At 39.5% G+C, this 72,089-nt stretch overlaps 2 protein-coding genes across 2 annotated transcripts; one reads left to right on the forward strand and one right to left on the reverse strand.

Moving 5' to 3' along the window:
* Nucleotides 1-1,697: 1,697 nt before the first annotated feature.
* SLC2A8 (solute carrier family 2 member 8) lies at nt 1,698-10,194 on the forward strand (the record flags this gene model as incomplete). Its single annotated transcript, XM_082009090.1, has 10 exons — nt 1,698-1,756; nt 1,980-2,139; nt 2,883-3,089; nt 5,111-5,210; nt 6,494-6,705; nt 7,409-7,552; nt 8,105-8,213; nt 8,998-9,171; nt 9,736-9,881; nt 10,057-10,194. The coding sequence occupies 10 exons, from the start codon at nt 1,698-1,700 to the stop codon at nt 10,192-10,194; spliced, it is 1,449 nt and encodes a 482-aa protein (XP_081865216.1).
* A 7,149-nt stretch (nt 10,195-17,343) lies between these two features.
* Nucleotides 17,344-56,124, reverse strand: GARNL3 (GTPase activating Rap/RanGAP domain like 3; the record flags this gene model as incomplete). The annotated part of the gene is made up of 28 exons (XM_082008882.1): nt 56,038-56,124; nt 53,957-54,031; nt 52,454-52,553; nt 51,866-51,984; nt 51,009-51,073; nt 48,454-48,517; nt 48,164-48,190; nt 47,669-47,744; nt 46,955-47,053; nt 46,289-46,392; nt 44,906-45,014; nt 42,284-42,329; nt 38,945-39,051; nt 37,991-38,106; nt 37,085-37,189; nt 35,212-35,286; nt 34,032-34,143; nt 33,209-33,307; nt 27,112-27,228; nt 26,252-26,424; nt 25,825-25,983; nt 23,721-23,787; nt 21,647-21,754; nt 21,092-21,210; nt 20,520-20,655; nt 18,667-18,876; nt 18,243-18,354; nt 17,344-17,500 (listed from the first exon to the last, which is right to left on the reverse strand). The coding sequence occupies exons 6-28, from the start codon at nt 48,511-48,513 to the stop codon at nt 17,344-17,346; spliced, it is 2,493 nt and encodes an 830-aa protein (XP_081865008.1). The 5' UTR covers nt 48,514-48,517; nt 51,009-51,073; nt 51,866-51,984; nt 52,454-52,553; nt 53,957-54,031; nt 56,038-56,124.
* Nucleotides 56,125-72,089: the final 15,965 nt, after the last annotated feature.

The following is a 72,089-nucleotide window of genomic DNA, read 5'->3' on the forward strand; positions in this document are numbered from 1 at the left end:
GATAAGCTAGTTACTGACAGAACTTATTCATACCTTTGCCCTGAACTATTTTAAACACAAAGCAGGTAACTGTTTTTTAAAGAAGACACAGAAAAATGTCTAAAAAACTGTTTTGAAGGATATGTACCCATCTTTCTATTTTGCTTGTGTAAAGACTGTAGATGGTACTGGTTTAGTATCAGTTTTGACATGTTTGCACTGTGTTGACTTGAACACTTTTTGGTTTTTTATAATTCCTGGGGTGTTTTTTTTTTCTATTTTCTCAGTTTATTTCCAATGAAAAGAATTAACTGTGGAGTTAAACGTTTGAAATACTGCCTCCTGAACTACGTGATCTGTATCCATTTATGCTGTCCTGTGGCATCTCAATTTTCTACAATAAGCTTTGACAAATGATAAACAAGATAATCATTGGGCAAACAGTTAAAGAGCCATAATTCATTAGACAACTGGCTGAATTTAATTCATAAAAGCTCCCAAACCCAAAGAATTGAGGAATCTGAGTGGGAGTCAATAACATGTTTATTCCTATACAGACATTTTACCTTCATAGAAAAAAATCTCACACACCTCTTAACATCGCATAGTAGTACAGAAAAGTACAGTCTTCACTACAAAAGGCTGCACATGGCATGCAATTGTTGATAAAAACCACAACAAAGTACTGGGTGTCAAATGCACAGAAACGGCTGCTGCTATCAAGTCACAAATCTATACATTAACTTTTACAGCTGACAGCACTTACCAGCTTTCCTCAGCACATATGGCAGAGAATATATTTGCCGTTCTAACAAGCATGTGTTCTCTTTGAAACAAACAAAAATTTCTAACAGGCTCCCTATGAATAAAAAATAGGTGAGCTCTAAGGCGTTTGCTGTATTCAATGTATGACACTAATACTGAAATCAAGGGCTGCTCTGAGGCCCCGAAACCGGTACTGTAAGCTACATGCACGACGCTCTTTTCTAGGTGTTATCCAGCAAGCCCAATCCGCTCCCCCCGCCCACTCCCATATACCTCCGCACGCAAAAGGCACGGCGGGGAATGGAGACTTTCAAGCGACGCTGCTGCCGACAGCTGCCGGCGCCGCTCGCCCGAGTCCCGTGGGCCGCGGCGCTCACCTCAGGTAGCGGCCAGGCGCGGAGCGTCCTTCGGGAAGCAGACGCCACGGCTCGCGCGGCCCCCGAGAGCCCGGCGTGGGCTGGGGCTTCCCTGCGGCCATCGCTCCCACAGCAGGACAGGCTGCCAGCACTTCCGCGGCCCGCACCACAACCTGCGGGCACCCGCGACAGACGGTCACCCTCGGATGGGACAGGGCGCCTTAGCCACACCCGGCGCGGGAAGGGAGGGGCTGGGTGAGCCCCGCACCGCAACCCCTGCGCCGGGCGAACCGGCCGGTACCTGGAGCAAAGGCGCTCCCTAGAACCCCCTTGCTCTCCGTAGTGAGGCAGCTTCCGGCGCACCCGCTAGACGTCATCATTCCCCGCTGCCACACTCTACCGTTTCCGTCTGGGCGGAGTCTTCGAGCGCCGCCACGGGCACCGTCGTCGAGGCGTCTTCGCTGCCCTGCTCTGCCGTCTGCTACCGCTGCCCGCACGATCTGGACGGAGACCGCGGCCGGGCGCGCGGCTTGTAGCGGCTGCCCGTGGAGAAGTGTCTGGGGCTGGCCGTGCTGAGGCGCTTCCCGCAGGCAGGGCATGGCTGCAGAGGAGTCTCGCTGCCTGCTGAGTTACCCCGTTTCGGACTCTTACTCTAGGTGAGCGCGGGCGCCGCGACCCGCCGCTCTGGCGGGCTTGGGGACAGTGCTGACCTCCTTGGAGCTCAGCCGCAGCCGACAGTGGGGGGCGGCCGAGGCGAGTTCTGGGTCGAGCCCTCTGCCAGGCCTGCCTGAGCGTTACCGGCCCTACTAAAGGGCCGGAGCTGGGGCGGGAAGCGGGAGGTGGGGGCAGCGTGATCCTTGTCGGCCTCTTCTGCCTCAGAGTGCAGAACAAGAAGCTGTACCTCGCCACGTTCGCCGCTGTCCTGGGACCACTTAGCTTTGGCTTCGTGCTAGGCTATAGCTCACCTGTTATTCCAGAGTTGACGAAAATCAACGATCCTAAATTAAGATTGGACAGCAATCAAGCCTCGTGGTTTGCGGTAGGTCTCTGTATGATGCATTACCATTACATGATCTCACTTGAAAGCATAGGTCAATAAGATGCTGCTTATGTGATGGGGTCTTACCCCTTTTAATGAGGGTAAATGCAGTTCTTAATAATGGAATCCATTTTTTTCCTAAACTCAGTGATTGATTCAAATTTTTCCTAAGTAACAGTGCTGTTATGCTCTGATACCTCTCAGTTAGCATATATTAATAAATGCCCCTAATATTTGAACCAATTTCTAGTGCTAAAATGTCTTCCAACCATTCTCATGTTTCTCAGCTGAACCTGTTAAGGGACCACAGAAAATAAACTTTTTAATAAATTAGTCCAATCCATCAACGTGGGTAATATTTGCTTTTTGGATACAGGCTGGACTTCAGGTTAGTGAAGATAACAAATTCTTCAGGGCTTTAAAACAGTTTGAAAGGCCAGTTTGTGAATGGACAGCTTTGTAGACAGATTAGGAAAGTTACTGCTGCTTTTTTTTTTCTTCTTCATTGAAAGTGTTTTGCATGTAATATGAAAATGACTTGCTGTTCAGTTGTGGTGAGTAGTGCTTCTTGACTATGTTTTGATTAAGAAGTTAATGTTTATTTTGATTTTCAAAACACCTGTATACTCTTGCATTTTTTTTTTTGAAGCTGCTATTCACTTTTCAAGATTTTAAAAGAAATTTCTGTCTCATTTATTTTTATATGTGTATAATAATGGGGTTTTTTTACTTGTTTTTTGAAGTCAGTAGTAACATTAGGAGCTGCTGCTGGAGGAATACTAGGAGGCTATCTTGTGGATAAAGTTGGGAGAAAGCTGAGTCTAATGATATGCTCAATACCATATGTTTTTGGATATATAGTCATCATATCTGCTCAGAATGTTTGGATGCTTTATTTTGGACGAATGCTGACAGGCGTAGCCAGTGGAATTACTTCACTTGTTGTTCCGGTAAGCAAGATGTTTTTCTGTGTGTGTGTGCGTTTGTGGGCTTTTTTGTTTCTTTTTCCATAGAAGTATTATAGGTGACTTGGGTGAAGTAACTGTAGCCAAGGCAGTTTGTGGATTTAGAAAAAAATTATTTTTATAGGATCATATTTCACTTCGTTTTAATAATGAAGGAAATATAAATTTTGTTTCTTTTAGTGGCACTTCTGTGCTATGCATTCCTGATACAGTAATGTGATCTTTCATATTATTAGTCTTTTAATTTCATAGAATAGATTGGGTTGGAAGGGACCTTTTACGGTCATCTAGTCCAACCCCCCTGCAATGAGCAGGGACATCTTCAACTAGATCAGGTTGCACAGAGCCTCATCCAACCTGACCTTGAATGTTTCCAGGGACGGGGCATCGACCACCTCTCCAGGCACCCTGTTCCAGTGTTTCACCACTCTCATCATAAAAAGATTCTTCCTTGTATCTAGCCTGAATCTACCACCTTCTTTTAGTTGAAAATCATTACCCCTTGTCCAGTCACTACAGGCCCTGCTAAAATGTCTGTCCGCTTCTTTCCTATAGGCTCTATTTAAGCCCTGGAAGGCTGCAATAACGTCTCCCCGGAGCCTTCTCTTCTCCAGGCTGAACAACCCCAACTCTCGCAACCTGTCCTCATAGGAGGGGTGTTCTATCCCTCTGATCGTTTTTGTGGCCCTCCTCTGGACCTGCTCCAACAGGTGGTGAGGGCTCCAGAGCTGGATGCAGTGTGCCAGGTGGGGTCTCACCAGAAAGGAGTAGAGGGGCAGAATCCCCTCCCTTGACCTGCTGGCCACACTACTTTTGATGCAGCCCAGGACATGGTTGGCCTTCTGGGCTGCGAGCGCATATTGCTGGCTCTTGTCCAGCTTTTCATCCACCAGTACCCCCAAATCCTTCTCGGCAGGGCTGCACTCAATCCCTTCATCCCCCAGCCTGTACTGATACCAAGGGTTGCTCGACCCAGGTGCAGGACTTCTGTACTTGGCCTTGTTCAATGTCATGAGGTTCACATGGGCCCATTCCTTGAGCTTGTCCAGGTCCCTCTGGATGGCATCCCATCCCTCAGGCGTGTCAACCGCACCACTCAGCTTGGTGAAATCTTCAAACTTGCTGAGGGTGCCCTTGATCACACTGCCTGTGTCATTAATGAAGATATTACAGAGTACAGGACCCAGTACAGACCCCTGAGGGACACCACTCGTCACCAATCTCTATCTGGACATTGAGCTGTTGCCCACTACCCTCGGGGTGCAACCATCCAATGTAAGTCCTCATCCACCGAAGTCTCCACCTGTCAAATCCATCTCTCCAATTTAGAGAGAAGGATGTTGTGGGGGTTCCTGTCAAAGGCCTTACAGAAGTCCAGATGGATGACATCGGTAGCTTTTCCCTTGTCCACTGATGTGGTCACTCCATCCTAGAAGGCCACTAGGTTGGTCAGGCAGGACTTGCCCTTGGTGAAGCTATGCTGACTGTCTCGAATCACCTCCGTGTCCTCCCTGTGCCTTAGCACTGCTTCCAGGAGGAGGTGTTTCATGATTGTCCCAGGTAGAGAGGTGAGGCTGACAGGTCGGTAGTTCCCAGGGTCCTCCTTGCTACCCTTTTTAAAAAATGGGTGCAGTGTTTCCCTTTTTCCAGTTGCTGGGGACTTCACCTGACTCCCATGTTTTTTCAAATATCACGGAGATTAGCTTGGTAACTACATCTGCCAATTACCTCAGGACTCTGGGATGCATCTCATCAGGTCCCATAGACTTGCGCATGTTCAGCTTCCTCAGATGGTCATGAACATGTTCTTCTTTTACAGTGGGAGCCAATATACATTGCTAAGATGATACTTCTTTTACTCAATCCATTTTATTGAGGCTTTTTTTTTTTTAAGGAAGGAAGTTACTAGGAAATACATCTGTGTTTTTTCAGAAATGGATTACTGATCAAGCCCTTGATCCAAAATTGGATACAAGTAATTATTCGTTTTTCTCGCTGTGTTTTAGGTGTATATATCTGAAGTATCTCATTCTAAAGTCCGTGGTATGCTTGGCTCTTGTGTTCAGTTGATGGTGGTGACTGGCATACTGGGAGCCTACATTGCAGGTATTGGGGTTAGGGCTCTAGGTTACAAAAAAGAATTAGTACATTGTGGTGGGTTGACCCTGGCTGGATGCCAGGTGCCCACCGATGCTGCTCTATCACTCCCTTCCTCAGCTGGACAGAGAAGAGAAGATATAATGAAAGGCTTGTGGGTTGAGATAAGGACAGGGAGAGATCATTCACTAATTACTGTCATGGGCAAGACAGACTTGACTTGGGGAAATTAGTTTAGTTTATTACCAATCAAATCAGAGTCCGATAATGAGAAATAAAGCCAAATCTTAAAACATCTTCCCCGCATCCCTTTCTTCTTCCTGGGCTCAACTTTACTCCTGAATGCTCTCCTTTCTTCCACCCAGTGGCGCAGGGGGACAGGGAATGGGGGTTGTGGTCAGTTCGTCACATGTTGTCTCTGCCGCTCCTCCCTCCTCAGGGGGAGGACTCCTCACACTCTTGCCCTGCTCCAGCATGGAGTCCCTCCTATGGGGGAGACAGTTCTCCGTGAACTTCAACATGAGTCCTTCCCACGGGCTGCAATTCTTCACAAACTGCTCCATTGTGGGTCACTTCCACGGGGTGCTGTCCTTCAGGAACAGACTGCTCCAGTGTGGGTCCCCCACGGGTCCCAAGTCCTGCCAGCAAACCTGCTCCAACATGGGCTCCTCTCTCCACGGGGCCACAGGTCCTGCCGGGAGCCTGCTGTGGCATGGGCCTCCCATGGGGTCACAGTCTCCTTCAGGCATCCACCTGCTCTGGCAGGGGGTCCTCCCCGGGCTGCAGGTGGAGATCTGCTCCAGCATGGGGCTCCATGGGCTGCAGGGGGACAGCCTGCCTCACCATGGTGTTCGCTGTGGCCTGCAGGGGAATCTCTGCTCTGCTGCCTGCAGCACCTCCCCGCCTTCCTTCTTCACTGACCTTGGTGTCTTCAGAGTTCTCTCACATATTCTCACTCCTCTCTCCAGCTGCAATTGCACAGTTCCTCCCCTCGCCCCCCCTTCTTATATACGTTATTACTGAGGCACTACCACCGTTGCTGATGGACTCAGCCTTGGCCAGTGGTGGGGCCATCTTGGAGCCAGCTGGCACTGGCTCAGAGATAGAGGAAGCTTCATAAAAGCCACCCCTGTAGTCCTCTCCCCCTGCTACCAAAACCTTGCCACGCAAACCCAATACATACATGTAATGAAAGAACTACACTGAAGAACTGAAAGTAAATGTTAATTTGTTTGTGCAACTAATAGTTGTACAATTATTTGTTCATAGTCCTCTTTCTTTCCGTTACCCAGGAATAACACTGAAATGGCGTTGGCTGGCAGTGTTGTGTTCTTTTCCATCCTGCGTAATGCTGTTGTTCATGTCCTTCATGCCTGAAACACCGAGATTTCTGCTGAATCGGAACAAACGCTCAGAAGCCATAGCTTCTTTGCACTTTCTGCGGGGACCACATGCGGACCATGAATGGGAATGTGGGCAGATTGAAGCCAGTGTTCAGGAGGAGGTGATGAGAATCTGGTTGCTGTTAAAAAGCTTTTTGTATGGAGATAACATCTGAAAGCATATAACGTAATTAAAAGGGTTTTACCAAAGCTTGTTTAATAGCCTTTTCTACAAACAGTGTTCCAAATGATACTCAAGAAGCAAGTGAGATTCTTTGAATCTTTTTCCTCTACCTTTCAGCTGCATCTGCTATCCACTGTCGGCCTGCCATCAGTGTACATGAGTAGCAGTGGGGCTTGTGATCTTGTTAGTTGTATGACAGCTATCTAGTTTTTTGCTTTATTTAGCAATTTTGTAGGATTGTTCAACACCTCTAACACTAATTTCCTATTGCTTGTGTTGTATGAATGCATTTTTTCTTGCATCTCTAAAAGCATCATTTAGCCTCTTGTGACATGTGTGCTTAAATAGGCAGGTCTAATCATTGAAATTCGGTTTCTGCAAAGCATAGATTCATTCATGTTAACTCTCTCTACTGTCAATTTCTGTCTCTAGAACCTGAGAAAAGGGGAAAAATGCTTTTCTGGAATTCTTTAATACTTCAAATCTCAACATTTTTACTGCTAAGGTGCTTAGTTTTGCTAAAGGGGGATTGGGAAACTGAATTTGAACGGATTGAAATGTTCTGAGGAGGTTTGTTAGTTTTGTTCTTCGATTTAAAAAGTGAAAATTTTCACTAAATCATTGCTTCATCTTTTTAACAGGGACTGAATATCTCTGAGTTTAAGAATCCCTCAATCTACAAACCACTTCTTATTGGTGTGGCTCTAATGTTCTTCCAGCAAGTAACAGGCATTAATGCAGTTATGTTTTATGCAGAAACTATCTTTGAAGATGCAAACTTCAAGGTAATCAGGGTGTGTTTCCAAACTGACAAATGTCTGTCAGTTTAGTCAGTGCTATAGTAAGTCTAAAACACATAAAAAACTGACTTGATAATGATCCTGCCTGTGTCATAAATAACAGGGTTTGGGTTTTAGTGGGCTTTTTTGGTTTGTATTCTGGATACTTTCGTGATTGTGTTACTCTGGTGTACCTGAATGTTCTGGGTTTTTTCTGGGGGGGAAGTATGGTTTACTGGTCTGAAACATTTGATACTGATAGAAATTCCTCTTACAGTCATCTTCCCATATAATTTTTTTAATTAGAGTTGCAAATGCAGTGTTTCAGAGAAGGTGAAACTCTAGGAGTTGTGGCTTATTTTAGTTTATTAAGAGGCCAGTATGTTGTGTTAGTTGGTGATGTCTTCTCCCACCTTGTTATCTTCCCCCACCATTAACGTCTGTGGCATAGTTTGTTGTCTTTCAGATTCAAGAAACAAATGCATTTGTAATGCTTGATAAATGATCCTCTTACCAGCCTGAAAGAGCAAATTCTTGCTACCTCTTACTTTATTTCAGGACAGCAGAATGGCTTCTGTTGTTGTGGGTTCCATACAAGTATGTTTCACTGCTGTGGCTGCACTTATCGTAGATAAAACTGGACGAAAAGTGCTGCTTTACGTATCTGGTAAAACATGTTACTGAATTTTTTCAATAAGACGACACTGTTTGATATCACATACAGTAATTTTTAACTGTTAAGTTAAAAATTAAGTTGGTATTAAGTATTGCAATTTATGCATTTTTAAGTAGTTTGGTTATATAAATATATATTTATATGAGTATTTCTAATTTGATATAACTATAGACTTAAAATTATAAGAGGAAACTATCATGTTATATGTACATTGTAGATGGAACCCCTTGAAACTACATATGGCTATCTTTTTGTCTTCTTACCAGGCCAGTTTTTATTTTGATATAGCTATGTCACCAAGACAATTCTTACTATCGTGATAATTTTTCTGCTTAGTAAGATTCAATGTCATGATACATTCCCATACCCAAGTTGTCAACAAACAGCTCCTTCAAAGTAATCTCTGTGGCTGCTGCTACTTTCATGGTACATTGTGGTGTTCAGTTATACTGAACTATGTATTTTAACTATAGTTAAAAATTTTAACTTTACAAGTAAATGAGCTAAAGAAAACTTATTCTGTTTGATATAGTTGTTGTCTTGCACACTCAATAGTAATGACTGCTGTCAAGACTGTATTGTTTGGTTACTGTTTAGAATGCTTGTGTAGCGTCTTCCACTCCTGTCAAGGCCAGTGTTTATTTCCAAGAACAGTATCTTTTAAGAAACACCTCTGTGAGGGCCAGCATATCTTATCTTCGGCTGACCAACTGTGTCTCTCAGAAGAATACCCAAGTGGCAACCAGTGACAACTTGGTTATTGTCTACTTTTCAGGGATAATCATGGCTGTCAGTACTGCATTGTTCGGGCTTTACTTTAAAATGGTCCTTCCAAGTGAAAACAACTCATCAAATCCTGATGTATGGTCCACTCTAAACTCAGCCTCCTCAGGAGCAGAAAGCAGCATATCCTGGCTTGCAGTAGTGAGCCTAGGGCTCTTTGTTGCTGGTAAGTGGAACAGGCCTCTAAGCAGCCATTACACAAAACTCAAACTGTCTGATGAATGTGACATTTTTGTTCCATTTTTTCACATTATTGATGAATGGAAATGAGTTATGACTTTGAGAGACCTTTTCACGGTATAATGCAAAGCTGGGCTGAGTGTTCACAACCCTGGTGATAGAGCTAGCAGCTTAGTTAAGCCAATTCCCTGGAAAATGACTTTATACCTTCTTGTGCTAATAGTAATTTCTCAGGTTAAACTGCTTTACAGCAGCAGTTAGAAACAAAGTCATTTTTTAAGCGTACCACTTCAGAGACCTGATGGTAAGAAGTTCTGCTCATTAAGAATATTCTTGTAATGAATTTGATGTAAAATGCACTAATGTTTACCATGCTGCCTGAAAGTAACTTATGCTTTTTCCTTCTGGTAGCAGTACTGTTTTACTGGAATCATCCAAGAACCTAGAGTGAAAACTGCATCCCCCTTACTTAACTAACTTGAGCATCATTCAGTCTTCCGTTTTAATACATACTTAACTTGTATTTCTTCTCTTCTGTTTGTAATTGCAGGTTTTGCCGTTGGCTGGGGTCCGGTTCCATGGCTGGTGATATCTGAAATCTTCCCACTTAAAGCTAGAGGCATATCAAGTGGTGCTTGTGTGTTAACAAACTGGGTTATGGCCTTCTTGGTAACCAAAGAATTTAATGATTTTATAGTAAGCATCATAAATTATAATCCAAAGTTTCTTTTCCTAGGGAAATTTATCAAAGATGCTCCTGAGAGAGCCTTGAGCCGTAGTCTTCTCTGGCAATACAGAACTGTAGTTGTACAATAATGAACTGTAATAATGTGGTGTAATAATGTGTTTTTTGCTGTTTCCCTTCCCTCAGGGTTTCTTAACATCCTATGGCACGTTCTGGCTCTTCTCTGCCTTCTGCTGCCTCAATGTAACTTTTACAGCCTTTCATGTTCCTGAAACAAAAGGACAGACCCTGGAACAAATTGAGGCCTACTTCAGAAGATCTTAAGGCTTTTTATATTGATATGAAACCTGCACACCATGAGTTATGGTGCTATGGTTAAGACTAACTGCACGATGTGGCAGACATCTAAGTTACTAAACTTGGTATCAAATAGTTTTAATGAATTTTGTAAAAGTTGAATTCTGTTTTTAAAAAAAATCTGTGGGGATCTGCATACTCCCTGTAGTAAATCTCCCTTGTGCGGGTCTTGGACATATTCTTTTTCTTTGATTCCTGTGTTCTTTTCACCTGGTGCAGACTGACTATAATGGCCAAATAAGAATGTTAAATGTATTGGCCAGTATTTTTTTTCCAAGATGTAAATTAAGATATAATTTTGTAAATAAATAAGTTAAATCTCCTTGCTCCACTTTACCTTTCCCTTGATGGCACATGTTACAGTAAAGCAATGAATGAGATAGCCTGCCTAATGTTAATTTCAGACTGCAGTACTTTTAACTTGTGTTGCTGCTACTATTTCTGGGATGCCTGACCACGGAGTAAGTCTTCTGAATGCTTGCCTTTCCTGGGTGTTAGTGTTAAGTTAGCATTATTTTTCCTTTTGCTGTGTGGGCTAGGAACGCATTTAAATCACAAGAAGGATTGTAGCTCTTAGGAGAATGTACTTCAGAATTCAGGAAAGAGCATTGCTTTTTCAAAAGGAATTACAAGGTCTTGTAGACAGCAAGAATATGCTCTTAGCCAGAAAAGGAGAAAAACTCTGTTTTATAGTGTTAATTTAAGAGGTAAAGATCTCTAACTGGACCAGGTCTCTGAAAGTCTAAAAGATGCCTGGAAACACAAACCAATGCTGGATTATAGTTCTTGTCAAAGATGGGGTCATGCTTGAGACAAACACCATTCTCACAGGCATGATATAGCACTTAAATGAATGACATCTCTGAAACAAAATTTCTAGAGAACTCAAATGGAAACAGTAATCCAGAGCTGTCAGCAATAGTGTACTACCTCCTGTCTTTTTAATGTCTTGTCTCATGAACCAAATTTGGAAAAACCATTAGTTCTGCATGTGTGAAAGAAGTGAGGTCAAATTCATGGTTTATTACATATGAAGGAATAAATAATCTGTTACTCCTTCACAATGGTGATAAATGGCACTTAAAACAGTTCCAGCTGTGATAGGACTGTTTCTATTTGGATGTCACATCTAAAACACAAACCATACACACTGTCACATTAAAAACAATGGTAATTAATACATTGGCATTTAGGAGCAGTGGTAGATAAAGAGTTGTTGATCACAAATGTAGCAACAGTCTTAACAATATGCAATTACTGAATTACAAAGCTAACATTCAAAGACTTAGTTAAAACTGACATTCCAGGTTGATAACACTTTTTGCATAAACCTTTAGAGACACAACATTTTCCATTCAGCCAGAGAAATACCTAATAGACCTATAAATAAATATGCAGAAAATAATATCTTAAATTTTCTCTTCCAATTAATTTCCAATAGCAAACAGGAGTCGGTCACTTGAAGGTCAGCAACAAAGTGAAGCTGCTAGGCCGTATACAGGCTGGTGAAGTTGCTGTGCTCAACTAATGAGTAAAAATACTTTCTAACCTGCATGCAAGTACAGATGTTTGCTGCATACTGTCATATGAACTTTCCCGTATTGTTAATATCAGGTTCTCAGGCTTAGCCTATCTGAGAAAATACTGTTTTAACAGAATTAGCAAGCACTGTGCATATGAACCATGACATCAAATTGTTAATAAGGACAATAGTATGGTACTCATTTTGATACACAGAAGGCAACAAAAATGATTCTGAAATACCTTATCACTTGTAAATGGGATTTCGCCCCCCGCCTTGTAAGATTGCAATACTTTAGATTCCTATGTATGCTTAGGACTTTTAATCCCTTAAAACGTGTGGTAGAAATTACAAATATATACACATACATTTGTGTGTATATATTAAAAACCACATCCAAACCCAAAGGATTATATACCTCAAATGCAGACTAAGCCAAAAGCTCTGGGAAAGGTGCTTGCATCTGTTAAGCATAAGTTATAGATGCACACCTTTAAGAAAACATGCATGAACACAAATCCATGGCTTGGTATATAGAATGGCAGGAAGGAAATGTCTGGAGCAGCAATCTTGACTATATGTAACTGGCTATGTAATAGTGTTACACTTCACACAGGTGGTGCCTGTTCCCTGCCCTATTAAGAATTGCTTAAATATAGCTGACTGGTCTAGTACTACAAAAAAAATTAAAATATGTATTTTAATTTGAATCTACCACTCAATTACAAATGCTTGCACATGTATAGAAATAGTCACATGAAGGCAAACAGCAAACCTGCTATTCATTCTGGGTGCCACTTGCCTCCTGTATGTTATGCATTGCAAAAAACTGAAAACAACTAACCAACCAAAAAACCACACAACACCTCCCCATGCCCCAAGAAACCAAACCAAACAAACAAAACAAAAAATGCACCCCAGCACCAAACCAGGAAGGGACACTAATCACAACAGGTCCTACTTGTTTCTTACAAACCAGGAAACTAAAGGTATCCATACATCCATTCACCCTAGAGCCCTGATCTCTCGCTACCATAAATAGCACTTAGCCCTTTCAAGTTGCATGTGGGTGTTTAGCTCTCCTTACAAGGAAGTGTTTTGTTACTTTCAAACATTTATAAAATTTATGTGTACTGCATGGCCTCTAGAGGAAAGAGCTGGACAAAAATGATTGTGAGTCTGCAACAGCTCCTAAAGCCCAAGCCACATAGACCTTGGGAAGGGCTGCATATTATGTGTGTGTGAAAGAATTAACTTAGCTCGTGTGTCTCAGGGGTCTTGAGTCCTAGTCACACTTCAAAGCTGTAGTGGGGGTTTATATCCATGCTGTAATGCAAACGCAGCACAAAGATGAGGAGTAGCTCAAAATGTTGCATTTTGAGTCTGTCTGAACAGACTCAACATGCAACAACATGGCACTGAACAACCTGACAGTGATGCTCTTTTGAACAGAGGTGTGTGGGTGTTGGTACTGGACTAGATGATCTGCAGTGGTACCTTCCACCCTCAACTATTCTGTCATTCCATGTGTCATTACCCATGCTAGTGAGGAGGCACGAGTACATTCTAAATTAACTGCCTGTACAGTCTAATGCTTGCACCAAAGTAAATGACATTCCTATAATTTCGTCAAACTAAGGCACAGTGCTGAAGTGGTGACAATACCATTAGCCAGGAGGGGGTAAGAGCCCCGTCTCCTCCGAAAAAATCCATCATGTTGGGATAAAATCTTTCTTGCAGAAACTTATCTGTTGTAAAAGTCCAGAACAGGCCTTCAGTTGAGCTTAGCTTGATAGCAAGTGTTCAACTTGGTAACAATTCTTCCTTCATGGAAATAATTTCTGCCATCCATCTGTAGCAAGATTTTTCAGTATTCCTCTCTATTAGAACAACACCCATCTCACACAGCTGTAGATTCAAAGATTACCTTTTTTCTCATCCCTGCAATGGTCGGCCAACACCAAGAATGCAGGTTAAAAACAGCTTTAACATAACATGTGAAAGTAGGAAGGGTTGTGCTTAAGGTAGACATGGCTACAATTTGTGCCCAAGACTACTTCCTAAGTTTTAATGAGCAGATGCATGCACATGCTGGAAAAGCAGAAGGGAAATAACATGGCTGTAAGGCTGGAGTGAATTACAGTAATAGCTGTCCATCCCAGTAGCCTTCCAGCAAACCTTGTCATCTGATACTGATCTTAAGTAGGAGAGGTTGCATAGATGTATAAATACCTTGCCCTTTATAAATGATGTACAAGAGCTCACATATCAATACCACCAGTTGTCTTTTGTTTTGATTTTAATTAGCAGTCTGAATGGTATGGATCTAAGACAATATTTTGAGAGAAACAATGGCTAGAAGCTAGTTCAGAGTATGCCAACTCATCACACTGAGGCATGTAACTCATGGAAATCTGATGAGACTGTTAAAAGCCCACAGAAACCACAGCCTTATACCGTGGATGTTTGTCCAGCTGTGCCAGCAATTTCACACTATTGTGTGATATTTTGTCTTTTGATACAGTAAATGTGATAAAGACATTCACAGAATTTGGTTCTTGTGGCTTGTGTCAAACAAAATTGGGACAGTATTACCGTGTTCTCTGCCTTCTACTTTTACTCTGCGCTGCTCTGATACAGAAAGTAGGTAGTAAACTATATATTAAATGACCCTAAAGCCTCAGCTACCCTCTCTAGGTGTCATGTAAACCAAACTACTTTGCCTGATCCCTCCCAACTTCTTTTGCTAGGTCTAATATTATCCCTAGGTCCCTGCAAGACATGCTGATTAATTACAGAAGCAAAAACTCAAGAAGTGGCAAACTTGTTAAGGCACTTACTTACTGCATACATGAGGAATGAAGACAAGTAATTTTTCTCCAGGGTTCAGATCCTTCCTGTCCTATATGAGTAATAGTCTGTTAGGTTTGGTAGTTCCCATTGTGACCTGTGTAACAGCTCGCACCTGACCCATTAAGTCAAGCTATAGCATAAAATTCAGGTGGGAGGTGGACAGGGAGGCAGTTGCTGGGCTTCCTTCTTCAAACTATACCACCATCCTGTTCTAGATAAGTACCATGAAGCTAGTCAGATCTGGTTTTGTATAGCTTAAGCAGTCAATTAATCTGTACTCCTTACAGTCCTTTTGCTGCTTGCTTGTTAGTATTTGCTAGATGTTGTCAATGCTGTGATTACAGGTGGAGCTTCAAAGGTTCTCACACACACACGCTCTCTTGCTTTACGGCAATACTTTACAGCAACTGCTGTGGTTCCTGTTAAGGCAAGTAACTCTTGCTTTGTGGCCCCTCCTTCTATAATCGTCTTGGTTATGATGCAAATGACACATCTGTATGCATCCTGACTACCATCATAGCCAGCAGTCAAGCTTTCTGCCAAGCCTTTCTCATTCTTCTTGATCTCCCCAGAGCTCCATCTCTAAGGCTTGTCTTTCAGGATACCTAAATGTGTTTGTTCAGGTTCTTCAAAACAAGTTTTAAAATCTCCATATATTGCTTCAACTGCTATCGGAACTATGGTTTAGTCGTGTTAAATCATGCCAGAATAGCACAGGTGAACATTGCTATATATTTAAAATCTGATATCCTAACAGTGCAAAGTAAAGTTTCCAGTTAAAATTGCATTTTAACTAAAGCCCCAATTTTGCTAGAGTCTTCAAAAACACTCACATAGCAGAAATTAAATACTGCATCGAGAAATCAAGTTTATGGAAAAAGGTGATACTTTTGCTTTCCAAAAACATCTAAGTGCTCCCTAAAGTGGATTCAGAAAGTCCACAGAAGTGTTTACAACTTCTGGGAGAATAAGCACCGTGTGATACTTTCCGACTGACTTTTTTAAACCTTAGATACCCAGACAAATAGGACAGGGTAAATTAAAACAGTCTCTGGAACTACCATTCTCAAAAAGAATTACAAGTTCTTGCAAAGACTTTGAGCTGGCACTTCCTTTTAGATGCTTATTAAGGTTCACCCCACAAATCTATGGGTGTAAAGATACTAAAATAATAGCAGCCACTGGTAAATACTGCTTCTACTCCTAGATTAATTACTGTTGAAAATATTGCTCCTTTCCTTGATCAGCCATTCCAGTTGAGAGTAAGAAGTGATCCTTTCAGATAAGGCCTTGCATATTTTCTTGGATGGAGCAACTAAGCCATTACAATAAACGGGGCAAAAAATACTTTGCAAAAACACTTTTACATTCAGACAAGCCGAAGCAAAAGTAACACATCTCCAGATGGTCGTGCCTGGACAGAAAGTGACATCATGACACATGAATGGTATTACAAAATAAAATCAAGGATACTGAAGTATTTCTACATACTAAGACATACTTGCTAATAAATCCAAAATCTTCATATATAAAAAGCCTGGAAGCATCACGCTTTCATGAAACAAAATAAACAAACAAAAAATCCAAACAAAACAAAACCCTTTCAAAATACTGTCCAAAGTTGATTTTTGGCATAGAGGAAAGGTTTAAAAAAACAAGTAAGTTTTAAACACAAAACCCTGTCTTTTAACATAACAAAAGATGTGAGATAACTATTGCATCATAGAAAAGTGGATTCTTAGCAGTGAAATTTCATTCTGGATCCAGTTAGAAAAATATGATTATCTAGAATAATGACTTCTACTGTTGGTGCAAGAGCAGACAACAGCTAATGCTGATGCCTGCATTGGAATCTTTGTGTAGTCAGAAAGAAAATCAGAGGTTGGCTCTTCTGCCTGTAATGGGATAATCTGTAGGTGCACTACAGTAACAGTTTTCCAGTAGATAGAGAAATACGGTTGGGTTTTTTGTTTGTGGGTTTTTGTTTTGTTTTTTTTTTTTTAAACTTCCAATTCTTAGGGAATATTTTGAAAGTTCATGTTTTCTATAAAAAGTCTACCTGATCAAGGATTCTTAATGCCAAAACAGTTTTCAAGTTTCTCTAAAAAATGAGTATAGACAGGCCAGAGCAAAGAAAGCAGCATCTTCATATCTTACCTCATCTTTATAGAACATCCTTGATTCTTCAGCAAACATATCACAGCTGCATCATTTCAAGGACAGACTGCACTGTTTGGAAAGACCTGGTCTGCAAGTCTTTTTTTTTGTTGTTTTGTTTTGTTTGGTTTTTTGAAGACTGAAAAACCAAAAGGAGTGATTTATGTTTGTTATAGAATTCCTCCTCCCACACGACATACACTGTTGTAAAACAATTCATGATAGTAATAACAGCAATTAACTTAGCTTAATATCATTCAGGTACTTCAAATTATAAGAAGCTCAGAACAAGTAATACTTCTTATTTACTTCAGTTTCAACCTAAATCTCTCATTCATTACCTACTGTTAGAATGCCACAAAAAGTAATGGTTCATTAACTGAGAAAAGAAAACATACCTATGTCAAAGATATAAGCATCACCAAATCAGGCTGAGCTAGCCAGAACAACATGGGTTCTATAAAGATTAACCACCAACACCTCCAGCCACATTTTACACTAGAAGCAGTGCTTGTGACATTCCCACAGAGCTCACAGAGTTGTAAGAAAATGTGAAGTAAGGAAGAAAGGTTTTAAGACTGTCTTTACTTCAAGTCAATGGTGTCTTCATCATATAAAGAAATCAGCTGAAATGGATAGCTAGATGGTGAGCTCTCCTCCCTGTTTGCTAAAGTATCGGGATCTGAACTAGTGGAAAGATGACGTCCTTCAGAATAGCTTTCAAAAGAGCTTGAGATTAACCTGAAAAGAGGAAGACAAAAGTTACTAAAAAAAATACACAGATCAGGGCAAGTAGGATCAATGGCTATTTCTAGATTCAGTCAAGTTATCCTAAAGACAGACACAGACCACTAAAACTAAGTTTCTCCCTGTTTTACTCTGCTGAGAATCCTCAAAAGGCGATGTTAATGAAGCCTGCTGCCTAATTAATTTCCAAATAGTGAAATACATCAAATATGGTTTTACATTGCAGCAGATTTTTTGTTTGTTTTGTTAATCTCAGTCTACTGTATGTTGGCTGAATTCTGCCACTACTCTACACAAACATAGGTTGTGAAAACAAGAGAATGGCAGTGGGGACAGGTAAGCAGAGCCAAACAGACAAATGCTATGGTGTTTCTTTGCAAAACTTATTCTGGAAATAGCAACACAAGAGCATATGAAAAAACCAGCAAGCGAGCCTGCACAGTGCAAATGTAGTCGTCCAAATCCTAACAACAGGCTCAACTGCAGCAGGTCCCTATAAAATCCCATTTAGTCGTGCTTTGCTCATTAACCCATCTTTAACAAAAAGTATAATAATTTCAGTACTTCTAGCATTCAGATACTCCAATAAACACATTAGCATGAAATTCAGATTGGTATACAAATGTCTCAATCAGCCCCATGCCAACTGAGATAAGCATGAACAGGTTGAAAAACAATCAATTCTGAAAACATTTACAGTCTAACTTAGTTTCTTTTCTAAAGCCAGTATATTTACCTGTCACTACTAGTTGATCTTATTGCTCCCTGCTTGGGATCTGACTGTCTTCGAGGAACCTTTTTCTGCTTCTGCGCACTTTCTGTCTTGGGTATAGGCTCATCCAAGAGGCCTCAATAAAGGAATAAAAGACTTAATACTCTCAACGGAAAATAAAGCATTCATGGAAACATTAAGGTACCTGTTGCTGGTTTCCGTTATTAAGTAAATAGTTTCTACCTGGCTTAGAATATGGTCACCTTAATTATGATCAGACACTGGCTAGACTATTTGTAAATAATGTTTTCTCACAGTTTCATTTGTTTGTTAATACTCCTATTTATGAATACTGGTTGCATGTTACAAATCTGATTGTGATGGTCCAAACATTAGAAATTACATACTTGGCAATCAATATATGCACTGAAGAATGAGGAGAGTTTACCCAGCAATTCTTTACGTGTTCTGCTTGCAATTTCTTTAATTTCCATACGAGATAAGGATAGTGAGTGAGTAACTGGAAGAGAGGCAATGCCACTGGATGTTGTGGTAGTGATGACCTTGGGAGCCAAAGGTGACTTCAGAGGTCGTTCAATGCTTCGCCCAACGAGATTACTGAGAGGAATTTTGTACAGGTTTTTGCATGGAGCTTCAACTGAAACACAGAAAGAAAAAGAATGTTATACTTTCACCATAGAGTAAGTTCTTCATACTTCCAAATGAAAAGTTATACTCATTGTGCTGGGTGCTTTTTAACTGAAATAACAAAAATCCTCCTTGCCCCAGAGATCTTTCAATATAAATAGGCTAGGAGGAGGAAGAAATACAACCACATTGTGCAGACCTGCAATTTGACTTAGAGAGAAAAAGAAGATTGACTCTTTGAGATGTTATGAATCAGCAGTGGAACCAGAAAGTAAATTTACATGTCCTGAGGCTGGTATTCTGACTATCACACCATGACTCTGCACTCTGTGCAATATTCTCCATGTATTTCAATATGTTGTAAGTATATTGGAGCCTGGATCCCAAGTGGTTTAAATTACGGCTCCTCTTCTTAGGTGACATAAAATACCATGTGTTTTCCTAATTCCTAGAAAAAACCTAAACAATTTACCATCAAATAGCACTGCCTTTTAAAAACTGAAATTGTGATTCCTTTCTCCTTTCTCCTTTCTCCTTCTGCCAACAGTACAGCAGCAGATTCAAGTGAGGAAGATATACATACATCTTGCATTGTGTAGTTGATATTCCCTTGTTTCTCCATTATTGTTCCCGTATAGACTGATTGTTCGCAGATCATGATATACTAAATGGACTGGGCAAACTCGTTCTAGGCTAGAACTTCTTGCTTTTGGTTTGCAACAGAGCTTTAACCATCCAATGGCTGTTTAGCTTATCTTAAATGAAAGGAATGGTGTCTGTGAAATCTCAAGTTTTCCAACAATTTTCTACCTCTTTTTGCATTATTAGTCTTGGCCATGTTGCCAAAGATTCATCAAGCTACTGAAGCTTAACTCCTCTCCTCCTACAGAAATTTCAAAGATTTCTTCAAAACAGTGCTACCATGCATTCAGAAGAGATACTGTGAGGCACAAGCTCAGGCAGGTGCTCCATATCTGTGGATAAATACCTGAAGTACTGTGTTCAGCTCTGGAGCCCTCAGCACAGGAAAGACATGGACCTGTTGGAGCAGGTCCAGAGGAGGCCACAAAAACAATTAGAGGGATGGAACACCTCTCATGAAGAAAAGCTGAAAGAGTTGTGGTTATTCAGCCTGGAGAAGAAAAGGCTCCAGGGAGACCTTATTGCAGCCTTTCAGTACTTAAAGGGGGCTTATAAGAAAGATGGGGACAGACTTTTTAGCAGGGCCTGTTGTGACAGGACAAGGGGTAATGGTTTTGAACTAAAAGTTCAAATCAAAAGGATTTGAACCAGATACATGGAAGAAGTTTTTTTATGATGAGGGTGGTGAAACACTGGAACAGGTTGCCTGGAGAGGTGGTACATGCCACATCCCTGGAGACATTCAAGGTCAGGTTTGACGGGGCTCTGAGCAACCTGATCTAGTTGACGATGTCCCTGCTCATTGCAGGGATTAGATGACCTTTAAGTGTCCCTTCTAACCCAAACTATTCTATGACAAATAGAAAACCTCTGTCTTCCAGACTCTTAGCTAGGAACTCAAAAATCTTTTACCTGATCAATTTCGTCTTACTAAAGATCAGCTGTAGTGAGATGTGATAGCTGTTGGAATGATCAGAAATTGTTATTCAAGCTGCCTGGAAGATGCCTTACCTTCTAGAGAAGAAAGAGGACCTTCTGGCATTTCATAAGCTGTTGGTGTTTGCGGAGAACTCCTTGAACTCATTTCCTTAGAGCTGCTGTCAGATGATCCACTTACTGCAGCAGTGGCTTTAAAATAAATATCTGACTGAAATGACAAGTAACTCATCATTAGTATAGCAAGACTTTCTTAACCATCTTCTGAGTAAGAGCTCAAATGCTTGTCCACTATGTTCTATTGCCACTATTGCTGTATCATTGCTAAGTCAACTAAGGTTGATCATGGAAAGGTTATCCCACTATAAGTGGAGGGAACATCTGTGATGTTGAAGATAGCTTTTCCCCATAAACAGTCAAATATCTCTGATCCGCATTACTGTGGGCAATAAAGGACAGCAAGATCAATTCTGATTCTCTTTGTACCATATATAAACTAAGAGCACACAGGTGAACAGTTACCACAGATCAAGTAGCACATGTTTCAGTTTTGGTTTGTCTGGTTTTTGGCTGCAGCAAAACTTTTAATGCAATTTAGATCCCAACATATCACAGAAATAGTCAAACATGATTTTCCTGTGTCTTACCCTTGATGCTACAAGTTGAAGCTCAGGCACAACTGCTGTGTGGACTAAGTTCCCATTCACCACTAATCGGATCTCAATGGAGTCAGTAGTGAAGGCAAGGATATAGGGGAAAGCACAGACTGCAATGAAACAAAAATTATTTGGCAAGGAAAAATGGTTGATGTAAATATTTCTTGGATACTCCGTGAAAACTGTTCTTGAGTATCTGACCTCTTCTGGCATCCCCCTTTCCTATGAAAAGGGTTGTCTAACATACTGATGGACATTGAGCTACATCAAGCCTGAAGAAAACTTCACTCTCCATGCCTGGCAGAACATAGACTGAATGGAAAATGAGAAACAGAAAAAAAGAAACAAAAGTTCAGCAAAGGAAGTACTTGTCATCAAGGGTCCACTTTTAAAAATTATCATATGCAGAAACTTAGCTAAAGTGGTACCATGAATGTAACATGCTTATTCCTAGCACACATACTGTAATTCTACTAATAGCCAAGTGCAAGCCTAAATGGTAATTCAAAAAACCTGCCATCTAGTAAAAAAGATTTATTTTCTTACCAACAGCATAAGGAACTTGATTCCAGCTGAAGTGGAAGTCATAAGCTGATGGCTGGATCAGTGGAGAACCTCCATTGAAAGGATATACCTTTCTGTATTGGCAAACATCTGTAATAACAAAAAAAGCAGCATCCATCACCTTACACTACAAGTGACAAACACCAACTTTATAGGCAGATTTTGCAGAAGTGTGGACATTACATACATAATAAAACATTTATGTAGAAGTCCGTCTATCTAAACAGATAAAGGAGATGTGCTTCCTCTGCAAACACAGCATTTGAAAGATCAAAGGAAAGATCGACATTTGAATAAGTTGTCATATTTCACAAAGTAAGTATTATTCTGTTTCAACAGTTATCAGTTCCTTACCTTGTCTACAGATAGAGGAATAATCAAGAAAAAAAAATTAGAAAGCAGTGTCAGCAGAACTGTATCTCTCTGTCCGAAAGAACTGCCCTTCAAGCAGCCATATGCTAGCACAGTTTACGTTCTTTGAAGGTTGTTATACACACGGGATATTATAGATGCCAAGACTTTGTTAAGCATATAACTTGTGAACCTACTTCTTAGCTGCTCTAAGTCCACTGATTCTGAAATTAACAGTCTTTGTATGAGTCAGACATGAATGCTGGCTTATAATTTCATAGATCTGGATAATGGGGCACTTAACCTTCCAGTGCCAACAGATTTTTCTTTAAACACATGCACTAGTGCTGATCAAACATCTATTAAAGTTCAGGACTTGAGAAGTTCTATCAGCAAACAATAAGAAATCTGAAAGATGAGATGCAATTTCAATCATCTTTTTTTCTTCACAAGCTCATATGAATGTACTGGGGGCTCCAGGTAAACATTTACGACTGTCTCAAATATGTGCTGCTTCCAGCTCTTTTATATTTTTTTTCCCTGTAATTGAGGTCCTTATAGACAAAAATGTATTACAGGTGTTTTTCTAAATACAAACTTAGGACACTGCCAAATCCTGTGTATTCATATTTGTTCTATGATGATACTTTCAGAATTATAAAACTCTCTAAAGAACAAACGTAAATTTCCCTGTGATACTGTCCTAGAAATAGGAGTTCAAATCACTGCAAGCCCATGCAGCACCTTTATTTCAACTTTAAGATCAGCTAATTTTGTTAGCTTTGGCTCAGCAATGGGTCTATTAGAAGGGAACTGATTCCGTGCAGAAATATAGGTGGGAATTCACTATGCTCTGTCAGGTAGCTTTTTGGTTCTGAAGCAGTGCTAAGTGAATCAGAACCAGGTAGGATCTGGCAAGCTACCAGAACCAATAAGACCTCATAAGAGTGTAGAAAGATATAATTTAGAGACACTTAAAACTTGCTCTGTGGTACTAATCTGATAGCCAGTGCTAGAACATAGGTGTATTTATCCTGTCTCCATCAAGTTCACTTTGGAGAGGCAAACAGGACACTCCTTCTGCAACAGAGAAAGCTGTGCCTTGTCCTTCAGCATTGCCTCATAAAGGCTGCTTCATGCTAAGAGCTTCTATTTTCATCAGGATCGGAAGAAAAAGTACCTGCATACTGCAGAGAAGAGCATATGCGTGTTATATCCAAGGCCGTCTTATAAAAGGAGATTGAGAGAATTACAATGAAATAATGCAACAGTGCCAAGAAGTAGATGGAAGAAAAAGCACAAAGACAGAATATGACAGCACCCAGGGAAAAAGGAGTGGAATGCTAAATTGTACATGTCTTGAAAATACCTAGTAAGTGTGTAACTACCTAAAGAATGAGGTAGATCTGAAGAAATAGGACTTTTGAGAGTAAGGTGATAACATCTATAAATATATGGATACACATCTATACACCTGAAATTAAAACCTAACAGCTAGTATGTCTAAATTCAACATACCCTGCAATAAAATCATACCTCAATTTCTAGTCTTTCTAATATACATTTAAATTAAAAAGAACTTATATTGAAAAACTTTCTGTGAAAGACTGAAATTTATTTTAAGACAAAGATCTAGACTCCAATGAAAAAAGAATTACATATGCAGATTGAGGTATTCCATTTTCGGTCTTCCCTAAATACTTACAGTTATAACACAACAGTAGACCAGCTTCACCATCTTCATATACATCAATAGCTGCAACAAAATTAACCTGCAATGATAATGGAAAAAGGTAATGAGCAGGCAGCAGATACTCAGGTTATTACAACCAGGTTTTGACTAACAAGGAATACAATCAATTGGGGGAGTGCACAGCTACAGATAAAAGAAAAAAAGAAGAAAAAAAGTTAAAAAAAAAAAAGGAATTTTTCAAATGCAACCTCTTTTGTGATTAATTTTCAGGATGCTCTCAGGATGGAAATCGATTTCTTTTGTATTCAGTTCTGTACAGTACTGAATATTCAATACCACACCCATAGTATAAAGCAACAAAAACTTACATAACTTATTTGGCAATACAAATTTTGGGAAATTGGGTGAGTTCAGGACAGCTGTGAATCAACACAATATGCTAAAAATAACAATTCTTTTAAAAAAAGTGAAATCTAAAAAGCTCCATTGCAGATCATGACTAGCAAAAAGATCAGACGCACCAACTATTGGTTCAAAACCACTAACGCTTACAGAGGTTCATAGGGATATACTTAAGGATTACTGAATAGGCTGAATTTAGAAACTGAGAACCAAAGCTGGATAAATCACAGTATTTTTTACATAGCATAAGGCTGCATAAATTCTCATATTTCAACTCTGTAGTTGTCTTTTACATTTAGATTAAAAAACCCAAACCAGCCATAAAAAGTAGGGTACTTGTTCAGGAAATGAGATCTTATTAGTGAAATACATAAGATTACATTAAAGAAGTGCTTCCCAGACCACATTTACTACTTGGGCAGGGAGAGGGGTTAGAGACCAATTCCATGAACAGCAGTTCTTTCACCTTCCTTTGTACAACACACTAGATGTTCACCTCTTGATTTAAGATTACTGTATAGGTCAAAAACTGTTAAACAGACCTGGAAGTTTATGTATGTATACCAAATACATTTTGACCCATCCTTTGTAGTGACTGAAAGCCACTTCTGTTCTGCTACCCATGGAAATAATTTGGTGTCCCACTTGAACATCACAAAAATCACTGGCTCAGCTCATACTAATTGTCTGCTTTGTTTTTGTTCTCAAAGGAACTAAGGATTCCTGGGGAGAAGAGGAACCAGGGTGGTGGTGGTGATGGTGGTGGCACCCCCATACTTTACTTCTAGTTCCTCCTCATCTGGATTAACAGTTTTCCAGTGCTGTGGAGAAGCTTACACTTTATTTCCCATGCTAGGAGTACCATACCTCTTCATCGTCAGATCTGAATAAAAATACAGATGATTTAAAAAGAAAATAACCTATCGACAAGAACCCTCAAATGAAAAGCATAGTCCCATATCTCATTAGGAGGAAAAGAGTCAGTTAAAAACAACAACAAAAAAGACTAACTGTGCAAAATCTTCCCTTTTTTTTGGTCTAAAGCTATATGTCCACATCCATATTTAGAAACAATTAAAATTATCTGATTTTCAGAGATGCTGAAGATCATTATCTTCGCAGCAGGTAATACTGGAGCTCTTTTCTGAAAATCAGGACATTTGTTTAAATGCCTATTTGTTTATATAACCCTATGTCCTAGTTAGAAAGATTCAGTTAATTTATTAGTTGATTGGGCAGCAGTTTCTTAAATAGAACTAAAAGCTACGTGTAAATATGTTAGCCTTAGTACATGCAAATAGGCAAATCTGAATGAGATACGGGTGGCCAACAACTCAAGTTATTTTGCTGCAATTTCTTAAACAATTAAACACTGAGACAACAAAGGAAACACAAAAGGAAAACTACTGATGAAGAAAGGAGAATAATTAATTTATACTGACAGCAATATTCCAGAGCCTGAAACACAGGCTCTTTCCTAACGTGTCATACCTTATATAACTACTTATCTTGGGAGTGACTGTTAATCACGTATCCCAAAAGGAACACGTATCGCAGAGTCCCTTAAAGCAGAGGTTATAGAATTGAAAAGTAAGAGACATGAGGATCTCCATAAATTACACTCCCAAGAGGTCTGCACAGGATCCGCTGAGTCTGCAAGAAATTACGTTCAGTGTGGTTCTGCAAGAAAATAGTTTCAACGACAAAAACTTACCTTGTTTGTTTCAACATGATGCAATCTATAGGACTCCCCAGTGCTCTCATTAACTAAATCAAACTGATGCCGATATGCTACGCAGATCATATTGTCACTGTCTTCAGTAGGTCCATCCACCAGTGTCATAACCACTGGAGGGTCAGAAAGGCATATTTCCTATAAATGTAAATAACAGAATTATTCTCTTTTTCAAGCTCCTACTGTGGGCGCTGCAGGTACTCCATAAATTTAAAACAATGTTTTAATATATTTACACAATCGTGAAAAAGAACAAGCAGAAACATGTAACTCCATCATAAGGCTTCTCACTTTTATTTGTTTGGAGATTCAGGAATATAAAAACGCATGCTCTTTGTCTTTCTCCCCTGCAGTAGCTGAGTGCTGCCCAGTCTGTTAAGGTAATTAGCGATTAAATTACACATACCCGGATGTACTGGAACTCTTCTACTGGAGATTCAGATGATGATAGCTGAGAGCTGCTGGTTAAACTGTTGCGTGGATGATATTTCTTTGTGACGAGAAGTAGTTTGTTCCGAATAGCCACAACGATCCTCAGTTCGCTGCCGTGGTGAGTATTAATGGCATACAAATGGCAACCTGAGGAAATAATGCTCTAGATCATAAGTATTTGGGGTAGGGTCGGCTTTTTTTGTTCTGTATTTTTATGATGATTACTATAATGGGGCTCTGATGCATGACTTAGCAACACAGAATTACAAACCTCCCAACAGGATAACATTAACTTCTAGAAAAAGATAAAAGGCTATGGTTCTTTTGAAATCTATTTTTCCCCTTACTCCTTTTGCAAGTAAAGACTAAATACATGGATTTTTACTATTCTGCAGGTTCCAGCTTTCCAAAGCAGCTTGCTTCTGAAGGCCAGAAAATGTTTACATCTACTAAAATAATCATCAACACCCAAACTAATCTACACATTACTATTTAACAGAGATTTGCCAGTGTTCTCCCACCTTAAAATGTCCTTTATTTCAGTCTCACATCCCTGCATAACTGTCTTCATACCCCTCAATCCTGAAAGCAGCATATCTATTTTTCTCTAGAGCTTTTAATCAGTAACATGGTATTTTTACAAAGTTCTAAAATGTCATGCTGGACTATACCACACTTATTTTGACATATAAGCTTAACAAAGTTTGAATTGACTGTCTAGAGAAAAAACTAAAGGTGAACACCTACAACTGCCTCAGGGAAGCTAATAAGCCCCTGGCAACTACAGGCATCATATCACAGTGGATGTTTTTAAGCAAAGGATAATCAAATCACCTTTTGTTCTCTCCAGTTTATTTTCTCTGCAGTCGTATTTGCTCCTTATCATTTGCTTTGTTTCTATATCTTTTTGGACAGCACTGAGTCTGAAGACAAGGAGACGAGAGTCTTTCCCTGAAGGATGAAGAGAGTCAGGAAACAGGAAGTTAAAAAAAGATGTCAGTAATTTGAAATTAATACTTCCAAAGAGAAGCAGCACCTATCAAACAGAGCAAAAATAAACTAAGCATACTGCTTCTCTGAGGATGAGCCAAAATGTCATACAAGACTGCTTATGAACTCCTTAGGCTTTAGAATTCTAGTAACCAACCCCTTCAGTTCAGTAGCTGAGTTCCCCCAAGGGGGGATGGACTAGATGACCTTTAAAGGTCCCTTCCAACCCAAAGATTCTATGATTCTATGATCAGGTGGTGCTGCAGCAAAGAATGATCTTATAAGACCTTCAAAACAGTGAAATGCACACTATTTCACAAATACACACATTTTTGCAAGACAGCAAAATTGTAATAAATATAAACTACAGGGCAAGAGTAAAAGGGTTAACTTTAAAAGCTGGAACCATCCATCTGAGCAGCTGGATCCTTAACGGAGTTTGAAACCCTTTGGGATGCAGACTGGTTTTGCTTATCAGTTCTTCAAAAGGTAGGCAAGTTAGCTTCAAAGCATATTCCAACTGCTAAAGTAGTACAACATCTACTTCCATGGCTAAACCAGTTTCCCACAAAAACAGAGCAGCTGGGAAATAAGCGACCTAAGAGTAGTTTCTTATCTAAGAAATCAAGTTTCTCAAAAGGCACGCAAGGCAAGATTTTCTGACAAAAGTGGACTCTTTTACTAGACTAGCTGGTATTGCTGGAAAAATTAAGCATGCCTTCTTAATATATAGTCAGTGTGGACGCCACCATAAAGGCAAAAGCAAAATCATGGGTGCCGTCTTCAATTCTGAGAGAACAGCAACATGAATCAAGACATCTGGACCCTGCGTGCCCTTCTTTTCCCATAGCAAGTGTAAAAGACAAGAAGACACAACACTTCCATAAGTCTGCCACAATTTGAAACATTGAGTAATCCGACTCAGAGAGCAAATTCTTACTGTCAACACTGACAAAAGGAAAATAAAATACATGCAGTCCCTCCCTTTTCAAGAATGTGTGCACATAAGAATCTGTGCTTCCATGAACAGTTTCATGGAAGAATGGCAAGCAACATTTACACCCCTTTGGAGAGAAGGCCAAAAAATACCAGATAAGTCAAATGTTCAAGTACAGTGTTACTGCTCTCTGCAATTCAGTCTCTCTTTGGACTTAACGCTTGTCTTTGGTGTTCAGTTAGTTATTCCAAACATAACCTGAAGAATCCGGCATCAGAATCCGGAAAATTCCTCAAACAAGCAAAGATTGTAAATACAGTTTTCTGTGGTGGGGACAAATCTTATTAGTCAGACAAACATCAAGGTATAGAAAACTCACATCTTACATTTGCAATGTCAAACAAGCTGCCAAAAGATAAACTATGCTGTAGATTTACAATGAGTCAACTAGCCTGTGCTTTAAGTCCTGGTAACACTAGGCTGCTCTTTTCTAACGCCTTTCTCCTTTTGATGAGTACGGACGCCTATAAGGTGTTTCCCACTCTATCTGAGAACCTCCTCAGCTCCAAAACCATCCTTGCTCATGACACTTGCCCAGCTAACATCTTCCATACTAGATGCAATAATTTTGGGCCTGGCTAGTGATGATCATCTGATAGTGACATGGCAAAATCCGAGCTAGATAGCTGCAGAGGCAACTAAATGGGCCTTTGTAGCAATCTGTAATCCAAAATTTTCTCAGTAAACAAGAGTGTCTTTTGATAGCATCCCACAGGACTAGGGAAATCAACACAAAAACATACAGGAGGGTCTGATTTCACTTCAGAAAAGGCATAAGGCACTCAGTACTAGAAAAACAACGCTTGGTGAACATTGTATCATGAGAGATTTCTGTTAACTGAGAACTAGCCCTGCCATCAACCTTTGCAATAACTCCTTATAACTGCTTATGATTACGCGATACCTGCTCAGAAAGTCTCACAGCTTGTTGCCAACTCTTGGAAAGTGCAAATTATAATCCCATCCCAAAACTGGATGGCTGTGGTTGCTGCCTAGCAACTAATTGATTGTTTTTGTCAATCTAAAGTCCCTAACAAGTTTGTGGCATCTTTATTTAGGAAAGGAATCAGTAGTGGCTCTCAAATTCATGGAACATTTTAATGCTATGAAATGAGAAACACAATGAAGGACTCTCCTGTTCACCCACTGTTTTACAACTACTACACAATTCTTGGTGCTGCATGTGAGTGTTTACAAACACCATCACATACGTAAAAACCTACACATGACCAAACACCTTAAAATGCTCTTCCATTTCTACCAACTTTGACTTTAAACTAAAGCAGCTATTGACACAACTTGATGAAAGGCCATCTTTCCTGATCTAGAATCAGCTGTAATGACTACCATTACCTGCCTCAGGTCAGAGATGGTTTTTAGTGCAGTTTTTTAGTTTTTCAAGACTGAAAAAAGTTTATTCTAAATTTATTACTATTTTCTCCTAGATTCTGCCTCTGATTAAGTAGTTGCACCTCTAGTGATAACCGTAGTGTTCAGTCTTCATACCTCAGCTATTATTTCAGCTAAATATTTTAGAAACATTCTTGGTGATGCAGTGTATTGCGTTTGTGTTGCAAGGTTTTGGTGGTCGTGGGGGTTGCAGGGGTGGCTTCTGCGAGAAACTGCTAGAAGTTTCCCCTGTGTCCAACAGAGCCAGTGCCAGCCAGCTCCAAGATGGACCTGCTGCTGGCCAAGGCCAAGCCAAACAGCAACGGTGGTAGTGCCGATGTGGTAATGTATTTAAGAAGGGCGGAGGAGGGGAACCAAATGGCACACAGCATTTGCAGCCCTCTGCAAGGAGAGGAGTGAGAATATGCGAGAAACAACTCTGCAGACACCAAGGTCAGTGAAGAAAGAGGGCAGGGAGGTGCTCCAGGCACCGGAGCAGATATTCCCCTGCAGGCTATGGTGAAGACCATGATGAAGCAGGCTGTCCCCCTGCAGCCCATGGAGCTCCATGCTGGAGCAGATCTCCACCTGCAGCCTGGGGAGGACCCCATGACGGAGCAGGTGGATGCCCGAAAGAAGCTGTGGGAGGCCCGTGCTGGGGCAAGCTCCTGGCAGGTTCTGTGGCCCCATGGAGAGAGGAGCCCATGTTGGAGCAGGTTTGTTGGCAGGACTTGTGACCCCATGGGGGACCCACACTGGAGCAGTCTGTTCCTGAAGGACTGCACCCTGTGGAAGTGACCCATGCTGGAGCAGTTCCTGAAGAACTGCAGCCTGTGGGAAGGACTCACGTTGGAGAAGTTTGTGGAGAACTGTCTCCCGTGGGTGGGACCCCACGCTGCAGCAGGGGAAGAGTGCGAGTCCTTCCCTTGAGGATGAAGGAGCGGCAGAGACAACATGTGATGAACTGACCGCAGCCCCCACTCCCTGTCCCCCTGGGCCACCTGGAGGGAGGTGGTAGAGAAATCGGAAGCTAAGTTGAGGCTGGGAAGAAGGGAGGGGTGGGGGGAATGTTTTTTCTCATTATCCTACTCTGATTTTGATTGGCAATAAATTAAACTAATTTCCCCAAGTTGAGTCTGTTTTGCCTGTAACAATAACTGCTGAATGATCTCTCACTGTCCTTACCTCAACCCATAAGCTTCTTGCTATATTTTTCTCTCCCCTGTCCAGCTGAGGAGGGGGAGTGATAGAGTGGCTTTTGTGAGCACCTGGAATCTAGTCAAGGTCAAACCCACCACATGCAGACAATTCCAAAATGCTACAAATGTGTTCCCATTTCCCCTAGAAATTTTTCTAGCGAATCTGAATGTCTGCATTCTTCAAATCAAGAAATGGTTGTAAACAGGCAGACATAGTGGGGAGCAAGTACCACCACCTAAACTAAGCACTGTTATTTTTGGAGGTTATGCCACACTTCAGAAGACCATTTATGCTTCCATCAAACATACCATATTTACCTCTGTGAAGATTCTATGTGTGTGCAGCAAAGAATAACACATGACAACTTCTTTCCTGGCCAAGCATTTCACTATGAAAGCAGAAGAATGCCACTGCCTTCACTGAAATTGGTTTGATATGCTTTTAAAAGGGAATTGGGGTTTAAATCCCCATAGGCCATGAGATTTGCACACCCAGGTTGACAGTAAGCGTGCTTTTCAGCAGACATAAATCTTCACTTTTCCTTGTTGTTTAAAATAGCTCTGGCTCTTTGACCTGTGTGTCCCCTAGGACGCATCACTCCTCTTTCACAATACTAGTTCTTTTTCAGATGTTCCAAACAACCCCATGGCAGTGTTAGATTTATCTGTGGCTGCCTAAAATAGTGACTATCATCTGAGCTTTTTTAGTTTTTCTTAACCTCCTACAGACTCGATTCTTCCAAGCAAGGCGGCTCTTCTTCATCCCTCCTCACCCTGGTGTCTAGGCATTTCACAAAATGAAACTGGAACAGAAAAAATATGTGTTTGGAGGACATAACAGACACATTTCTGTGCCTTGCCTGTCATTACTAGGACAAATTTAACCAGCAGAGGTCCCAAACAACCCAACCATTGTGTTAGATTTAACTGTGTATGCATTAGAACAGAGGCCATTGCTACCAAAGCAAGTTGTGCTGCTGTATTGGTGCCCTCTTCAACACTTTCTTTTGGAATGTTGACCTGAATAAGTTCTTGCTGACAGTTAAGCTTAAAAAGTTAACCTTGTAGCATACAATATTTTATCCTAAAAACCCACAAAGTTTTTGAACCCAGTTATCTTTTGAACCCATTCTTTCTGATGAGGTGTAGTCTCAAAATGAAAGACAAGTATAATTTTTCTTCCATCCCAGATCTTAATTTCAATATGGTATGCAAATACAAAATAGGAGGCCAGAATTCTAGTGAGTCTGAAAGCACTTTCTCCTAAATGCTTCAGAAAGTACCCATATCAAGAGTTAAAAATGTCTGTAATTTTTTACATGAGTAAGACTTCTATCAGACTACGTTTGAAGCGTCATGAATTGACGGCAGTCATACCCTGTTCTGCTACCTCAAAATGTCTGCTTACACCTCTCTTTTCAGCTTTAATCAAACAGTACAATGTTTTGACAATTAAATGTAATCACCTTTTCTAGAAGGTTCACAAACTAAGCTTCAGATACAACTACCCTTTTCAGCTCTTCAGAAATATCACCCACCCTCCAGGTGTCTTGAGAGCAAATGGCTCTCAGGTAGTTTGAGCCAGTTCTGTAAGATCCCAGGGTGAATTTCATCAGGTGCAGCCAAATTGGGCAAGTCCCAATGAACCATGGAACCATGTTTAACCCTAAGTTTGGGTAAAGGTAACTTCAGCCAATACTGAGCAAACAGACATAATGGGATAAAAAACAATAAAACAATCATATTTATAATTATTTTCTCCATATTACACATAAAGATCCTGTTCTTGCTTTGTGTATGTTCACTTTGTAAAATTCAAACGGAAGACTACTGGGTAAAAAATATCTCATTGAAAAAGTTCACATTTTATGCTTCCAAATGAGGCTAAAAAGGAAACACTGTCAGTCCAAACAACGTGTAAGTTCTTTTATACCTTCAAGAAAATACGTTCTGTAGCACTAGGATGTAGTGACAGTTAACAGAATAAATACCAGCAAAATACATTTGGTAAAATAGTGACAGCGTAAATAATTTCCCCCACATTTTTGCACAACTGAACACATAATTCAGTTAAGGAGATTTCCAAAGAGTACCGAGTTCCAACAGTGGCTGAAGAAAGACCACATGAGAAGTTGTGGGCTTGCCTTGAAGGAATCATGAAGGAGCATCTAGGGTTTTCCACATACCCCACCGCTCCAGCCTTTCAGAAAACAATAGCAGCTGCTGTATGTGTTCCCTCATCTTAAATGAGGCATCTAATATACTTGTCACTGACAGAAACAATTGCCTCATGAGACATACATACCCAGCACCATCCACGTTCATATGAGAATCAAAGAACAGGAACCTCTCCTACCTTTGTCTGTTCGGGCAATCAAAAGATCCAGAGCTTCCAATACATGCATCTGCTTTATTTGGAGAGTTTTATCAAATACTTGCACCATCGGTTGACCATCTGAAGAAGAAACACACATATTTATTCAAATTCCTGCTAAAATTTGCTAGTCACTGGTTTTGACCCATTTCTCTCTTGCAACAAAAGCCTTGTTTTTTTCTTACAAAATGAAAAACCATGCACAAAGGTGCGAGGTATACCACAGCATCATAGCCAATACTTCCTCATGGGAGGGTTTTATCATTGCTATGGATCAGATTATGCAACTGAAGCCCAAAAGGGACCTTCCTTTGGAAAGGTTGAGAATTCTCACAAAGAACGAACTTCATTCCCTCAGTCCTGCTGGCCATACTTGGCACACAGAACATAAGGGGTCAAACTTGCAATATCATTACTATGGAAGAAGCAAGCTTTTGTTGTCACATAAGCTTTTGGCTTCATGCTCACTATCATCAAGGGCTAAGACATCCAGACACGCCATTTAAACACTCCTTGAGCTTGGATGTGACTTCATAAGTCTTTTCAGGTGCTCAAGAAAACAACATCTGAAATAACAAAACATTCAGAAATCTGCATTTACATTGGCTCCCCAATATGGCTTGATTCTGGTGCAGAGATAATTTTTGCAACTAGGTTACATAAACGTAATAAATTCACTTGGACTGGTAACTATCCCTGTAGGTTAAGACCTATCAACACCTGAACAGAGCTTATGAACATACATTTTCAAGAAAATGGTCAGGTAGATAAAGATTGACACAAAAACACCAGATCATTTACTAACCTTCTATTAACAAGATGCCAGCATCTGTAGAAACCAGCAAGGACTGGCCCCAAGAATCTGCACAGACAACCTCATGAGGAAAATTACTGCAGAAAGATTGAGATTCCCAAGGCTATGAAGGGATAAGGGATACATGTTAAGTACACAAAGCAATACAGATCATACAGACACAGAATGTGATGGACAATGGAAAGTAATAATATGTAAATGCTTTTGGCAGGATACATTTCCAAGCAGTATAATTTTTGAATTTGAATTATCAAAATTAAGTTAATTTTCTTGCAGAGGAAACACTCTCTGTATTAATATGGTTTGGAGACTAATAAGTGTAAGTCACATTCCTGAAACACTGGAATTAAAACACCTGCAGCTAATACTCAGTGCAACCCTGGAAATACTCAGTATGTATTTTGTTTTAAAAAAAACCTATAGACTTAAAACATATATATCACCATGCATATGCAACATGCTTACATTTTATCGCTCAGTTTGTCATGTTTAGTCACTAGCACATGGTACAGTTAAAACCGCCTTTCTGCTGAGTTACAGAACCACAGAATCATTGAGGTTGGAAAAGACCTTTAAGATCACCAAGTCCAACTATCAACCCAGCACCACCATGCCCACTAAACCATATCTTGAAGTGCCACATCCACAAGAATTGTTCTTTTGTCGTTTGTTCTCTGTACTTACTTCCCAGAGTCTGTCCCTCCTCCCCCAATTTAAATATTAGCTGAAGTCTCTGAAACTCTAGAAGCGCTTCTGAGGCTTCTGTGTCTGAGCTGCATGCAGAAGAGTGTAGTTTGCATCTTTCACTCCCTAATGCCCTTGAACAAAATCTGGTACTACAGGAAATAAAAACACAACTGAACTTTGTTTTAAACTTGATGCAGAAGTTAAAATAAAAGATGATTGCATGTGGAAAATGGCATTTCCATCAAATATTCTCAGATATAAAAATATCCACACTTGCTTTAACTTGGGAAGTGCTTCTGCTTCCAGGCTTATCCTTTATTTCAATATTGGCTGCAGAATCACTTTGACACTATACATTTCATCTTTGCTGCTACAGCATCTGATTACAAAAGTAAACAGACAGTATGCAGAACTGATATGCAATGCCATACTCAATAGCATTTAATCTTTTCATAAATCTCCTCAGACAGACAGGTTCACTCACCTCCTTTTTACAAAAGCTTGTGGTTGCCAAGTTCGCTGTGGCATCCCCCTTCACAGTGGTTTTCAATTTCAATGCCTAATACAAACAGATGTTTTATTTAAGTTGAGTTTTTGTCAGCAATACCCAAGCTAAAGATTATAAGGAAAGGACAATTTAAGACTACAAAGCAAGTCCACTTTGGAATTCCTATCACATTTTAAATAATCAGAAAAGAAGCACAATTCCGTATAGCCTCAACAAAGTCTGCATGAATCTCTGGAGGGCTGGTAGACATATTCTCAGCCAAAACATATGTTGGTTGGATTTTTTGTTTGGTTTTTGGTTTTTTTTGGTTTTTTTTTTTAATGGAAACTCAAAACCAGAAAAGATGCATCAAACATAACAGAGAAAAGCTTCCACCTCAAATCATATCAGCTAGTCATTCACACAATTAATTCTATAAGCTAGCTGGATAGAGGATCCTTTTATCAATTTTACAAGTTGGCCCTTCACTTGCAAAACTTTATAACAAACCACTAAGTCAAATTATATATATCATTGCCAGGAGTGCCAAGGACACACAGTCACAGTATCACAAATTCTTCAACTGGAAGTAACTAAAAGCAAGCTGATTCTGAAAAGACTAAGGACTCTAGAGAAATACTGTATAAACATAGTTTCAGTGAGATACACAATAAATCTGTTTAAGGTATCCTATATATTTTCATGGCTAACCTTTACAGCAGTGTTCCTATAAAGTGATGACAGATGGAATTGTCACAGCATTCTTTAATGCAAAGTTTAGAAGTTACCTAAATTAATTTTACTGCCCTGAAGTTTGCCTACCATTGTGCATCGTTTCTGTGAAATGGCAGTAATCAGCTGCATGCACCATTTGCACATTTGCATTAAGCATGGCTGTCAGCTTACAGAGACACACGAAATACTTGATTGCATTAACATTTTAATTTCATCCCACCAGTCAGTAGATATCACCTTGACAATAAATAAATGATTTAAACGTACTGCTGAGCAAGTCGTCAGTGAGTTTTGTTTACTGTGCAAAAACTCAGCTGACACATTCATAGAGTTTGGCAAGAATGATTAAGAGCTCCTTGGAAGGCATGTTGAAATACATTCAAGCCTACAGTTTGTAACTGTATTGTGTACCTGAGGTGTTACTTCTATTCATATTTTACCTTAACGTAGCTGTCCTGGTTTCAGCTGGGGTAGAGCTAATTTTCTTCCTAGTAGCTGGTATGGTACTGTGTTTTGGACTTAGTATGAGAATAAAGTTGGTAACACACTCAGGTTTTATTTGTTGCTAAGTAGCGCTTACGCTCAGTCAGACTTTTCAGCTTCTCATGCTCTACTGACTGAGAAGGCTGGAGATGCACAAGAAGCTGGGAGGGGGCACAGCCAGGACAGCTCACCCGAACTGACCAAAGGGATATTCCACACCATATGATGTCATGCTCAGTATATAAACTAGGGAAAAGCTGGCTGGGGGGCCACTGCTCAAGGACCGGTTGGGCATCAGTCAGCAGGTGGTGAGCAACTGCATCGTGCATCACTGGCTCTGTATAGTCTTTTATTGTTACTATTATTAACTGTTAAACTGTTCTTATCTCAACCCACGATTTTTTTTGCTTTCACTCTTCCTGTTCTCTCCCCCATCCCACTGAGGTGGGGACTGAGTGGCTGTGTGGTGCTCTGTTGCTGGCTGGGGTTAAACCACAACAGTAGCTTAAACTAATGCAATACTACAAAACTATTTCTGACCACAAAGAACTGCATTAAGTCCTGACAAAAGTCTGCAAGCTAATCAAATTCTAACAAAAGGGGTGACACAGTCTTTGTAAACATAGGTGCATACCTCCTAAATTGATACTACCTGACCAAGTCGGACAAACTCTGCTTGCCGAGCTTCCTCTTTTTTCCGTGTTGATTTTGGGGAATCTGGTAACACATCACTGAAGGACCTTCTATTGAGCATGTTCTAAAACAGATAACATTTATTTTTTAAACTGAGCTAACAGTTTTCATAATCTTTTTATCTGAGCTAACTTAATGTGATATCATTTAAATTTTCTGTCTTCTTTTGGATATTTTCCTGTAGCGATGAATCTAACTGTACAGCTTCTCAGAGAACAGAAATTGCAACTCTTCCAAACCTTGAGTGCTTTACTTTCCAAGTTGTCCTAGTTTATCACCATCATGTTCTATAAAATCATAACAAAGACTGCAGGCATGAACATACGGACAAAAAAGTTTAAGCAGGTCTATTTAGCTAAAAGAAATAAACAGTGTGAAAAAATAGCACCTTGCTAATTTTAGAAGTATTGCACTTCTTTTTAATTAGTTAAGAATCACCTTAAGAAAAGTCTTCATCATCTAAAGTGAAGTTATCTCATTGTTACCCATGGGCAAAAATGATCCAAATTTACACATAATGGAACGAGTAAGTGCAGTTTTTATGGTGATGAGACTAATATCTGTATTTGCAGAGCCTAAATTTCCTATTCCCTTGTTGTAGGTAAGCTTATACAAAGTATGACACTGCTGGGCTTCTCCTCACACCTGGTTTAAACAAATGCATGAAGAATCCTATCCTGGAAGGACTGTCTGCCAACTTCCATATAATTGTAAAGCAAGTTATATGACAACTGGTATTTAGCCTAGTGTAAGCAATTCAGTGCTCATTAGGATTAGGGTCTTTTAAAGCAACAGAACATGCAAGCTACTAGTGAGAACAGGAGAGCACATGTGAGGGATGCACAGACTTCTGACTTACATTTACCTTGTGTAGATCAGGCATCAGGTCTTGGTATAAAGAGCGGATCAGCATGTCTAGGGTGCGTTGACGTTTCTGAGAAAACGTTGGGGTTTCCAAGGTGGCTTTTTCCCCATTTATTACTAAAATATTATGAAGAAGATACGTTACCTAAATGAACTTTGACAACTTCCACTGACTCTAGTTTGCCTCTGTACAAAAATACCTGTTTTCCCCTTAGTAATTTAGAGTTGCCTCCTTTTTGCATGTTTTTTAGTGAATAATGATCCCTTAAGCTTAAAAGAGAAAAATTAGTAATAGGAGAATTCTACAAGGCATCCCAATAACCTCCTAACTAATAAAATATTAAAGACAAACTGCTCATCGATTTAAGTACTAAACCAATTTAAATATGAAAAATCAGTTGTTAGTCAGGTTCCTGTCAGGTAAGCATCTAACTGTAATCATCACGATCATTTCTCAAAGATTTCTTTCTCACTGATTTAGAAGGGCAAGTAAGGGTCAATGAAAACTGGAAAAGAATCATTACAGACTTAAAAAGTTCTTAAAGGTGGTGAAAGGCACCTATGCAGCATGCATTCAGAAAAGCTTGTATTTTTAGGTTTTCAGAGCTGCTAACCTAACACCTTCTATTAGTAAATATTGAACAGCATTATAACTTCTTTCAGATCTGCAAGTGCTTTAGGAAAACTCAAAGCTAAATATGGCTGCACATTATGCGTATGTAAAAGTCAGTTTGTATGTAGTAGCCCGAGAAGCATAACTGCATAGAAATTCAGTTGTTAACCAGACTGGAACGGTTTGGTGGAACTGACATCGCACCTACGCTACAGATTTGAAAAAAATTCTATACAGAACAGCAGCATACGTGAGAAATGTGTTTATGTTTTAAACATCATGAATTTCAAATTATTAAAGCACTTGGTAAAAAAGTTTCTAGCAAATGAAAAACTGACTTACATTTCACTAACACAAAATCCCTGAATTCCTGGTGATTTGTAAACACAGGTGGGGATGGAAGAGGAGGCCCAAAGAGAGGAACACTTTCTTCTGAGAATATTTTCAGCCTATTGAAAGAACAAATCTTTATCTATATTGAAAGTCACATTCAAAACCCACCATTTCTATAGACACTATTCAAAACAGAAGAACTGGAAACTGTTATCTGGGTATGTCTCAGGTAAGAACTCCCATGGTTCTAACAAAAAACATTCACTTGGAATTATTCACTTGAGCAAAATTCTGCTTCCTTTACACAGACTAACACAGGGACACTAACAATTACAACATAACTTTGCAGTTCTACTCAAAGAAAATGCTTTTAGTGGCACTAGCAAAATCTAGTCCTTTTCAAAAAAACTGTAAAAAACTGTTCTTTGCCTACAAAATATGTTCTCCTTACAGACTTCCACCTTACCTATGCATTCATCACACACATGAAATATTTGATTCTTTCTGAGTAACAATGGGTTACTATAGCTGAATCAGTATCTTGGGAATAGCAAATTCATTTTCACTGAGGAAGAAAGAGTCAGAATTACTTCCATGACAGCTGGACCTGCCAAGTTCTTTCGATCCATAAAGAATCTGGCATAGCAAGAATGAATAGGAGGTACAAAACCTGTGCATACAATACACTCAGCAAGCCGTAGCTTCTTTAAGGTAAGTAATCGTTCCTTGGCATGTCAAGTGACAGTCTGCACAATTTTCTTCACTGTAAGATAGCAGTCCGACAAAGATCCTCCAAGTGGCATGTGCAGCTGACAGGGGTCGCAGCAAGGTAAGTACTAAAATTCTAGATTCAACCTATTGTGAGAGGCTAAACCACAAAACATTTGTCTCAAAGACTGTTTGTCTAAGCGAAAATCCCTTTGGCTGATAAGGATGGCTACAAGGCCACAGAGGTCTCCAGTTGATGAAAAACACCCTGCCAAGATAATGGCTACAAGGTTGAAAAACACCCTGCCAAGGTAATGGCTACAAGACATGCGACAGTTGTGAGGAGCGGGGCTGGAGCCACCCACCATGAAGCGTATGTACATACGCAGGAATGCAAAGATGTGCTAAATTGCAGGCCTTGAATGAGAATAAAAGGGACTGCCAAGACAAGCCTTGGTGCATGCCTGTGCCCACCGCTGCCTCTACGATAGTCCACCCCCGAAAACATTGAGAGACTTGGACCCTGGGACGCTGTGGATCCATGGAGGTGACTATCCTTGGAACTCTATCCTGAATGCTTGCTTGATTTCTATCTTTTTATTCCATTCTGTCCTATCACTATTCTGTCCTATCACTACTAATTTCTTTACTTTTTATAATAAAAGCTGGCTTGGGTATACGGCATTTAAGCCTTGTTTGTGTCTTAATCTCGCTCTGGGGATCATATTGAAACCTCCCCTGACATTGGATCTGGACATTTAAATTGGCATCACGGACAGGATCCCTTGAGATGAGAGTGCCATGTTATCACTACACAGGGTGTAAAGTGTTCCTTGGCTAGAGTAGGATGAGTTAAGACAGGAAAAAAACACAACAAAACTGACCAAAACAATAGACCTCTCAAGTGATATAAAATATAAAGTCATTCTGAGCAGAAATTCAGTGTCAGACCTCACAGTGGCATTGCATATGAAATAAGGAAAATTCGTCTCAAAAGCCTAGAGTATCCCCTGTTTCTTTTGACTGAAATTTTGGACACTTGGAAGACCGTCTTCACAAAAAATTAACAGAAGGAACAAGAGTCCCATGTGGGCCTATGGTGAAGGGACAGAAAGAAACGTAATTAGGCCAATCTGAAATATACAATAATGTATTAAGCCTGTCATATAGGGCAAAAATACAGCATGCTATGCACTATGGGAAGATGTGTTAAGACTGGCAGAATGAAGCATCTAAGGAATAAGAGGAGGGATAAGGAATAAGGAGCAGATGCAATGCTGTCAACTTTCAGCTTTGTCCTGCAAATGTAGGGTAGAATGATTTGCAAACAGTTTAAAATTTTGCTAAATAATAACTAATGTCATGCAGGCTCACACAGCCATTAGAAATTTGCACTCAAAGCCTAACACACCGACTTCTCCCTTCTGTCTTGCAAAGTTTTTAGCTTTGAGTGTTGTAGACATAAACACACACATTCCAGTTTGAGGCATAATTTTAGTTTCATGCCCTGAAATTTCCCTTCTAGTGCTGGATAAATCAAACGTTTTGGTTTCCTAACATAAATTCTTTAGCCATGATAGGCTTCAGCATCTGAGCTGGCAGTGATTTTAAACCTATCCAATTCTCTCCTCAGACACATATCCAAAACAGAATGCAATTCTCCCATTTCTTTTTGACCTAGTCTAAGTAGTAAATGACTTGGCATACTTTCAATAGAAAAGGGATCACTACAGACATTGCTAGTACTTTGTAAAGGAGAAGTAACAGCGGCAAGCCTACGTCCTATGCTGAGAACTGCAGCACATGCTGTTAGCTGAAGGGTGGCTCTTTTATTTCTCTTTACTGCTTATTTGTTTCAAGCCCAAGGTGAATCCTTCCCATGGGCTTGGACAATGACATCCCGCTGCCACTATACTTTTTCAAGGCCGACAGATATCTCTGGCATCTCACCATTAATCTCAAGACAATAGTTGGGATTAACTATTTGGCTAAGGACACTTTGTTCATTAAAGCCTAGGCACAAGGCTGCAGAAATTCTTGCTTTTCAGATTCTGGTCAGACCTAACAGACTCAGACTTGGTCAGCATATGCCTCCAACCATAAGGGTCTGAAGGCTAACTGAAAAACAGATGAAGAACACATTATTTACCAGCAAAATCCCACTAGGTTTTAAGTATGTGGCATCCAACTGTAAAAGTACTCTATTAAGATACCAAAAAATTAACCGCTTTGCTTAGCTACAACCAAAACCAGACCAGTAAGGATCTGCAGTCCATGGCTATCACAATATCACATCTACATAACTGTCATCACACATATAGTTCACTATGTCATTGATCTCACCAGGTCAGATTGTTCCAGGCTTATCTTCCATCATTTTGCTACTTCTCATCTAAAAAGTAGTTTTGTTTTGCCCCCTTAGCTTATGCCTGTTCCAGAATTTCATTTTTCTGATGGTTAGAAACATGCAACTTATTCATGGCCAGTTTACAGCCATCTGCATCCAGGTCCATATTGCTCTTCAATTACGTACGCTCATTTGGCTTCCTGGCAGACAGGTGGACAACACAAAATGTTTTCCTGTTATCTCTAAACCATGAGAAATTCAGTGTGAAGTTATTTGTTACAATCAGCACCTACCTGTAACTATCATTCTGCTTATTATATCTCACTAAGGCAAAAATATCTGCCATGCAGTTAAGGAAGTTAATCCAGTAATAATGAAGCTCACATGCATTTTAACACACTTTTTCCTGCAGCAGATTGCAGATTTAATAAAAGTAAAATATATTAATCAATGTAAATATAGAAAACATCCTAGACTATACATATTTAGCGGTTTATAAAGGAGGTTCCATACAAAATTTTATCATGTTTGATCAGCAGTTTTAAAAATTGAGCTACTACCACAAATACAGACTTCTTGCCGTTGTATGAAGTGTAAAATGCGCTATATAGTTTTGCATTTTTTGTGAGTGTGTTTGATAGACTTGTAATTAAAAATTCTTTTACTTGATAAAAAAGTACCGATTCTGAACTTAGCTTGTACCAAAACTTCCACTGAAGAAAAGATACCAATGAAATAATTTAGCTAACAGAATTATAACAAAACAGGAGGAGGATTTAAAGTGCAGGCACACAAAAATGTATTATCAGTCTTGATTCATAACTTTGGGCAAACCTGGGAAAAAAAATAGCTCAGAGAAATCCTTATGGTTGCCTTGCAAGATGTTTTTACGAAATCAATTAGAGGCTTCTCGCTTTGATAAATTTCCTTAATACCATCTCTAAGTTTTCAGTCCTTATAAACAGTTTCAAAGAAAGTGTAAGTCTGAATAACTTCATTGGCTGTATGGGTTCGTTCCAGATAGAATGAAGAGACCTTTGCCAACAGCTGTGATCAGCATTATTGGAGACAGCACAATAAAAAGGACTTATGATGGGATTCAACTATTCCAATGTAAGCATCCAGTGCTATTTAAGATGTTTGAGAGTATACTGCCTAGTCTCCAGATGCCATTCCAAATGGTGCATAGATCTCCTCTAGGCCCAGAGTCATATCTGCCAGACCTATAGAGGCATTTCAGATATGCTGGGACATCTAAATTGGTGCTGGATGCCTTTATTTGGGTAACTCAATCCTACACCACAAATGACACATGGCAAACCTTTACAGAAGCTGTCATTGCTGTATAGGACAGCACAGTGGGATATCTGTATGCTAATTCTTCCCATTGTAGAAGTAACAAAAAGGGGTGCTAGAGTATGTATGAAAGTAAGTATGAAGTGCTAGTACAGATTTAATGAGCTTTGAGATTTACCACGTGTCATACAGATCAGTGTCAACCCTGGCTACTGTCAACTGAAAACATCTGGAAGGTGATATTGACCAGCTGTGGATTACTTAAAATGACCTAAATCAAGGTCAAGCATTGGAACAGGCTGCCCAGGGAGGTGGTGGAGTCACCATCACTGGAAGTGTTCAAAAACCGTGTGGACGTGGCACTTCAGGATATGGTTTAGTGGGCATGGTGGTGTTGGGTTGATGGTTGGACTTGATGATCTTAACGATTCTGTGATTCTGTAAATGATAACAAGTCCTTATAGATGTAGGGCACATCTGCCCCTTCAACTCATTATGACACTCGGTACAGTTGAACCTCAAAATGTTTGTCAAAAATCAAAAAGAATTGGATGTATCAATTACATCATAACAAGTCCTCCTAGCAGCAATAAGGGAAGAATTATTCCTTTTTTGCTAATGCTGACACTCTGAAGAAGAGGTACATTGACTTGGTAAACATTTCTTATTAACAATATTTAGGTTCCTCTGATATCTAAATTTTTTTTTAATTGTGGAATTCTTTTTGTTCCGGTCACATCTTCCATTTAGAGTAAAAGAGGTTAATATTAAGGGCTTGAATCTAAAAAATAAGATCAGCCATGGACAAAAACAGCAAGAAAGTTCTAACAACAGTTAGTCAGCCTGAGAACTAGGTTTAGAAGTCATAAGCTTTGCAATAATTTTGTAAAACGCAGCAACAGAGCATGGATAGAAATAAGAAGTTTTGTCTTTCCATCCATTTTTCTTCATTCTGTTCCATCTAGCGTAAGAGATGGGATCTATGGACCACTAGTGTGGCCTCATGATAATCCCAAGTGATTGGCAGATGGTTTTTTGAATCATAGTCTTCACAATGTTTTCAACCAAAAGTTTGAAAAAAAAAACAGGCTGACAAAAATCTGGAGAATATGTGGTTTATGGTCTGAAAGATTTGAGAATCATTGATCTAAAATACATAAATACCTAAAATAAACAGCATCTAAATATTGCAAGGCAATATTCAGTAGTTAGTGCCAAATTGATTCACCTCACTAACAGAAATATTTTTATGAATTTATAATTTTATGAAAATGTATGAATTTAATTTGTGAAATGATTCAAATAAATGCCTTCAATAAAAATACAATTTGAAAATAACATTCTTGCTTTGACCTTATCTTTTAAGTGGTTCAACATAAAAATTTTTTTATGATGCAGACTCAGAGACTTCTAGTTAAGCAGCTGAAGGTAAAGAAAGCAAGAATGCAACTGTCTTTCTAAAATAGTTTCCACTTCCATAAACAGCATGCAGGAAGGACTTAGAGTAGAATTAAACATAATGCTGATTTTTAAAAAGGAAACAAAAACTCCCCCCAAACTTCCCCACCCCAACAAATCAAACAACCAAAATCCACTAGAAAATGTAAGGAAAAAGATACGTGTAAAATGAGAGCGAATCATGGATGGCTTGAATGCTGGAGAAGACTCTTCACCTTCCTGAAATACGATAGTGACAATGTCATTTCCAATATGTCGCTTCCTTTCTACCTGGAAGAAAAAAAAGGGAGGGGTGCAGGAAGGGAAGAGACAGACACAATGACTTAAAAGACATCAATAAATACCTTAACAATTCTGTGAAAGAATGGTAAAACAGTATTCCTAAAATAATTTTCCTAAACAGAAAAATTATGGTCAATATGATTGAAGCCAAAATAAAATTATTAACTATAAGCAAGTTAATCTAGCAATGCCATGGTGCACACACAAGGCAGCTGCTGAAACAGCAGCTATTGCACATTTTTAGAGTTAGCAAAGCACTCATAATTTCTGTAATTTCCGTAATTAATATTCACAAATTGGGCACAGAACACCTAATATTCCAAAAAAGCAAATCCACCAATTGAAATAGCAGGAAAAAACCCTGATGCTGAGTTATTCTTTAAAAACAATAAATGTCCTGATCAGCCTCTGGTTTCTGCTGTGATCTTGTCATCAACCCAAGGCAAAAGCATGAGAAAACAGACATGGAAATAAAAAAAGGACAATAGAATTATATAATCTAATATAATAATAATAATAATAATAATAATAATAATAATAATAATAATAATAATAATAATAATAATGCATAAATAAGAAAACAGTAACACAAGTAATTTGCAAGTAATTTTAGGTAGATCATTATGGATGTGTGATGTATAGGTAAATGCATGTGCTTACAAAGTAATGTTTTCATCTTATAATACATAGAAAGGTTCAAGCAATAGATGGCAGCACATTTGAACAAGTACCCAAGAACCCACCTAGTCAATCTACGAGAGGGCAACAGCAGTGCTTTAGAGTAAATGCACAAAGCTTGCCATTAACATGCTCACATGAGGAATTTCTTTCAAGCTACATGAATTGCTACCTGAGTACGAGCTGTGTGTTGCATATGTGAGTATTCTGATAATTCACACACAAGTCTAATTCCCAATCTTCCTAAATTCTTTGAGGGAATTACAGTTGCAGCAGTGAAGCTCCACTAGTCATCTGAATAACACAATACTCAATCACTTCTCAGACAATCAATTTTGACCTTCTTTGCAAGTGTCTTTTGTACCATAATAGAGATGAATATGATGCACTGTCTTCTAAAAAACATCATTAAATTTTCAGCATTAGGTATAATATTGAGACAAAAAATATAGCAAAAGTCTTAAGACTTAGATTTCTAAAACATTAATAGAGAAAAAACCCCCAGAACCCCCCCACAACTCCCAAACCCAATCCCCACAAAAAAGAAAAGAAAAAAAGAAAAAATAAAAAAGAGAACCATGTACCTGCTGCTTGTTATCTCTAGAATATGGTAGCATGGTTGAAACATGGAACATAATTTCATGCCCTTGAAAAACTGTATAGACTGAACAGGTTCCTGTTGTATCATCTGCAAGGGAAGACAACATTCTCAGCAGGAGTATGTCCTTTCAGCTTTCTAAAGATCAAAAGATATTTTAGGTCCTTCTACCAAACCTTCTTTAGTCAACCTTTTTAGAAAATGTCCACACTGCATGTTTTACTTGGGTCCAAACCTGAGTTGCAACCTAATCTGCATATTCACACCCTTAAAACTTATGACGTCCTTCACCTTGCCTCCTGAAATCACACATGGTTCTGCAAGCCATGATGCCCTACTATCATGAAGCAAGTAACATGTCAAGTTGTTCTTCACTCCATTCCAATATAAAATGAAACTGTTCTCCTTGAAAATACAGCTCACACAAATACTTTTCTTCAACTATGTTGCATACCAGTGATTTAAGCTAACCTGACTTTTTCCTGGTGAAGCAGAGCATTTAGCACGCACATGAGAAAGTCTGCTTTGGGATTGTATTATTTCTACAATATATACCATATATGTGCATGCAATATATACCATGTGCATGCAATAAGCAAAAACATTTATATTGCAGCTGCCCCCCCTTTTTTTGCTTCAGATGAGTTCTTACTTTTGGTGTCCAGTCCTCCTCTGTAGCCTGTCCAGCCTTTCAAAGTAATTGTGTCACCCAAGAGATGCAAAAATCTGCAAAAGCTTTCGCTTCCAGTTTCTACATATGGAAGAGAGAAATGTTACAACAGAAAAGCACGTGTACTAATAGAACACTTATAAAAAAATAAACAAAATACAGGAACAGGTCTTGCTCCCAGGACACGAGGACCAAAGTTTCAGATGCATTAGTTTTTCCTCATGTCATCCAAGCTTTCTACCTTTACAGAAACAGCATCCCAGCCTTGCAGAATAGGCATCACCATGTGACATTTGACAGCAACCTCTTTTGCTAACTCCAAGACACTGTTCAAGTGCAGAGAAGAACGTGATCATGCTGCAAAAACGTAAGAGTGAAAGAACTAGAAACAACAGTGACTTTTTGCAGGTAACATGAGTCACCTCCTTCAGCTGCTTCCTTTTTCTAAATCTTATGTTGCATAGTCTATTTCTAGAAAACAAAATTCAGTATCTAAGTTGTAATAGTAGGTTTCCTACAGCAACCTTTTATAGAAATAAAAGACTTTACAATTTTTCATCCAACATGAACATGAAAACCTAACAACACTACTGTTCACATAGCCATCACCTCCCTTCTGGCTTCCACGTGTAGGCACTATCCTACATTTTTTTATTCAGATGAATAAAACAATTAAGAAAAAGGCAAAAAACCCACCATTGCTGAACATTTCATCATCTGTAAGCTGCCCATCCTTAGCATAAAGGACCCCAAATTTAAAATTCACAGATCCCTGAGAAAAAAACACAAATATTATATGACAAAGCAATCTAACAAACCCCCTAAACCAAAGTTTTCTCTGAGGACTTTTATATATGTACCTTTGTATACATCCTACACACGGGAATATATATTTCATATCAACTCCATTACATGCTCAGGTAGCGAATACCTTATAATTTACCTTTGATCATAGATTATTAATTTTATAATATACTATGTTTATAACATACATATCTATTAATATGATATATTAAGTTGGTGCTTAAAAATTATTTTTGATCTCATATGTTGTAAAGAAATACTACTTTTTTTACTGCAATAAGTAATTGATTTCTAAGTTGTCACAAGTATGTCACTGCAAATATTTCAAATATAAAGCTGTATTCGTTGAACAGGTCTGTGAACTAGGAGTGGTAAGTTTACATTTACCTCTTGCTCTTCAAGAACCAATAAATCCTGTAAACAAAACAGTATCTTTAGCACACTGGTATTAAACATAACACAAATAAAACTATAACATCCTTGTATATTTAAGTTTTGTTTTGAAGTGGCCAGTTCAACTGATAAAGACCGTTTACTTTGCAGTATCATGTAACCCTACTCATCTTTACTAGGCTGCTACTGAAAGAAACAAACTAGTAGCATTTCTACTTAATGACTTATTTTTCCAGAAAATAATAAAGAAAACCAAACAAACAAAAAAAGAAGTCACCTCCTACCTTTTGTATCTCAGGTTGAAAAATTTCCCTTGGGCTCTTCTCAAATTTGTCAAGACTCATAGCACTGAAATGCAAATGAAATACTGCTTTATAGAAGGGCAAGTACACATTTCAACATTAAACCACTAACTGGTTGCAGTTAGAACCGGTTACAAAAGGAATTGTTCGAAGAGCCTCTTTTACATGGAATGTTTTGTGGAATAGCCATTTCTCTTCCACAATACTCATCTCCAAGACTTCCTAAAGTTCTTTTGGATTTTAAAAACAGAAATTAGTAAGACCCTGCATGGAGATCAAGTTTAAATTTACTGTATTTACTTATACAGCACAGAGCTTTATTCAGTCACCCTTCGTTTTGGCTTTATACATAATCATTGTGAGTATTTTAGACTGACTCAATAAGCTATTCTATTTTGTAAGCTTTTCTTCTCTCTCTCCTGAAATAATTAAAGGCAAATCAAATGAAGAACGAGCAGTTCAGCATCAAATTCACATGCCAAAGATCCACAAACAGAACAGAAAAATGCATTTAAATAAGAAGCAAGATCAACTGCCTCAATAAACAGAAATACCTAATTTGTAGCATTTTTTTCCTAACTAATTTTTCTGCATTTACTATATTTTTGCCCATTTTTTCCCCCAGCATTAGGTTATAGAACTTAGCAGCATGTCATGGAGTGCTGAATGCAGTATGTCTGGGGCACAGTGAGCTAACAGGGAGTTCAAATCTGATGCACCTTTCCATCATTGCTTACGCTAAATGACAATGCAGACAAGGATTTGCTTTAGTTCCTTTTGAAAGAGATTAAAATGTTCCAATTAATTTAGAAAAAATGGGTTTATTAATGAAACCAAAATTCTTTGAGACAGTACCTAGATGGTACTGTCACACTGGCTGTGAACAGGGTGAAACGTCAAAGGAATATCAATCAGGCCTGAGGGAAGGCTCAAGGACCATAAACGCAAAGAATAGTCAGGGAAGAGATTTTAGTCCAAGCCCAAGTGGGCAAAATGAGATGTCATTTACACAGCTGATCGCAGGTGGCACAGACCCTGGGCGAAGTGGGGAACAAGGTCTGAAACAAGCCTGCATTTCCCTCTGTAAAATACTGGAGCATCACAGCATGAAACACATGAGGGTGTTTGAGCAAGAGAGTTACGACCCTTGCCAACAGAAGACAAAGCTGCTCCACTCTGGGATGCCCGACCAAAAACGTATACGTGGGTAAGAGTGGAGAGAGAGGCTGGGTTAGAAAGGGATGTTAGGAAGAGATATTTCAGTGATTGGTGGGCAGACATGGAAGACCAGGTGCTTATGTAGGTATAGCATGCAGTACTGACAACTAGGAACACTATCCAAGACAGTGCTGTAGGAGCTGCAAGAGGGGACTTAGCTCATCTCAATGAAGAAGATGAAAGAGATAGGAAGTCTTTTCAACTCACCATCTTGACACTCAAAACCAGAGCCACTACCCTGGAAATCAGAGTTAAGAAGTGAGGCTCTATGGCCTGCTACTCTCTCTGGCAAATTCAGTTGTCTGAGGCCTCTCAGAAATCTTGTGCAGTTGTACAAAAATCCAGACCTGGTGGTACTGACTTCACATCACAACACACACCCTGTTCCCAGAATTCTCCTCTCACATCAGCACGGGCAGTGTTATCCAGTGGACCAGCTTCAACCAAGCAAGAGACATTTGCTGATACTCTATAGAGATCAAAGGTTTTGAAGATCTGCAGACTGCTCATTTATCTGGTACACACTACCTGCTCAGTACGTGAAGGTACTTTATATAGGTTTCTAGAGGAGGTAAAACCCTTACAGAACATGCATTTTAAGACATTGTCAGTGAGGTATTTGAGAAAACACACCACATGATTAGATGGTAAAAACTGCGGACTAAATTTGAACGAACACTTTGCAAACAAGTGCTCTGACATTTCACCTGATTATAATATTGAAAGAAATAGAAATGGTGTTGGGCTTGCTGACTTTATATTCTCTTCTGCCACAAAAGAGGCAGGACAGAGTATAAGCATGCCCATACAGGCTCTGGCTTGGGGAAGGAATTTTCTTGGCTTCACTGACAGTGTGTATAACACACCTATAGTGAGACTTACACGGAGACAATCAACTGAAGAAACAATTCTTGGTTTCTGCCCTGTTTGCTTTCTCCTGCTACGGTCACACAATAACCACTTCTCCAGTCAAAATCTGCTGTTCCTTAGAAATATCTTTTTAAATTAGATAGACAATAAACAGACCTTTCTCAACCACTGCAGTTCTACTTAGCACCTGTTTTCCAATTAACTTGAAAATAGTCCCTCTCCTGAAGAAAAAGAGCTAAGATTTTTTCTCCATTTTAAGTTGTCACTTTATCTATTCTAGAACAGGCTTTAAAACCATTTTTTGCTGCCTTGAATGATTAAGATTTGTAAAACTGTTTTTACTGTTTTTATAAATCGATTGTGAAAACCATGCGCAACGCAAGTTCTGAATTACAGGAAAAGATGTACAGACAAATATCTTAACTGATAACTTATTTGTAAATACATACCTTAATATAGATTTCACTGATAACGTCTTTGTGGGACTATAAGGGAGACATATTTTCTGAGTACCCTATAAGAAAAAAAGCTAGGAGATATTACAGGACACACTGACTTTTTCTGTATATTCAGATAGAAATAGTAATAAAAACAATTAAGTAAAAAACCAAAGAACAAAACCGTGCTACTTTTACTTAGTCATATTTACTGCTGGTTGGAGAGGGGGAAGAAAGAAGAAGAAAAACTGGATGTGAAAATACATGGATGGTGCAAAATTATATTTTACTTAGTGTTGATTACCTTGGCATGTGGTATGAGGGCTGCTGAAACTAGCAGACAAACTATTTCTTTAAAAAAAAGAAAAAAAAAAGAAAAAAAAAAGTGAAGCATGCATACATACAGGAGAGTTTTAAATCAAGTGCTTAGATAAAAGGCTCTTATGGAACATTAACTGAAAAAAAAATCATTAAACAATATTAGTGAAACCAGTATCACACCTGCCTATTTTCTTAACTTTGTATAAGAAAATCCTAAAAACAGTAGAAAGTTATTGCCTAAATTGATCACAGGACATAATCAAGAAAAACTTAGGCAACATTTCTAAAAATAACACAGTGTTGCCGGTAAGAACAATTAAAAAATATCTAGCATCACAGATTTCTGTCAGAAAGTTTAGTATAATTTTATCTACAAAGCTAGTTTAGTTCTACTACGATAGAATTATATGTTCTTTTTGTATAAAATGAAAAATATGTGTTAAATATTGAAATTCTGAAGAAAGCAAAAAAGTGTATGATAAGCATATCCAAAACAAACAAGCAAACAAAAAAAAAGTCAGAACAGCAGTTAAATATTTGTTTCTTACTGTTTTTCTCCAAAGTATTGAATGGTACTGAGGAACACGCTGATTATTTTGGTCAGACAGTACAACAGACAGAAAGAAAGGGTTCTTCTCTGCATCTGTACCTATATAATTCTGATGAACTGTTAGGGAAAAACAAGAAGCATTGTCAACCATAAAGAAGACACACACACCCAGCCACGTGCACCCACACACAGACACACATGCACGCACACAGAGAGATATGTGTATAAATGTGTAAGTATATGCATTCATATCTAAAAATATGTACTTATCGACATAAATAACTATGTATTTATATACAGAGATGTGTGAAAAAAAAACAAACAAGAGGTAGGTACAGCCTTCAAGGCCAAGAAGGGTCTCAAAACATCCCTTTTTGGTAGCAGGGTTTCCGCCGCTTACAGAAACCCATCCTCTGTCTTCAGGTGAAAAACACATAAAACAAGAACTTGTTTTCGGTACAGGATGTAAAATGTATTAATACTAAATTAGTACCATACTTTTTTCCATATTTAAATAATAGCAATTCAAAGCTACATTGCGTTTTCATTGACCAAAATGTCAATCCATTCGCAAAAAGATAATTACCTTTCCCTAAAAAATATCTGAAATACCATCTTGTATGATACTCTGGGTTTTCTAAATGCACGTCTGTTCTGTGCCACGTACCCGGAGTGTAGTCTGTATTCTGAAATAGAATTGGGAGACCGTTAGATCAAATGCCAAGTGATAAAAAAAGAGAATATAATATAGGCAAAAGCCAATCAAGAGTGGCTGATTCACCAGAGAGTTTTAGCTGTATATTGTTTTTTAAAAAGCAAAGAATTAGGCTGAAGTCAGTTGTGTGCAGCTGAAATTCAAATTTCTCCCTCTCCTTTTTTTTTCTTTTTCTCTTTCTAAGTAACTACAGTCTTTTCCTATTATTCCACCATTACAGGTAACAGCTTAGTATTCCACTGAAAAGAAGATACTTCAATGTGGAATTTGAAGACCAGTGTTTTTAAAACTTAAAAATAATAAATTAACAAACAGAATTCTGCCTCCAGGCTTCATTTTGTCAGTTCTTCCCAAAATAATCCTCAAGGACTCCTCACTAGACCAGAGCATGCTCTGGAAACTCTTCAGTGTTATTTCTGGACAGGCTGGTTAAGGTAAATTCCCAAGCATCCCTCATGTCCTTTTTCCACTAAGGATTAACATATGCAGAGAAACAGCCATTTTCCTTATCCATTCACCACGTAGCCATTCATCACCCACTCGGAGAATCTTTCTGTGATACGAGCTAAAGTCAGTGTACAGTACATGATGCCACGGAGAGTCAATGCAGAATAGTTAAGATTGCTATAAACTCTGCACCCAGTGCTGATGCAAGCAGATGATCAGATGTAGTTTACCGTTAATATTAGTTCAATACAAGCTTACCAAGACCTTATATATATTTCAAGAATATGAGGTCTTCTTTCTTTCAATATTAAGATGATATTTACAGCTGAAAGAGTTTTGCTAAGGAAGATAAAAAATTAAGATTAAGTAGAAACCTAAGTGTCACTGGAGTGGTTGTAGGGACACACCTCAAGTTTAACAGCACAGGAATCTTGAGGCTCCACTCAGCTTCTTTATCTCTTATTTATATAAGCATAGCTGCCAGAAGACAACTAAGGGGGAAAAAAATGAAGCTATAACCTCTTCACACCGAGGAATAAACTTAAAAGCATAAAGGTCAGCTTGAACATAACAGTTTCACCAGGACACCAATATAAAATTCAAAGTGTTATTCAGAGGATAAGATAGGTATTTTTCATCTAACATGATCACATGAGCAAAATGTTACCCAAACTAAACGAAATACCAGCTTTTCCCTTAAAAAATTAAATTGTTAAGATTGCATACTCTTGAAAGAAGAACTAAGCTAGACTTTGGGGGGAAAAAAACCACCATCTCCCTCCTCTTAGATTCTTACACTCTCATGTTGTTTAGCATTTTTCAAGTCCTCTTCCTTAGTAATTGACTGCAAATACATCTTTCAGTGGTGAAGAATAACTAAAGCTGAATTGTTTTTTCAGCTTTCTATGAGTATCTTTAACCACTTACCTCACCAGAGGAGCCGTTTTCCACACGGAACCGTCCCGCTCTTTGAATAGCTCCATCAGCATCACTAGATATAAGCTATAAGAGAGTATAATACAGAGGTTCTAGTTCCACAAATGGCCATATGATCAGCAATCAAAGTTTACTACGGTTTCTTCTTCTCCCAGGCATCATATGACTACCCACAGAGAACGGGTCAGCACAGCTATTACTACTTTGACTACAGATTTGGAATGACTCAATTATAACTCTAGGGAGGCATGAGCGGGAAAGCTGTTTACTCTTTTGGTAGATCCCAGTACTAATCAGAAATACTGCTGTCTCAGATTTTGGCTGCACCGACACACAGAAGGCCTACAGAGGGACTTGTCTGCTCTCCAGGAACTGATCTTGAAGCTTGCTCCTTTCAAAACAATAGGTCTTACAGACATGATGATTCTTATCCTCTCAGCCTTGCTACGCCTAAATCTCTATGTGTTGGCAGTATTACTGGGACTAGCAGTCTTTTACTGCATTTTATTTATTGATGTTTTCAGAAGACAGAGAGCAGCAAGAATCTCCAAACATAATAGAATCTCCAAACATAATACTCAGCGATGATACTGAACATCAGATAGGTACATCATCATAAGGTACAGGAGATGTCCTGGTCTGCTTCCAGCATCAATATCAGAAAATACAGCTTGTTTCCAGCTGAAGACTTCAACAGTTTCATAAATACTCTAGAAAGACTGCCTGGTCTTTTTACAAGGGAATCCAGGGATTCCCAGAACACTGAAACTGTCATTAAAAAAGCTCTTGAGAAGTCAGTAAAACATGATAACATGACAATTCTGATGCGTTCAGCAACACTGCTTAGGATCCCTACAAGAGAAGAGGAGAATGCTGCCAATGATATTGCATGTTACTCCTCTCAAAACTGTAAAAAATGAAGTTGTCACATATCATATCAAACATATATAATATCAAACAAATATAATATCAAAACGGGATCTGAACAACAATAACACAATTGCTTCCCTCTAGCAATCCATGTTACTCTAGGATAATACTTTCTCCCTTTACTTGGTGGAAGGGTTATCACAACATTTTGAAGTTCTCTTTGCTCCCTGCTTTGAAGCTATCTGAGGCTGCGACAGGAATAAAATAACATGGCAAAAACTCCAACACATCCTGGTGCCTTATATAAACTGTAAGAGAAATTATACAGACAACTGGTCCTAGCAACCTGATTTAGGCTTTGATATAGATAACCTGGTTCTTGCAATGCAACTTCCAGCAACTAAGCAACCAATTTACACCAGATTTACATACATATTAATAAATATACTATCCAAGAATTTTAAATTACAACTATAGCTAGTAGAAAATTAGTGATTTCTTCCCACAGTAAGAGAGCTGGCATTCAGTTTTTTCACCGCTCCCCACTTCTGTTTTCCTATAGTAAGATTACATAATTTCATTATGGCCTTTACGAGCGATGTTATTTTAACTGCTGACATACTGCTATTTTCACAGCGGAGAAGAAACCTACATATGAGAAAAACAAAGTGCCAACTTAATCTTTGAATCAAAGAAAATGCAGAATAACTGACATATTTTAGGGAACAGCTTTCAATATCTTTGTTCTGACTAGTTCTTTTAATTTTAAACCCTCTCTCACTACTCTGAGGCATGTACACATACAATCACATACACACATATGTATGTATACACATGAGCACGCACACAGCTTTTAACTCATATAATTGCAAGTACTTAATCAAATACTGCCCAAATATTTTGCAATCTTCAGTTTATAAGAGGAAAAAAGGCTCAATTTCCATCTGGGAGTAAACACGGTATTTATATAACACTTCCTGTCTTGTTATGATAAAATACTCATAAAGAAGGTAGTAAAAAGATTTCCTAGCACAGGTCTAATGTATCTATTCTGATGTCTCTCTCTATTACCCTGTAACTTCTGAGTCCAGCTTAGAAAGCACATTTGCCAAACTAGATCAAATTTTTTACCCGGAAATGAAAAGGATTTGAGCTTTACATTGCAGGATGCTAAAATCAAAGGACAGGCTATATAAACTTACAAGCTCCACAGATCCATAATGCTTTCTGCTAAACTCTCCGCGTCTGCAACCCAGATCTTCAGAGACAGAGCTGGAATAGAAACACTTCATCAGTGTACACAAGTCAACTAGCCTTAGACCTCCTGCAAACTTAATGCCTTGAATAGGACACTATGCTCAATAAGCTCACGCTTAGTATGTTGCTACTGTTTTTTTCAGAGTCTTATTTTAGCCTACACACAAAGAGAAACTAAACAATTACTTTAATTCAAAAGCATAAGGAAAGAACAGCATTTCATAGCTTTCCTCCCCCCCAACCTTAACAAAGGTGAAATTGTCAAGCAAGCAAAAGTAATCCTAGAATGTGAAGTTCAAAATCTACACACATTACCGCATACAGTCTCATATCATCATGTCACATTATGCGCACCACTACGTGCTTCACGAGGTCAAAACAGAGAGCAAACACCTCCTTAACTACAAACACTAAGCCTCCTGCCTTTGCAATGGGGATATACATGTTACACATACAGGATAAATAAAAATTTAGATGCAAATTTAACATAAACCTTGATTACCCAGTCTGTATGTACCAGGGCTAGCAGCTCAATCCCTCCATCATATTCCAAATTTACAGTTGGCCCTTCAGTCAGCAGTAATGAAAATAAAGGCATTGAATTTTAATGGAAAAAAACCAAAGCAAAAAAACCAACCAGAAACCCTCCTCCAGCAATAAGAGATTAAGTTTTCTGAGAATTATCAGTACTGTAAATTGCAATGTTACATCAATAAACAGAAGAAATATCTAAATTTTAATGCAACATCCTCATACACGCTTCTTGACTGTAGGAGATACTGTGACATTGGACGCTGAAACATTTTAATTTTTAGACAGCTTTTTTATTTGGATTTGTATTTACAAATACTATAAATTTATTAAACATGATCAATATTTCTGAGTTCTGTCTACTTGGATTCCATGTCTTCACCCAAGGAGAAGCAATACAAACAAGATCTATCTAATAAAACTTTAAAACACACCAAAATAATTCCAGTATTTGCTTCCAGTATTTGCTTCCAGTATGTAAATTATGTGGGAAGGATAAGAACATGACAATAACAGTAATTTTAAAGGACCCACACACCAAAGCAGGAATGTTAGCTGCTGCAGCAACAGAGCTGCCTTTTTAACTTCATGTGAATAAAACCTTCAGATGACAGTATTGCTTCTGGTAACGTATCCCCTGTTCTTTCTCAGTCAGTTGCCTTTCAGCCAGATCTCTTGTCACACAAACACATCTATACTGCCTCCTAAGCAAAAATGACTGTATACAGTCAGTTTGACCCCTGAAGGCAGCAAAGCCATAGTCTGTGTTCTGACACCTATGGAGGTACATGCATACATGCCACAGCAGCAGTAATATGAGTGACTTGAGGAAAACTGCCTACCAGAACTGAGGTTAATCCACATCAGATGCAATTTTTACAAGCTCCAAAACAATCATTCCAGTTGGAAATATTATGACCTAAACACAAATACAATGACTTAAGCTTTCAGCTTGTGGTTGCCTGCACAATGAATTTGTTTGACTGGGGACCATTATTAATCTTAACCTTCCTGAGAATTGGCATGAAATACCTTCCAGGAAAACAGTAAGTTCCCGTATCAGGAATCTGCAGAGCAGAGATGGAAAAAGTCTATGATACAAGAAGAAATTGGGCTTTGGTCTTGATCTAAGAGCCCTTAGATCAAGGGCCCCAGCTACAAATTGATCTTAGGATGTGCTGTTTGTATACATAAGTATGTATTAAGTATGTATGCAGTAATATGCTGTTTGTATACGTAAGAGTTTCAGAGCCTTACCATACTTGAGATAAAAAAAAGAAGTTAAAGCCTGCAGTTCAAACAGCTTGTACTCTAATTGAAAGTAACAATAACTCCTCCTTTTTCCCCACAGCAGGACAGAAAATAGACAGAGACAAAATGAGAAGAGAAACAGTATCAAAAACTTAGAGATACATAAATTATAAATGAGCCACAACAAGAGTCAGTTCCAGTGAGTAAGGCTACTTCAGGCTGCTACCTGAAAAAAGCATGCCCCGAAGATGGAATTTTCAAAGTTTGTGGCAGTACATTTCTATCTATCTTCTCACATTTGTGACGCTGAGAATTTTCAGAGCCTTATCAACTGGACAAAGATGCAACAATCTTAATGGAGACCAACAGAAGAAACTGTTTAAGTCAGGAAGTCTGAGCATCCAGAAGTAGGTTCAAACCCTAAGAAATCACACACCACAAGGTCTTCATGTCCACTACTTTTATACATCTACTACTACTGTTGTTGGACCTTTGAGTGAACACTGCCATGCAACACTGCCACATTGTCGCATGGAAGTTGTAGCACGCCACAACCCTTCTGAGCCTGCAACACAGAGAAGACGGCCCAGAGTGCTGAAAAGACTGAATGTACCTGTGAGCTGCACATCTCAAGTAACTTCCACTACAGTTACCATCTACTTTATGTGGTTTTGTAGCAATAACTGACATGCTCATTCAAAGTGTATTTTGACAGTCTCTTTTCACCCTACTCCTACATGCCACTTACAAGGAAATCATGCATGTTTTACATTTTATTGCAAATGCATCATCTTCTTCCATCTTTCCATCATCTGAAGGGAAGTATAAAAAGAACCAAACTTTACTTCAGTATCGTTTGTGGTAAAGATAAATTTTGAAGCAATTACTTGTGAGTTCTCTTCTTTCCAGAAGAAAACACACATAAATCTGGCTAACAAATTTTCTCTGCAGTTATGAAGACTGAGTAACATAAAAGCATTTCAAGATTAGTATCTATACAGACAAAACTAAAGACATCAGATTTTTTCCTTTCCAGACAGAACGAAGAGTTCCCAAGTTTAGTTTTGTATAGGCTGAAAGTGATCCTTTGCCTCTTCACATATCTTGGAGAGAATATGGAAAGTTCAGATAAAACCTAAAAAGTAACAATGCATCAAATGCAATTTTTAGAGTTCCTGCATTTTGAGATACACATGAATTTGGCAGATGCTTCACGGAACAAATGGCATGCCTCATTTGCAATGTATTTTAAAGCATTGTGGGTTTTCTATTTTTTTTTTCACTTTTGCAAAAAAACCAGGTAATCGTGGTAGTGCTAGCATTTTCTTTGTGCACTACTTTTGTTCTACAAAATTAATTTTGTGGCTAGGTGTGCTAGTTTCCTTAGAAACCACTGTAAAAGCAATTACGACCAATGAACGCTTGTCACTGTCAGTATTGGTGGCAGAATGTTATGGCAACAGCAGACAAGAGAGATTTTGCTGCCACTGAGCTCTGAAATTCAGTCTTTGATCAAAGGAAGAAATGTATGTAAGATGGCAATTCCAGGAGTAGGTAAAAAATTTAAAAAATTAAATAATCCAACAATAGACACTAGCCCAACAAATCTTTTCAGGTCTTCGGAAAGCCAGGTCACCATTTTGTGTGTCTGACATCTGCACAACCCCAAACACAAATATAATACAAATTAGAAAGTCACCACAGAGAGCATCTGGCCTACTGTGCTTTCAACGGAACCATATCCACCTGGATAATTTTTAGAGACTTTCATCAGTCATGCGATAGCTCCACAAAGGAGGAGAAAAAGCAAGCTGAGGTTTACAAAACTGAACTACTTTCTGCCTTGTGGCAAAGCTAACCTCAAAATACACGAAACTAGAGGAAAATGCCATCTCATGAATTACCTGCATGATAAACTTTTTAGAACAATCTGCATACACACAAACCAATTCGTATGTCTTAATTTGCTGATATTTCAGCTGAATGAAAGTCAAACTATCAGGAAAAGTATGCCAAGATCTGAGGATATTAATGCTGCAGAGACAACAAAGTCAGTAGCTAACAAAAAACTTAAAAAAAAAAAATATGAGTATTCAAAACCAAACTTTGTATAACTAAGAAATGGATACAGGTATACAACATGAATGCACTAATTTAACAAAATATGGGTTATTGAGTTAAAGGAGGATACAACATAAAAGCCATTAATTTAGAAATACAAAAAGTTAAAATGTACATTAAGGTATATGTCTAGCAGCCTGGGTAAAAAGCCTGGAAAGTAATGTCCAAAACATTGTGGCAGAATTAAGAGCAGACTGGATACGTTGGTGTGATCTTAAGATTAAGATCATTAAGATACATCCCAACAACAACTACTGCAGTAACATTTCCCAACGAGAGTCACAACAGAACAAAAGACAAAGTGAGGTGCAGTGGAAGTTTAGATTTTCCCATGCAAATCTTTTTTTTCCTCAACATGGAAAAGATGATTGTCCTCCACAATCTCAGGTGTACTCAACACTGCTTCTACCAAAGTTCTGGAGGGCAATTGGCCCAAAGAAAGGTTCACATAAAGACTTCCTGATGTCCATGAGGGAGAGGATGTTGAAAAGAGACCATCTGATCCACAAACTTACAGTTTACCTGCACTTGCAAATACAGAGCTCACAACTGGTGTGATGTCTACAAAACTATATTGTCTATCACATTAATATATCCTCTACTGCAGATTGTAGAAAAAAAAATAATAATTTGACCCAAACAATCCCAGTATGGTTATTAGATTTTTTTCTCTAGCATTTTCATAACAACAAGCCGTAAAATGGCTGCCTTTAGGAGGCACTCCAACATACTCCAACATTTCACATTTCATCAGCTTTGCTGGCCACAGAATGCCAGGGAGCAGGGAGCAGGGCCATTTCAGAGTTCTGTCATTGCATGACAGACACAATGATAAGTGTGCAGACAGTAGCCAACAGCAGTATATATAAAATAACAAGGAGACAGCACTGTCACATTCTGCAAGGAAACTGGCAGAGTCTTCATGCCACTTCATGCCCCATGTTCATCGGGTCTTGAGAAGAAAAGCTACCGCAGTAACACAGCCAGCCTCCAGTGCAATTCCACTGTCACAGCCACCTCTGACAACACAGGTGAAAAAGACAGATGTGATATCCATGCATGCCTTGTAAGGTGAACCCACAGGACTCCATTCCAGCCCAAATACCCAAGATTGATCCCTACTAAGGGTACAGAGATTCACAGGTACAGCGAGACAGGGTATATTCATCAAATGATGCAAAGGACAACAAGCAAGTTTAACGGGAGAAATAAGCTATTTAGACCATGCACTATAGATGGAAAACACAGACAAGCTCAGAAAAAGCATGAAGAACAGTTTGTGCACCTGAAAGGTTTATGCTCCTATCCTCTCCACAAACTACATTCCAATAATTTAAAGAAATACATTGTCTCACCACAAACCACGCCCTTTGCTATCAAAAGCATTTTTCAGACACCACTCTCACTATTTAAAAAACAGGAGTATATCCAAGGAAGATGTTGATTAAAACAATAGTGTTTTAATACTAATATTCTTACCCATTTGGGTCCAAATTCAACGTAACTAAAACATACCCAACTGTCAAACACACTAGCAGTCCTTTTAAAAATCAGAATTATACACAACAGCTAATGTCTGCTGCTTCTCAACCTACTTCATATAACACCTCTACTTCATATCATACTTGTCATCTGCTTCATATCAACCACTTCAAGCAGAATCTCACACTAACATAAATGCTACACAGACAACCTTGTGAAAGTTCAGCATCTTAGCCTCAATTTATGTTTAGGTAAGATTTACATTATCACACTATCTGCATAAGCACACATATTTCCCAATAAATTCTAGCCCGCATACCTCTTTGGCTTTCCATTCTTGGTTACCATTAAGACTTGTACTCATCAACTCTCTGACATACCACATCATCTAATTAAAAAAAAAATCGTGATTAATATTAGCTTTTATTATTCACTTCCTTCACTGGATTACATCCACCCTCAGTCCTGACCTGATCTACATCAAAAAACACTGTTGCTCCAGTTAAGCCAGTTTTAAAGTAGTTTTCATCCTATTAAGATGCACTGCCAACACTGAAATACATAGGTTAGTTTACTAGTGGCTCAGACCAGTTTGGCTTAATAAATTAAAATTTACTTATATTGCAAAGTGTTTTAATACAGATGAGCTTTTATTCACATGAAAAAAACACCAGCTTATACATATTTGTACAGCAGCCAGGGTATATTCCATCTCCCTCTCCCATTTCTTTGGGAACACAAGTGCTGTTGTATAAATGTACATTAATGAGGAAGAGGAGAGAGGACCAGCTTCCTCCCATTTCAACAGAAGATCCTACAAACTTCAAGAGCCCTGAAAGTCAAAGAACAAAGCAAGTTTAAACACATCTGCTAATCTAAACTTAGGCACGTATTTTTAGGATCCTAGTGTCAAATCACAAGTTTTATCTTCTAGGAGTTTGACGCTAGAAAGCAGTTTACTTGGGGGGGAGGGGGTGGTGGAGGCGTGTGAGTTTGCAGATTGCACTTGCGTGATCCCAACGACATAGGCTGCATGGCTCTTGAGCTCTCCATTCTCCTTATCACCCAGATTTTTACTTGCCAGTATCGGTTAATCCGTTTTCATTGAAGAGGCAGGCACAGATACAGCAACGGGTAATTGCAGTTACTATCCCAGCGGCATCTGCCTGCACGAGCCTAACGCTGAACAAGCTGCGAAATCGGCTCTGAAGCCGCTTGTCTGGCTCCGCCCCTGAGGGAGGCGGCTGCACCTCCGGGACTCCCGTTGCTCCGCGGCCTGAGGGCGCGTCGCCTCTCTGCGCGGGAGCCTACAGCGCCGCCCGGCCCGGCGCCGCCGCTTCGGCGGCGCCTCCAGGCCCACGGCCGGTGGAAGCACAGCACCGCCTCTCCGCCATCGACAGCGCGGGCCCGCACCGCATCGCGCCGCGCCGCGCCCCGCCCGAGCTCGGCCCCCGGCTCCGGTACCGCTGAGTGAGGCCAAGGAACCGGGTGGAGGCCGCCTCTGCGCTGCTTAGCTCCATGCGGGCGGCCAGCCGGAGGCCTCACCCCTCCAGCGTCGCTCCCGCGGCTCCGTCCCACGCGGGAGAGGCGACGGGAGCTCCGCGCATACATCCCGCTACCCCGGCGCACGGCCGCCACGCGCCCGCCCCGGCCCGCGAGCCATTCAGACGCCACGCCGGCCGCCGCCAGGGCCCGCCGGGAGCTGTAGTCCAGGGCTGCGAGCGAGCAGCCCATCCTTCGCAGCCGAGAGCACAGCTCCGCAAGGGGAGCGAACGGGCCCTGCGCTCCCACGCAGGGAGGGGCCTTAGCTGGCACCGCCCCGAGAGGCCGAGGCCGGGCCCGGGGCAGCGCCCCTCGCAAACGCCGGCTTGGTAAAGGCGGGGAGGTAGGGAAGTTGGCTCCCGTGTAGTCGTTATCTTGGAGCTGGTTGCTATTTAGTAGGAGCAAACCCCTTTGCCAGCTCTCCATCCACCAGCTGCGTTCTCTACGTCAGGCTTAATGCTACTACTGCTGCATCAGTAAAGACACGTAAAATGTCTCCACTTGCTCACCTACAGCTCAGAATCTCTAGAAGTGCAGTTGTCTCACAGACCGATATTCTTAGTCACGTTCAGTTGGAACTGGCCAGCCGGGTGAAACCTTACCAGGGAATGAATGAGAGCTCAATTCAGTATTATTTCTTTAATAAAGTCAAAAAGTCAAGACAGGACGTGGGCAGAGTCTTTGGCTTGCTAGCCTGAACCAACTCACTTCATTGCAATGGAGTCTTAAACGATCTCCACTTGTGTAACTTCAAAAGTCTAACACACAACAAAACAGCAGCGCTTTCAAGTGTGTGAAGTTCTTCCCTCTGTTTTCTCCTTTTACACAGACTACTCTACTTTTGAAAAGTTCTCTACTTTTTCAGGAGCTAAACACAGTCTGTGCTTGTCATGTGACATAACCCTGGAGTAAGGTTTGAATCCCCACGTTGTGAACCAAAGCATGGCAAGGTGACCAAAAGTATTTTGACTGTGTGAAGACTTATTTTAAAACTTTTCAGTAGGAGTCAAAACAAATATTACAATCAACCATTATGACTAAAGGTGAACCAATGTTTTGCTAGAGTAACAACTTGTATCCTGGGTAATCATAACTTGGAGAACTGTATTCTGTTTAGACAAATTTCTTTATTGATTTCAATTACTTGTATGTTTTGTAATGAACTGCACTGCATTACTGTGTATTATTAAATACTGCAGCCATCCACATAGTAAACTCTAATGAGTTACTACATGATGTGATTTTTTACATATTCTTATCTTTTTTTACAACAATTATTACAAAATAGTAACTTCAGGTCATATACTAAAACTCTACTTTGAGGTTTGAATTTAATGAAAAGCCTCCCTAGTGTTAAAAGACGGTTCAATTTCCATAATTTGTATAATTCTGGGTCTCTGCTTATTCTGTCAGCCACTAGAAAATGAGGAGCGACACAAGAGGGCAAAGGACACACATTATGCAGCAGAAGACACCAAAGAGCAACTTTTAATTAATGCTGATCTGGGCTGGACTCAAACTGGTGATGTACTGCTGAGGAATTCTGCCAAGCACTAGCCTTGCTTTAAAGAATTCAGACAATGTAGAAGGCTAAAGCTTATTTGAGTTAAGACCCACTTGGATCTTCCATAACTGAACTTGCCAACACATTGACACCTGGGGACAGCTTCATAATGCAGCCTCTGGCAGCAATTCTAAGTGAATCTGCACCCTCCTAAGTTACTTATTCCTCCTCCTATGTCACAGCATCGCCCTTTTTTTGTCAGTCATGCCATTGTGTTTGAGGAGTCACACTATCAGCTGCTCAATAAAGTAACTTGGGGTTAAAAAAAAGGAAAAAAAAAAAGTATTTCAAAAATGGTAGGGAGATACTCTTTTTGATTAACCAGGGAGTTAACAGGATACAGTTGGATTGTGAGTTTAATAATAGTTTGATATAAGCAAAGTGCAAGCATGAATAAAGTGATAAAATGCATTTGGAACCCACCATACTTTTATTCTCAACCTCACATCACCATGTAGGACCACCTACAAGTTACATGTCCCACAGCTGCTCAGTTTGGCAGATGGCACCTCAGGTCCAAATCAAAAAATCATACCCATACACCCAGCCTCTCACCAAAACCTGGCTGTTGATGGCCACATCTAAGTCTGTAACATAATGCTCAATGAGAAAAATTTAAATATGCTTTTTTTTTTTACTCCCAGTGCTCGCATACAGTGAGAATTCCACGCATGGGATACTCTTGGAGTAACGTCTCTTCATGCTTTCTCCTGCACACTGCCTTTTTTCTCACACAGGTAACTGTAGCATTTCATACTTCTTCCAGCTAGAAATAATGCCATCAAATTTAAATCAGAAACATTTAACAACTTGGGGAATAATCTTCCTTCATTAACTATATTATTGTGCTTTTACTCAATGTTAAATGTATGGACATGGGTCAATCCTCTACAATCTGTCCCCTAACAAATCCTCAAAGCTGCCAGGGGATAGGAATCTGCACCTTAGCAACTACATCTTTGTTTTTAAAACTTAAGTCTAAAAACCCCTACGTCTACAGGCAAGAAACTCCAAGAAGATAACCGGTTAATTACTGCAAACAATGCTTTGTACTAGTTAACTGTATCACTAAATATCGTTTGTGGTTATGAAGGATTATGTCCCATGCATGGAAAAGATCTTCCAGTTTTGGAAATCAATGGAAATAATTTATTTTTGCCCAGTAAAATAATACACTGTAAAGACTATCTTATTTGTTTGTAGTGTGAAATATGTTCATCTGATTCGTGTGGTGAAGTGTAATTTCTCCTGCACTATAAAAAGGGGTATTTTACAGGAGAAAGTTAAACTACTTTGCTGGTATATCAGCTCAAACCAGTTTGACCACTGACCACACAGTATTGTGTGAAGACAGTGCATTCATAAGGTTTAGGATCATCCTGGGGGCACGCCGAGGAAGATTCAAGAAGACTCTAGAAGGAGAAGAGGGCATGCGCCGAAGAAGACACGCCTATTCATGAATATGTATTAACGGACAGGATATAAACAAGGAACAGGAACTGTACCGCGTGCGTCTTGGTGGAGCGGAGACTCCCGGCGCACCCAGCGCTGTTTGCTTGCCTCTATTCGCTTAATAAATTGTAAACTTAAACTGGAATCCTGTTTGGGACTAAATCTTTTATAACAACTGGGGGGCTCGTCCGGGATGGTCTTGGTTCCTGAATTCTGACTTGATCTAGGAGGGGCGCCCCACCAATTTGGTGGCTCCTGATCGGGTCGGGTCGGGACTAACGCCATCCTGAACCTGAATAGGGGCAAGCAAAGAATTTGATTTTTTATGAGCTCCCTTGCCGGCTGCAGCAGTTTATTTTGCCCGTAATTCTGCGCGCGAAGATCCGAACGAAGACGACTGAGTCGTAAGTATTTAAGGTGTATACCGTTGGGTTGGGTGGGATTCGGTTGCCTCTGTGTGTAAGAGTGTGACTGAGACGGAACCTAGTTCCGAAGCGATTGTGGAGGTCTTCTAACCGCGGTTCCAATCTCCCGCGAGGGACTTGGCCGGTGAAGGACCGAAGCGATTCTTAGAGGATTCGTGGGTGGGTGATAGGTCCTAAACCCCCTGCAAGACACTCTTACTGGTAGCCAAGGGCTGTAGGAATTGCCACAGTAAAAATTCCTAGATGGGTCAGACGAAATCGAGAACCCAGGACCAGAAGAAAGGGAGCGAATTACTAGAAATACCTCCGGAGAGTCCATTAGGAATAATGATTGAAAATTGGAATGATAGGGGCCCCAGAAAAGGAAAAAGTAAATTAAAATTAGTTCAATATTGTATGGTAGAATGGCCAAAAGAACCTTTGAGACCACATGTCTTTTGGCCCGTTTTTGGATCTTTTGAAGACTGTGTCTGCCAGGCCTTAAATATATATGTTAATTCAAAGGAACCTTTCAGTCAGGAGGAAAGTGATTATGCACGATTACAGAACTTTACGCCCTTTTCCAGCCTCAATACTTACATTAAAAACAGATGAAAAGTTTGAGGAAGAAGAAGAGGAGAAAAGTGAAAAGGAAAAGGAAAAGGAAAAAGATGATAAATGGGAGCCACTGGATAACCTACCGCCTCCATATTCTAATAATCCATCTTCGGCGGTGGCTCCCCCTCCGGTGGCCGTAGTACCTCTATCTGTACCACCATTGCCCCTATCTCCACCACCAACAGCACCGGAATTAGATCGACCTCCAGCTGCATGTACGAGAAGTAGGACTGCTGTATCTGAGGGAGCTTCTCTATATCCCTTACGAGAAGTACCCCTCGGAGGCAATCAGGGAGGCATCGGGTTTGTGGCAGTCCCATTAAATACCACAGATGTAAGAAATTTCAAGAAAGAAAGGGGGACCCTATTAGATGATCCCCTCGGAGTAGCTGAAAAATTGGACCAATTCCTAGGCCCCAGTACTTACACCTGGGAAGAAATACAGTCCATTTTAGGGATCCTATTCACTGTTGAGGAAAGGGGAATGATTAGACAAGCTGGAATGAGAATTTGGGAAAGACAGAATCAGGCAGGACCCCCGGGAGATCAGAAATGGCCAAATGTGGATCCCCACTGGGATCATCAAAAGCCCCAAGGAAGAATCATACAGGGAATAAGGGAAGCGGTTCCCCGAGGGCAAAACATTACTAAAGCATTTAATGAACAACAAGGGAAAGACGAATCTCCAACAGAATGGTTGGAGAGGTTGAGGAAAAACCTACAAATGTATTCTGGACTTGATCTGAATACAGTGGCTGGGACCGCACTCCTTAGAACACAATTTGTAGCTAAATCCTGGGGGGATATAAGAAGGAAATTAGAAAAATTGGAAGATTGGCAAGAAAGAGGATTAGACAAGTTACTTAGAGAAGCCCAGAAAGTCTATGTTAGGAGGGACGAAGAAAAACAAAAAGCAAAAGCAAAAATTTTTGTAGCAGCAGTAAGGGAAAGTCAGAAAAATAAGACTCCTTCTGGAGAGAAAAGGGAAAAAAGAATAGAGCAGACACCCCAGGGACAGCCTTATCGAAAAAGATTTACAATTCCCGTCTGTTACTACTGTAACAAGAGGGGACATGTTCAGAAGAATTGCCGTTAAGTGGGAACAAGATGAGAAGATGTTTAAAGAAGATTAGGGGTGTCAGGGGCTCTATCTTCTGGGGGCTTCAACATCAACAGAGCCCTTGATAAAATTATTAATTGGTCCCCATAAAGAGGAAGTTTTATTTTTAGTGGATACAGGGGCCGAAAAGTCAACCATTCAAAAACTTCCAAAAGGAATGGAAAAAGGGAAGAGTTACATGTCAGTAGTAGGAGCAAAAGGAGAGTCTTTTAAAGTAAATATATTGAAAGATGTAGAAGTAGAAACAGAAAAGAAAATTTGTCTTAATGATTTACTTTTGCTCCCTGAGGCGGAATACAATTTATTAGGAAGGGATTTGATTTTGAAGTTAAACTTGAGCATTCAGAGTCAAGGGGACAAATTGCAGACACTTTAACACAAGAGGATGAAGAAGCTATTAACCCCTCAGTGTAGTATAAGGAAGGGGAAACTGGAAAGATAAAAATGGACCCCATAAGGGTTCAAATAATAGATCCGCACCGCCCAATTAGAATCAAGCAATACCCTATACCTATGGAGGGTCGAAAAGGATTAAAACCTGTAGTTGACAGACTTTTGGAAAAAGGAACCCTAGAACCATGTATGTCACCTCATAACACGCCCATTCTTCCCGTAAAGAAACCGGACGGGTCATACAGGATGGTGCAGGACTTAAGAGCTGTAAATCAGCGAACAATCACTAAATTCCCTGTGGTGGCAAATCCTTATACTTTATTGAGTCATATATCTCCCAAACATACTTGGTATAGTGTAATAGATTGGAAAGATGCTTTTTGGGCCTGTCCTCTGGATGAGGGATCCAGAGATTATTTTGCCTTTGAGTGGGAGGACCCCGAAACAGGACGAAAACAACAATTAAGATGGACTGTGTTACCACAAGGGTTTACAGAGTCACCAAATCTATTTGGACAAACTTTAGACAATACTAATAGACTCCCCTGACTTAGAACTGAGGGTGACTTCTGCTCAGAGTCCAGCACAATTTTTGTTTGGAGAACCATCAGAGGAATTACAACATAACTGTTTAGAGGTAATTGAGACCCAGACTAAGGTGAGACCCGATTTAAGAGATGCTGAGTTGGAAAATGGAGAAGCGCTGTTTATAGATGGCTCCTCCAGAGTGATAGAAAGGAAGAGAAAATCGGGATATGCAATAATTAATAAGGACTTAGAACTTGTGGAATCAGGACCTCTGAGTCCATCATGGTCAGCTCAGGCTTGTGAGCTGTATGCCCTATGTAGGGCCCTGGAATTATTAAAAGGAAGAAGTGGGACTATATTTACAGATTCTAAATACGCATATGGGGTGGTCCACACTTTTGGAAAAATTTGGGAAGAAAGAGGTTTGATTAATACTCAATTCGAGAAGACTCTAGAAGGAGAAGAGGGCATGCGCTGAAGAAGACACGCCTGTTCATTAATATGTAGCGAACAGGATCACGCTGAGAAAGATTCGAGAAGATTCTAGAAGGAGAAGAGGGCATGCGCTGCAGAAGACACGCCTGTTCATGAATATGTATTAACGGACAGGATGTAAACGAGGAACAGGAACTGTACCGCGTGCATCTTGGTGGAGCGGAGACTCCCGGCGCACCCAGCGCTGTTTGCTTGCCTCTATTCGCTTAATAAATTGTAAATTTGAATTGGAATCCTGTTTGGGACTAAATCATTTATAACAGTAGGTTACCTGTATAGAGCTCATTGCATCGTAACTTCAATGTCCGGACACAAATCCAACCATGTGCCACTTGAAAGTACATTTCAACTGATAACACTCTAAACTCCAAGCTGACTGCTTGTGTATCAAGAAATACCCTAACGAACATAAGTATGCATACCCAGTAAAACAACTTAAAAGGAACTCCTATACTAAAGAAACAGAAAATCTTTATTGAAAGAAATACCAACAATCATCCCTACTCAGTATTTTGCACTCAGCCACAACTTTCCTTCTCTCTAAATATCTGGATTGCTTTACAAGATTGCCAAAAATCGAGGCTTCATTTCTCCTGTTTCTTCAGTAGAACCTATTTCCATGGAAATAATGAAACAGAAAGAACCTTCCACTTATAAATACTTAATTTTCACATTAATGCAGTTTTCATTTATGCCATTCCTTTTTCCTTCTGTGCAGTAGGTATACAACAGAGTTAATATGAATACATGCATTCACTCAAACCTAAGTATTTGCTCTGTGGTGCCCCTCTGTTGTCCTGAACAATACCAACTTTTAAAACACAACCATTATTTTAAACTGCAGAGAAACATACCCTGGTTCTGCACAGATCTTAGCAATTGCAACAGCAGCTTTTTCTCAGTCAATTTCTTCCTGAATATGTCTCCTGAAATGGAAAGCCTGAAAAAGTTCTGGGCCTGTCTTATGCCATACTGAAGTCTAACAGCATACTAAAATTCCAGCCAGGGTGCAATGCAAGTACAGAGCCTCTGCATGAAAAAGACCCATGAAAATTGAAGTTTGAAGTTTGTTTTTTTTTAAATGTTTGCAAAAAAACCCCAAACAAACATTTCTGTAGTATGCTATAATTTCAATGCTGTAATAAACCTTGAACATGATAAAAACCACAATATTCTTTACAGAAAGGGCTGCCTCCCTTACAACATGCTGTCAGCAATTCTTTTCCCATTTTCTCAAACAAGAAGCATGCAAAGACAGAAGTGAGAAAGGTAGCAGCAAATTAAGAGTGTCTAAAAAGGTATGCTGCAAATGCATTGGCTTGGATGATGTCTAGCTAAAATTTGGGATTCTTGTTGGCAGCTTTTATCAATGACTGATATTTCTAGTATTCTGTTGCAGGATGCAGCAGGTCTCTGCAGTAAGAAGCTGGCAGAGACACAATAGCAGAACTGCCGTAGCTTTATTTGTAATTACTGATGATTCTATGCCTAGTTCCATACTTCCCCCAAAAGAAAGAAAAACCCAACATAATATATAAAAATGGATTTTATAAGCATATGTACTGAGAAACAGAGAGAAAACATTTAAAGAAAGGGACAGACAAAAAAAGACCATTTTGGGGCTTGAATTATAAAGAAGAATGTTCAAGAAATAGAATTATGGGAATATTAAGAAAAAGAAGTTATTCACTGGAAAAGATACAGGGTGGTAATAAACCCAAAGGTTCATCAAAATGAACCTCTACTTTCTTTGTTTAATTTCCAGAATTACATTTCCCTTAATCTGCTTTCACCTTTATAATAGCATGGGTCATTCAAGTCCATTTTGTACGGATTATATAAAGACCTATGAAGAGCTCAATTCACCAGACTTGTGGTATCTGTACTGTCAGCAATTTCGAATAGGGCTATTCTTCTCTCAGAACAAGGACTCTTGTTAAGGTAATTATTTTTGTTAAGGCACTGTAAAAGATGTTTACTTTCTAACAACTCAGGAGAGATGAGATCCTCAGCACCTTGCAGACAAGGAATATACTTTGAAAATGACTGCAGACTCTTGGACACAAATACAGTTGGTCTACTTCAGCCTGACACGTAACATTACAATTAAGATTTCAAAGTAACTCTAGCAATCCATTTTATCTCCTCAACTTTCCCAAAAGCCCACCAAGTCACTTCTAGTGACACTTTCAAAGGATGAACTTTCCCTTTATAGCACAACCATTTTGTAACTCTCCACTGGTGATGTCTCTCTCATGTTCTTCTGTAGCATGCAGTACAAAGTACTTACATAACATACAATGATCCAAAAAGAGAAGATATGTTCGATTTCCTTTTATTAGACAAAATCAAAACCACTCATCTCTTTCACAACTGATAGCTACCAAAAAAAAAAAAGAAAGAGACAAGTCTAGAAGCAAAGTTCTCAAAAGCAGACTAAGCCACAAATATTGAAGTTTGAAGGTTGCTTTTTTAAAAATATTTGCAAAAGAAGTA

Source organism: Phaethon aethereus, assembly GCF_964289735.1.
Source record: "Phaethon aethereus genome assembly, chromosome: 20".
In the NCBI taxonomy this organism is placed as follows: domain Eukaryota; kingdom Metazoa; phylum Chordata; class Aves; order Phaethontiformes; family Phaethontidae; genus Phaethon; species Phaethon aethereus.